General features: G+C 34.7%; 5 protein-coding genes and 1 pseudogene across 10 annotated transcripts; 2 read left to right on the top strand and 4 right to left on the bottom strand.

Moving 5' to 3' along the window:
- Positions 1–3,004: 3,004 nt before the first annotated feature.
- LOC112717286 (uncharacterized) lies at positions 3,005–4,187 on the bottom strand. Its single transcript, XM_025769363.1, has 3 exons — positions 3,900–4,187; positions 3,584–3,809; positions 3,005–3,177 (listed from the first exon to the last, which is right to left on the bottom strand). The coding sequence occupies exons 1-3, from the start codon at positions 4,185–4,187 to the stop codon at positions 3,005–3,007; spliced, it is 687 nt and encodes a 228-aa protein (XP_025625148.1).
- A 33,164-nt stretch (positions 4,188–37,351) lies between these two features.
- Positions 37,352–44,930, top strand: LOC112717285 (uncharacterized; annotated as a pseudogene).
- On the top strand, positions 40,730–41,425 carry LOC140173104 (uncharacterized). Its single transcript, XM_072204084.1, has one exon. It carries the CDS (start codon positions 40,730–40,732, stop codon positions 41,423–41,425), a length of 696 nt encoding a protein of 231 aa, XP_072060185.1.
- A 2,577-nt stretch (positions 44,931–47,507) lies between the features above and the next one.
- LOC112715080 (uncharacterized) lies at positions 47,508–50,138 on the bottom strand. Of its 3 annotated transcripts, none has more exons than XM_025766832.3 (3): positions 49,934–50,138; positions 48,293–48,573; positions 47,508–47,787 (listed from the first exon to the last, which is right to left on the bottom strand). In XM_025766832.3, the coding sequence occupies exons 2-3, from the start codon at positions 48,552–48,554 to the stop codon at positions 47,780–47,782; spliced, it is 270 nt and encodes an 89-aa protein (XP_025622617.1). In that variant the 5' UTR covers positions 48,555–48,573; positions 49,934–50,138; the 3' UTR covers positions 47,508–47,779. The 3 variants fall into 3 exon arrangements, with proteins under 3 accessions (XP_025622617.1, XP_025622616.1, XP_072060679.1); XM_025766831.3 differs by having other exon boundaries at positions 49,886–50,104; XM_072204578.1 differs by having other exon boundaries at positions 48,293–48,648; positions 49,934–50,087.
- Positions 50,139–52,317: 2,179 nt separating this feature from the next.
- Positions 52,318–52,911, bottom strand: LOC112717283 (uncharacterized). The gene has a single exon (XM_025769362.1). The coding sequence runs from the start codon at positions 52,909–52,911 to the stop codon at positions 52,318–52,320; it is 594 nt and encodes a 197-aa protein (XP_025625147.1).
- Positions 52,912–59,321: 6,410 nt separating this feature from the next.
- LOC112715079 (probable LRR receptor-like serine/threonine-protein kinase At1g67720) lies at positions 59,322–66,655 on the bottom strand. Of its 4 annotated transcripts, none has more exons than XM_025766828.3 (16): positions 66,298–66,655; positions 65,682–65,904; positions 64,818–65,144; positions 63,796–64,307; positions 63,528–63,654; positions 63,242–63,313; positions 63,071–63,139; positions 62,843–62,914; positions 62,616–62,684; positions 62,275–62,441; positions 61,948–62,198; positions 61,259–61,385; positions 61,113–61,178; positions 60,837–61,023; positions 60,607–60,739; positions 59,322–60,060 (listed from the first exon to the last, which is right to left on the bottom strand). In XM_025766828.3, exons 1-16 carry the CDS (start codon positions 66,368–66,370, stop codon positions 59,728–59,730), a joined length of 2,808 nt encoding a protein of 935 aa, XP_025622613.1. In that variant the 5' UTR covers positions 66,371–66,655; the 3' UTR covers positions 59,322–59,727. The 4 variants fall into 4 exon arrangements, with proteins under 4 accessions (XP_025622613.1, XP_025622614.1, XP_025622615.1 ...); XM_025766829.3 differs by having other exon boundaries at positions 61,113–61,175; XM_025766830.3 differs by lacking the exon at positions 63,071–63,139.
- Between the last annotated feature and the right edge of the window lie 5,434 nt (positions 66,656–72,089).

Genomic DNA, 72,089 nt, shown 5'->3' with positions numbered 1-72,089 from the left:
CATCTCGTTAACTATTTGCATGGAGTTTTGCAGTTGCTGATGTTCTAGCTTTTGTGGTGTCTCAAGTCTGTAGTCTCTGCTTCAACCTTCTTAGGTCTCAGGTCTCAGGTCTCAAGTCTCTTCTTCTCTACTTCAAGGCTTCAACCTTCTCAGGTCTTAAGTTTCAAGTCTCAGTTTCTAACTCTCCCTGATTCTATCTCCCTGACTCTATTCCTCTAATTTTTGAAATTTATTCTGAACATGCATATGATGTATTATTGATGATTTTACTGAATTTTGAGATATTAATATTTTGAGTTTTTACTTGAATTCATTCCATTCATATTGAATTAATTTTGCTGAGCTTGAGTTATAAATTCAATTATTTAATCTATGATTGTTCTCAATTCTCTGTTGTTATTATTGATGATTAGTTATACTACTAAAGTTAGATGAAAGACCCTAACATTGATTCTTATATCTTTATATGGATATGGTGTGCATTGTGATAAAATGCTACCTTAGCATTTGAATTTTTTTGTTCCAACAAACAGTAGATATAATTTTTGTGAATATTCTTTGTTTTACCCATAAGGTTTTGGCAACTACTCCTATGAAGATGCCAAAAACATCTTTTTATGATGATCTTTGTTTAAAAAGTGTAACTTATTTGTTTAGCAACACTTTAAATAAAGATAACACTTTTACTTTAAATAAAATCAAACCCTACAATCTATCATCTAATGGTCAAAATGAAATATCTTCATATGATGACAATCATAAAATCTTCATTGGAGTAGCCACCTAAGGTTTTTACTCTTAATTATACATGTTGCAGCAAGTCTAGCCGATCTTGTCAAGGTGCTTTTAGGAAGATTGTTCAGGCCAAAGGATTGAAAGGGCTATGGAAGTGTGTTTTGCCTAATGTCCAAAGAGCGTTCTTGGTGAACATGGGAGAATTAGCAGGCTATGATCATGCCGAAGAATTAGTTTTTAGAAGCAAGATAGCTTATAATAATGTTTACGCCCCCACATTAGCTTCCATGATAATTTCTATTCTAGGTATCCTATGAGAAGTTTAGAAAAATTGCAGGCTCTTTTCTTTCTAATGTAATGTTCTTAGTCATAAAAATAGTATTGTATTCATAAAAAGCTCACAATTCAATGCACACACACCTAGATTCATTCCTTATATTTAAACTATTATAAGCCTTTCTATGTAGTTGCCTTGTATGGCTAATTTTCATACTCTTAATAATGGAAGAGTTACGATTTGTTATGAAGATGGTATATATTTTTCTTGTTCTACTGAATGATCATTGATCACTTATGTTTTGTATTATAGTACATCTTGTTAACGTACTTGAAAAATGAAAAAAAGAAGAAAAATAAAATAAATCATCAGGGAGTGGACTTGCATTTAACGTTAGTGAACTTGGATTCAAAGTTAACATTGTGTTTGTTTGAGAAGTAAATTTATACATGACGCTAGGAAACTATGCAGCAGCTGCCAATGGCTATCTGGATATAACATGAACAATTTGTGCATCAAAATTCTGCATTAAGTCTGCACTAATTTCTGCATCAAAACTTTGCATTAAGTTTACACTAATTTCTGCATCAAAATTCTGCACTATAAACTCAATGCAAAATTTTAAAACAAATTCAAATTAATTTCTGCACTAATTTCTGCACTAACATAAAGTCAAAAATCTGCACTAACAAAAAATATGAACTTACAAAAAATCAATGCAAAAATTCAAATTAGAACCACATAACTAAATGTATTACATGTCACATCCAAACACATAAGTTACACATTAAACATAATACTAACTTCAGTAATTTGTTTCTTGAAAGAGGTTAACTCTAACTCTAACTATGCAATATAGCTCTGGCAAATTCAACTTTTTTATTATGTCCTAGTGACCAAAAGGTTTTCTCCAGCTGAGGATTTGTGGAGAACTTGAGTGCAATCGAAATAATTTCGTCATCTGTGAAGCCAAGCTCGCTAAGCATGTCACCAATCTTTTTTTCTTCATGAGTGTTTATCATAGCCTGAGCAAATGCATCCAAACGCTTTTCCTATTGATCAAACACATATTTTAGAGTCTCAGTTAGCTCCTTCATCATGTTGGTATCCTTCATCGCCTTAGATGAGTGTGGTATCTTTCCTTGTTTTCTCTCAGAAGATGAAGCTACATAATTAGATTGTTGGGGAAGAGATTCACTGAAATCATGATTTTAGTTAAACATAAAAAATTCTTCATCTCCATCTTTTTGTACTTCTTCTTCAGCGTCATTGCCACTTACAGCATCCATTCCATTTGCTCTTTCTTTACAAAATATTTTCTCCAAACGCGAATACAGGGGAAAGGGCTTCCCTGGAGTATACAACCTTTATCCTTGTTTTTAGGAAAAAGAATACAAAAATATCATAGAAGGAAAAAATAGATGTTGAACAGAATATAAATAATTTAGTAAATTCAAACTAGAAAACCAACCTTCAAATATATAGCTAGAATTTCTTTGTTGTCCACAACCACACATTGTTTCACATCATCCCATCCGAAACTGCTACAAGCTGCCATGTCAGCTACAAATTGATACTTCTCTTTTAACCTTTTAACCTTATTCTTGCAATGACTTATTTGAAAGCTACCATCTAAAAATTTCTCATTCATTTTTGTAGCAAGCTTCTCAAAAGATCTAGGTCTAAACTGACCCGCATCAGCTCTTCTTCCTTCGATGACAAGCTCCTCCATAAACCCGACAAATGCCTCTGTCTCTTCGCTAGTCCAGACATGTCTGTCCATTTTTTCCTATAATCTACATTTAACTCAATCAAAATTCAAATAAATATTGCATATACATAATGTCATCATTGTAATAACTTATAAAATATAATACATTTAATAAAGTGCTACATGTAGTTCACATAATTAAAATTTTACAATTAGCTCATACAACAAATGTCCAACCAAACAAATTGAAAGAATCTAATAAAACACACATACAAAAAAAACTAATTGATTCGAGAATTCATCCACTCATTGTACATTTCGTTTGCTAAATTGTCTCGCCAAACAGTCCAGTCAGTGCTGCCCTCTACACTTTCAATCATGTCATCATCGCCATCTTCGTTACCACCATGATCCTCTCCAATAAGCACATGCTCCTCATCAAGTAGTGTGTCCTCTTCAGGGTCGAATTTCATATTAAGCCGAATAAAGTTTTGCAATAGACAACAAGCAATAATTATTCTATTTTGTGTCTTAATTTTGTAGAAACAATAACTCCTCAAAATTGCCCATCTCTTCTTCAGTAAACTAAAACAACGCTCAATAATGTTCCTAGTCGAAGAGTGTTTCTTGTTAAAATATTCTCGAAAATTCCTAGGAGCATTTCTACCATGAGCCCATTCTTGTACGTGGTATCAAGTATGCCTATATGGTGCTAGAAATCCCTTGCAATTAGTATAACCCGCATCCACTAAATAATAATTTCCTACAAATCGAAAGAGATGTATTATAAGGACTATGGAATTTGAATGAACTAAAAATATTGAAATATTTTTGTTACCTAAAAATTAAGAATTACATACCAATTGGTATCTTGAGGTTATTACGACGTGAAATGGCATCTCTAAGGATTCTTAAATCCGAAGTGGATCCTTCCCATCCACTAAGTACGTACACAAAATTCATATCTCGATTGCATATGCCTAGGACATTAGTTGATATCTTACCTTTTCTTGTTCGGTATCTTAATTTATCTTTTTCAGGAACAGTCACATCTATATATGTTCCATCTAATGCTCCTAAATAACCCTAAACCAAAGAAATTGAAGTGTCAAGATTAATTCTATACAAAATGATAGATTATACAAAATCACTACCTCAATTATTTATTACATTTACCTTGAACCATTTCCATCTGGGATCTATGCAGCCATCTGGAATAGGAACAGCTTTTGCAAACAATAGTCTTTGTATACGTATGACCGAGGATAACACCTTGTTGAAATATCTACTTATTGTTTCTCCTGACCTATAAAATCTAACTTGAAGCGTGCAATTCTTTTTATGATGAGCTAGTATTATTAAAAACGTAATCACTTGCTCAGGTATACTTACACGGCATTCATCTCTTAATCCACCTTGAACTTTTCGTAACTCACACAATCTTCCTAATACATCTACGCTCATCCTTAATTCTCAAATGCAATTTCTATCGCCCCCTCCTATTATGTGGTTTAATACATTCTGTCTTACGGGATTAGTATTAATTTCTCTATTCCTAATCAACAAATGTCCTCTTCTCCTATTTCTCAAATACAAAAATGCAAACAATAAAACTAATATCGTAACAACTTCAAGTTCAGCCTGAATCCTAAAATAAAAAAAAAATTGTCTAAATTGTTCAGAGCGGTCCGATGGTTCGTTTCTTCCCTAATCAACACATAAAAATAACTTATATAATTAACACATACTAAAAATTATCAGCAACAATGAGCACAGCTGCCATAAGAGCAACAACAACATAACTCACTAATTATTTTCATTTTTAGTTCAAACAAATAACAAGAGACAAATTCAATACAATTTTTCCATTTCTTCTTATATGATTTTTAGATTGAAAAATCATAAAAAATTAAAAACAAAAAAAATAAAGACAAAGCATAACAAAATTCTTTTGAATAGAAAAAAACAAAAATAAGAAACAATAAGGGGATAGACAGAGTAATACATGATTATGTGACTGATAAAGAGAAGAATAGATTTCTGAAAATTGTAACATGAACGAGCAGTAATTGGCTGCACAAAAAAAACCAATAAAAAATAAGAAAAGATTAGAAGATACAAAATCAGAAGAGAGAAGAACCTAAAAAAAATAAAAAAATAATCAAAAATAAAAAAGAAGATTAAGAATCAGGAAAAAGAAGAAAAAGAAAGAGAGAATAAAGACAAAGCAGAAACAAAATTCTTTTGAATAGAAAAAAAAACAAAAATAAAAAATAATAAAGAGATAGGTAGAGTAATACCTGATTATATGACTGATAAAGAGAAGAATAGGCTTCTGAAAATTGTAACAAGAACGAGCAGTAATTGGCTGCACAAAAAACCAATAAAAAATAAAAAAAAGATAAGAAGATACAAAATCAGAAGAGAGAAGAACCCTAAAAAAATCAAGAAAATAATCAGAAAAAAAAAGAAGATTAAGAATCAGGAAAAAGAAGAATAAGAAAGAGAGACAGAAACAGAGAGCAAGAAGAAGATATTACTGTGAAAGAAGTGAAAGAAGAGGAAGAACATATCGTAGTTGAAGAGGACAACAGAAAGAGCAAGAAGAAGATGAAGAATGAAAAGAGAGAGCAAGAAAAAGAGAGAGTACCTGGAAACGAAGGTCAAGAAAAGTTAAGGTTAGGGTTTTTCACAAGATAATATAAGGGGTAATAGTGGAATAATGAAAAATAACAAGGGACAAAAAGGAGAAAAATTTTTATTAAAAATTCCATGTTTACTATCTTATTTCCGTGTCCATCAGTGTCCTTCGTTTAGAAGTGGACACAAAAATAAAAAAAAAAGTGTCCCAGAGACACTGTGTCCAGTATCCATGTCTCTCAATCCAAACACGTTTTACATATGTACTGTTCATATCTCTATGTCCTGTCCATAGAAACAATTGTAACCTTATTGACATTCGTTCAACACGCGTGTCTTTTGTGTCCAATCGTGTCTTAATAAAAAATAAAAAAAAATTTCTTTAGACACATTTGGATATACCTAAATACAATTATGTGTTAGCGTGTCCAACCTTATTCTTAACATATATTTTTAAAATAAATTTAAAAATAATATATATTATTAATTATTAAAACAAAAAATATTATAAATATTTTAATATTAATAAAATACTAAAAATTATGGTAAAATTGACCATCTTAATGTGGTTGGCTTACTTGGCTTTTGTGCTTAAGGATTTCATCATGCTTTTAGTCTATGATTTTTTCTAAAAGGATTATTTTAGAACTTGATCATCATATACACCACACAACAATGACATTTTTCTTTTGGACAGGAGAAGTTACACCAAATTTGATATGTGTTTAAGAGAATATTTTTGTCATTTTAGAGACAAGATGCAGAATATTAATATTGTTATGTTTAAAAATTTGAATATTAAAAAAATTATACTATGTCGGTCTTGAGCATCAAGAAGACTAAGAATTCGTCTTAAAAACAGTAGTGCTGAAATAGTGACACTCATAAAGCATATTGGATTAAATATAAGAATGTCAATGGGGCGGGGCGGGGGCGGGGGATGTCTCCCTGCTCCCCGTCCCCGCCCCCAGAATTGATCTCCATCCCCGTCCCGATTCCCGCCATGGGGGGATAATCGTCCCCATTACCATTCTCCGCGTTCTCCATGTTTTCTATGGGATCCCATTCCCTATCTCCCTATGTTGAATATTTATATGAAAATTACAGTAAAAAATTAAAAAAAAAAACAAAAAACAAACTACAAAACATTATTACAAACATATCTTATCCAAGATTATAAGTTCAGAAATACAACATAGCAAATCATAGTCCATAAGGGGTAAGCACTGAGCAGGAAGAGTGGCCGGTAGCGACTGACGAGGGGGTATGCTGCTATGGCTGTGACTGTGGATATAACTATGGGGATTAAGAGTTTTGAACTTTTCTGAAAAGTTGGGGCTTGAAAACGGTGCTAAGTGGAATAGTATGAGAGAATTGAAGACATTCAATAAGGTAGGGTTAAGGTTTTCAATAGGCAAAATTACGAAAAAGTCCCTATATTAGAAATAAATTAAGGATATTTAAATAAACTCAAAAATTCGGGAAATTATCGGGGACGGGGTGGGAATCCCCGCTCGGGTCCCCACGCCTGTCTCGGAGGGATTTTAGTCCCTATTCCCATCCCAAAAAAAAAATTTCTCGCTTTCGGGTCCCATTCGTGGCAGTCTCCGCAGGGATTCTCGCGCTTCGGAGAATTTTGACATCCCTAATTAAATGAGGACATTAAGAAATGTAAAAATTTGTTTGAAATTCATTAGGAGACATAAAATTAGTATTAAATTTAAAATTATTTAGTTTTGACTTATTGTTAGGGTTTCTAAAAAAATTGATTTGGTTTTGATTTGTATAGTAATATTTATAGGTATTTTAAATTATATCTTATATAATCTAATAAGATTAAATTAGTTATTATATATTTTAAGATCTTTTAATTTAATTAGTTATCATATTGTTTAGTTATTATTTCTTTTAATTTTAGAATCATATCTAAAAAATTTTGTTCTACTTTTAGATTAATTTATTAGGAATTTATTTAAATATTTTTTTAAGATAATTTATACCATTTTGGTTAATAACTTTTCTGGTAATATATGTGTAATACCCGGTCTAACCGAAATTAATTAAATAATGAGTTAAGTAGGAGCGAATATGGTTGGAATATTTGGCAATTGGAATTTGATGATTTAAATATGATTTTTGGATTCAGTGAATTTTTCCGAGTCGGAAGACATAGTTTTCTGCGTAAAAGCGCGCAGTGGAATTTTGACCGGCAGTACCGGCTGAGACCTGTCTGGTACTGCAGCTGAGAAAATTGATTATGAGTAAATAAGATTAAGAAATGAGGGATTATAATTAGGGGAGGTAGAAATATTTGAAGTGCGATTTAGAGCGCTAATCTTAAAGGTTTTGGTCCAAAATTGGGCCAACGGACAAAAATAAGTGAACCGAGCCTAAGTGGGCCCAAGACCCAACATATATAAACATTAGTTATGAGCATTTCAGCTCATTTTGCCCTAAAGAAGGTGTGTGGGGCGCTGAATTGAGAAGAGAGAAGAGAAGAGAGAAAACCTAACTCTCTTTGATCTTCAAACCACCATAACTTGAGCTACGGAGCTCCGATTGACGAGCCGTTTGCGGTCACGCGTCGCTCTTCTCATCCTCTACAATTCTATCTAAGTTTTGTGGTGAGTATTCCATTCATCTCTGCCCAGTTTTCGAAATTCCCCACTGTTACACGTTTTTGGGAAGTTAGTGTTGAAATCTTGTGATTTTGGGTGTTTAGGGATACTCCAACATGGATTCTAAGTGGGTTCTATCCCTATTTCATATGGGCTGAGGTAAGAAGTGCTCAAACCCTTGTGATTTATCATCTTTATGAGCCCTAGGTTGATGTATGAATGTGATATTGGTTATGTTAGTGCATTTGATGGTTTTGGTGCACAATTGGGAGATTAGTGTTGCTTGAGGAGCTTTGGTGAGGCTTAGGGCTAAGGTTGGTGGAGACTTCCAAAGAAGAGGCTCAATTGATTTTGCTACAAGAGGTACGGTTTAAGTTTCATTTAAGTACCATGTGGTGTGATGAGAATTCCTAGGCTAGATGCCCCTAGGATTAAGTTTGGATTGTGTAAATGGTTGGTGCTAATATGCATAGTTGGTATGTAATGTGAATTAATGATTGGGTTGAGAATTGTGTGGCCTTGTATGCTTGGTGTATTGAAAATTTGATGTTTTGGGTAATGAGTATTGATTTGTGATTTATGCATTTAATTTGTGAAATTGGGCCGGAGGCCGTATATTTTGGGCCAGAGGCCGGAAAGAGGTAAGGAAGGTAAGTTGATGTGTGCATTGTATGATGACAGAAATGATTGGATGAATTTCAGATAATGAATATATGAATGATTGAATTGGTTATTGAATAATGAGGTTTGAGGAGTTGAAGTGTGGAAATTGGTAATTTTGGGTGAAATTTTATAGATGAGGTATGTTTGATTTTGGTTGAGATATATTATGTGGTCATATATGTGAGTATGATTATTGATGCCTTGATGGTATGATAATGCATGAGAGATATGTATGTTGTGATATATGCTTGAGAAATGATTAAGGTTGATTTGGGGGTGAAACCACGTGATAGTGAGTATGATATTGCTTATGTATAATGATGGTTGATTGGAACTAGTATTGTTGGAAATTGGGATGAGGAAGGATGTATGACATGTTGATACGTTTGTAATTTAGCCATTTGCTTGAAATGGGTAAAGATGGTTATATGGCGGTTTTGTGAATCGTGGTAAAGTGTTAATGTATGAGTTGATGAGGCTTGATGTTGATTTTGGTATATTTTGATTGGTTTCAAAAAGGGTTGAAATTGGCATGTTTTGGTTGATTTTGAAAAGAGTTGAAAATGACTTGTTTTGAAAATGGCACTTTGTGGTTTTGTATGAAAAATATGGTTTTTGGGCATACTTTGACGGGACATAACTTGGACTACGGATCTCTGTTTTGTGCCAAATCTGTTTAGAAATGAAATTGGATCCGGGATGTCCATGTCGTTCGAAGAACGGGTAAAAAACGATTTAAAATGAGAGAGTTATGTCCGTCGGAAGATTGGGGGTTGAATCTGTAAATTCTGCAGCTTTTAACTTAGAAAATTTTTAGCAGAATGACCCTCCACGCGTAGGCGCACTTGGCGCGTACGCGTCGTTCTTCGAGAAGGCACCATCCACGCGTGCGCGTGGTGTGCGCGTGCGCGTCGATACGCTGCACCCATTGCCCAGCCATTTTCCCGAGAGTTGTGCCAGAGTTGTGCCAGTCTTGTGCCTGGGGCGCAAGTGTACCCACGCGTACGCGTGGCTGACGCGTACGCGTCGTTCTCTATTTTTCAATCCGCGCGTCTGCGTGAATGGCGCGTATGCGCCGATGAGTTTTGTGGCCATCCACGCGTGCGCGTGGAGTACGCGTACGCATGGCCCTGTTTTCATCCCAAAGTTGATTTTTGAGTTTTAAAAGCTAAATCTCATACTTCTAAGCCACCGATCTCACCCCTCATGTATTAAATCATTATGATATGCCTAGCAATGAGAAAGGAGCTAGGGGATGTGGTAACTTGCGAGTGAAGCAAGGGGAAAAGTTATGATCAATGATGATCAACGATGATTATATGAGATATGGAGGATGACGGTGGGAGTACCGTGTATGCCATGAGCCGAAGGGCTATATTTATTGATAAATGGCTGGTTCTTGATTGGACCATGAGCCGGATGGCTGAGTTATTGCCGGGTCACGGCAAAGCCATTATTGATTATGGCTGAGTATAATTGCATATATGATTAATGAATGAATGTGTTAAATGGATAATAATGGAAGATGTTGAAATGTGATGTGTAACCCCGGGTAGTAGGCAGTGGCGTTGTCCACTTGCTCCGGGTGTGAGACGGAAAAGGATGTTTATGATAAATGAGTTTAATTATGGAATTTTGAATGAATGTAACTCTGATACCTGGGTAGTAGTAAGGGTTGGGGTTCGTCCCACTTGCTCCAGGTTAATGTTTGAGGTTTGATAACAATGAGGATTGATAATGTGAATTGAGATTGATTGAATATATGCTTAAGATACCTGGGTAGTAGCAAGGGTTGTGGTTCGTCCCACTTGCTCCGGGTTAATGCTTAAGATACCTGGGCAGTAGCAAGGGTTGTGGTTCGTCCCACTTGCTCCAGGTCAGAGATTGTGACACCTGGGTAGTAGCGGAAGTAGTGGTGAATCCACTCGCTCCAGGTTGAGCTTTTAACACCCGCCTGGGTAGTAGCCGCAGTAGTGGTTGTTCCACTGGTTCTGGGCTGAGCGGGTAGTAGCAAGGGGGTTGTAGCTCAAACCTACTTGCTCCGCAAGGGGTGTTTCTGTCCAATGGTTAGCTACCAGGACATGTCGGGTTGGCTATATAACCGACAGATGATATCATCAGCCATAGGGCAGGCATACATCATTTGCATATGTTTGAATTGTTTGGGTTTGCCTATTTGTTTTGGATTTCTATATCATACATGCTATGTTACCTGATTACGTGCTACTTGTTCTACTTGTACCTTATTTGTGTATTACTTGTCTGTATTGCTTGTGTTTGTACAACTGAGAGATCCCTCATGTTGGTGTCGGTGGATGTTGGTGGCTGTTCTTGATGAGATGAATTGATAATGCGATTGCATGATGATGATGATTTTTGAATGAGATAATTTGAGTCCCCTGGGTAAACGCAGTGATGTGATTTCACTAGCTCCAGGCGAGGGTATGATGTATTGATATAGAGTTGCTGAGACAGAACAACTGGTGATGGTTTTGCTTATGATTCTGAGTCTGATTCGTGTAAGAATCAGCGAGTTGGGAAACATGTGTAACATGAACTAGATTTAGTATCCCCTTACGACAGATGCCTATTTATGGATTAGTGAGAATCTAGGCTGGATACTTGGTGAAAAGGAGTTTAGGATGCTTAGTGAGTTTTTATTGCAGTGCATTGTATTTATTTGGCACTTTTACCGTACTGGGAACCCATGGGCCCGGGGTTCTCATTCCGTATATATCTCTTGTTTTTCAGATACAGGTCCAGGTGCTCAGAAGTGAGCTGTGGTTCGTCTGAGAGCCGGCGAAGATCTTTATTTTCTCTACTTTGTGTTTTGCTTAGAATCTCTCCACCTTTGTTTTGAAGATATTATATTATGTGTTGAACTCTTTTGAAACTTGCCTATAGAGGCTCTTATGTTTCCCTTGGGAGAGATTAGGATGTACTGTTGTCAACTACTTTCATACTGTACCCTAGCCGGCCTAAACTTCGCGGGTCGCGACTAGTGGCTATTTACTTATGTTATATATATCTATCTGTTATCTATCTCTTAATCTCCTTTATGCCTTGTCCATATATCGCTTTCGGCTTCACGTTTTATCTTTTCGTTGTCGAATCGTGAGTGATACGTCTTCGCGATTTTATTTCTACTCTTTTCAGGCTTCTCGATTAATACTCCTTTCGAAATTACCTATATTTATATAAAAAAAAAAAATCCACCCGTGAGTCGTACCACCGTAATATCATTGACTTATGACTCGAGTATAAGGATTTGCATATTAGGGTGTTACAATATATATATATATATATATATATATATATATATATATATATATATATATATATATATATATATATATATATATATAGGATCAAATAAAGTGAATGATTTACTTTATTTGTTACAATAAAAAATTTAAAAAACTCAGTTTAAGACCATCTCCAATAGAGAACTCATCCCAATTCCTATTTATAGCCCACCTGTCATAAAAAGTAACTCCACATCAGTTTTTGCGTCATAAACAGTAAATAGGAACTCAAAGCGTCTTTCTCTTCTCCAATAGAAGGAACTAACTTTAGTTCCTATTGTGATCCCACTTAATTAATTAATTAAAATACTTAAAATTAATGTAATTATTTTTTTTAATAATATTATTTAAATTTATAAATTTAAAAATAATTCACTATTAAAAGATATTAATTATTAAAAAAATTCATATATAACAATAAATACACAATATATAATTTCGAATTACACTAATTTATAAAATTATTTAATAAAAAAATAAATAATTAATATAAATTATTAATTAAATAAAAATTTAATTATTTAATCTAATTAATTATTATAATTATTTACATTAATTATAATTTAATTATTTATTTAATTATTATTTAAATTATTAATATAAATTATTAATTAAATAAAGATATAATTATTTAATATAATTAATTATTATAATTATTATTGAATTAATTATTATTTAATTATTTAATATAATTATTTAATTAAAAGTTTTATATAATTATTTATTTTTATAATAACTTACCAAGTAGCAAGTTATTATCAATGAAAATGAGTTTCCATTCAGAGAGACTCTTCTTTCTCAAAAGGTGTGTAGGAACTCATTTCTTCATCTCTCCAACAGTAAATTTCTGTGTTTGTCAGAAATAGAGCCTTCACTTGTTGCCCATTGGAATTACTCTAAGATAATTCTTATTTCTTAATATTATTAAAGTTTCCTACCCCATAATCTACTATAATGAAAATTACCGATGCACCAATTTATAAACCATAGGTTCAATTATAATGTTGACTTTTTAGTAAAGAGCAAGAAGGAATTTAATTTTAGTAACTAATGTTAGATATAGCTAATCCAACACAAAATTAATGAGAGACAAGCTTGATTCTAATGTTTGTGTTGAGACGAATGTTGGCTAAAAAATACAATTTCCTAACAAGATAAGTGAAATTTTGAGTGATATTATTCAGACAATTATTACAATTATCCAATTATTATTACAGTATCTGTACCGCTATTTTCGTGTTTTTTTATTCTCTGCAATTTTCCATTAAATATTGCTACTTGCAAGTCATTGTAGCTGTTTAATAAAGAATTATCTAAATAATAAATCTGAATAAAATATTATAGTAACTAAAGTTTAATTTTAAGAAGTAAATTATTTTTCTTTAAAAAAGGAAATGATTGAGCTTGACTGTTTGAGCATAAGGTTAGGTGGCATGCCAATAGCCATACAACTAAAGGCTCCGTGTGGAAAGAAAATATGGCTGGTCAATATGATTAGGTTGGGATTAAATTTTTTAAGAGAGTCACCAAAAAATCTTATAGATTGATATATTAAAATTAAAACAACCATACGTAAAAAACAAACTACTAAATTAATTATATATTGTACTATAAAATACCCATAAAATAATATAAAATAAAACATATATCTATAAAATATATATAGACTAATTTAATAGTTAATTTTTTTATATATATATATTTTTAATTTCATAGACAGTTTAAGAAAAAAAAATCAAATCCTTGTTAGACTTTGATCCTATCCGGTGGGTCCTCATGAATCAATGTTTGAAAGGGAAACTTATGCTTATGATATCAACCTATCGATCAATCAAATGTATTAGATGATAATGTAGTGTCTAGTTTCCAACTGCCACTTTGAGCTTTATGATTCAAAGTTTCCAACTGTATCATAAATTAAATTAATATTTCAAACTTTTGACAAATTCAATTAGTCTCTCTTCAATTTGTTAGAGTAAATCTGAAGTCTAACCTAATTTTCCATCCATATTTTATAAATCTCTCTAAATTTAATTACGAATAGTACCTGTACATGTTGTCCAAAATACTTTTAAAATATTATTATTTTTTATTATATATTTATTTATTTTTAATCTATTTATCATAAATATATTTTTTATTCATTCTCATTTTTATCCTTCTCTCTTCCTTACTTTTTCACTTTTAATTTTCCTTTTGTTTTTTTATGAATAAAGTACATTTTTTAGGCCAAAAATTTGAATATGAGTGAATATCTAATTCGATCTCTGATAATTACTACGAAGAAACTACGAGGACTTCAAACAAAAAAAATATCTTTTCTAATTTCTGATCTTTATTTTTATGGGACTGATTAACCTTTGTTCTAAAAAAATATTGATTTTTTTTCTGTACAGAAACTAATCAGTCCTATAAAAATAAAAAACAGGAGTCGAAAAAAATATTTTTTTATTAAGAACCTTGTTGTCTTTTAAAATAATTATCACAGACCGTTTAAGATTTTTCTCTTTGAATATAAATTTATATTAGTGTTATTTTTGAAAATAGAGATATATGATGTTAAACTTTAAGATGGAGGACTCACATTTCTCGAAATAGACAAGATATTTTTTATGTTTTTATTTTAAATTACTCCAAAAACAACTCATTTATTCGATTTTATAAAAATTCAAAAGAGTGTCTCTTCTAGTGAGAATTATTTTATATGTATCTAATTATTAATATTCTATTTAATATTAATACATTAGTATTAATATATTTAGTTATATAAGTATATATAACAAAGTATAATAATAGAATATAAATTTAACAAAGATCGTAACACACAAATAAATATATATACAACAAAAAATAAATTGTTCTGGCCCAGTTCATCAGACCTACGACCAGGGTCGAGCGGACTTTTGACCCGACGGATTGACAGGAGCCAACCACGGGACGACCCAAGCGACATCCTTCCCTTTTTGCGTGAACCTGGACAACTGGAGCTATGCAGCTGGAGAGGAAGCTTTCAGGAAGGAGGACCTGCCTATATGGGGACCACGTAAGTACAGACTATATAAGGGGAGGGTCCTACCCCTCCCCCAAGTACGTTACCTATCCTGACATAAACCTTCCATCTCGTACGGACACTGACTTGGGCGTCGGAGTCCTTTTGCAGGTGGACCACCCCCTTTTTTCATACACTGCTCGACAACCCGAAAGAGCTGCGTGCCAAGGCCCATTTTCACCTATCTCCCAGTCGCTCCACTTTTCTCACCTTCAGATCCAACCCGTTCGACAAGCGAGCTACCAAATATTGGCGCCGTCTGTGGGGACTGGCGTGAATAGATTTCTTACTAGGCCTGGTGGATGAGCAGGAAGAAGAGGGAGTGCGTGAGGAGGAGGGAAATCGCCTCATGAGCAAAATAGCCTCAGTGGCTTCCTCTCACGAGCGCATGAGGACCCCCTTCCGTAGGAACGACCCTCCTTACGTCTCTCCCAAAAGATGTCCCTCCGAAGGAACGGTGGTGACAGGGCAAGGATCATGCAGAAACTGCGTCACCCGGTGTAAAATCTTGAAAGGGAGATAGTGGCCAAGGATCGCTACCGACCTAGCCCGAGCATCTCCCGCACCCGGTCTCCAGCCAGGAGATCGGAAGCCCATGGAAGAAGCCCATGGAGGGACTGTGCTAGGCGTAGGGGAGGCGCTCGATCTCCCTCGACCCGTGACGGGTCCGAGAACTAGGAAGATAATAGGGAGAAGCCGAGAAGATGGTGCGATCCCATAATCATGGGAGCAACTCCCCTTCACCCCTCCATTCTCAAGGTCCGGCTGTTGAAACACTTCAACAAGCCAATGGACATGAGATACGATGGAACCCAAGACCCCAGGAACACCCGATGGCCTTTGAAGCTAGGATGAACCTCAAGGGTGTTGGAAATGCGGTGAGGTGTCGCGCTTTTCCCGTAACCTTGGAAAGACCAGCAATCCGGTAGTTTAATGCGCCATCACAGGGTTCTATTACGACCTTCTGATACATCACCCGCAGTTTCTTAGCACAGTTTACTACCCGCATCGCCAAGGCTAAACACCCGATTAACCTCCTGGGGATAACCCAAAGAACCTATGTGCTGACCAGAAAATTCCTCGACAAGTTCAATGACGAATGCCTGGAAATTGACGGATTAACCTACTCAGTGGCCAGCTTATGTCTCACGAATGGGTTATTAAACAAAGACTTCAAGAAGCATCTTACCACGAAACCTGTGAGGACCATGCAAGAGATCCAGAATGTGGCGAGAGAATACATCAATGATGAGAAAGTGAGCTAGGTGGTGACTGCTAACAAACGGCAGCCAGCTAACCCTTCCTCACGCCAACTCAGGAACACGGAAAGGTCAAGAGAGCCCTCCAAGGACGGAGGACCGACCAAGCCCTTCAAACCTTCTCCTTAGGTTGGGAAGTTCACAAATTACACCCCTCTAATGGCCCCAATCATCGAGGTCTTCCAACAAATTGCCGACAAGAGAATTCTGTCGAAACTGTGCCAGTTGAAGGACAGAACTGGCAGGAACAAGAGCTTATACTGCGACTACCACAAAGATTTCAGCCATAAAACTCAAGACTGTTTTGACTTAAAGGACACGTTGGAACAAGCCATTCGTAAAGGCAAACTGATCGGGTTCTCGCAATTTATAAAGGAACCTAGAAGGAGAGAACACGAACGCTCCGAAGAAGACAGGAACCGAGTAGTAAAGTCGAGGCAAGGACCTAGGGAGGATAATGAGCGCGGCCTCATTGTCATTATCGTCGTAGTCGGTAGAGACGCACCCCCTAGGTCGAATACCGCGACAAAGAAAGACACCAAGGTCCTGGCCGTGTCGTCAGGTACCAATGGGATGTCGTCTAGGGAGCCACCTAGAATATTGTTTGGGCCAGAAGATCAGTGGTTCCACAACTCCCCGGAGAACCTCCATGGTAATCACGGCCAGAGTCAGAACACACCTGGTCAAATGGATCCTTGTCGACACGGGAGCCAATTCAAATAATATGTTCAGAAACGTGTTTGACACCCTGGGACTCTGAGATATCGACCTAAAAACTCACCAGCACGGGGTCGTCGGCCTAGGATACAACTTCATAATTCCCGACGGAGTGGTCACCCTCCCGATTAGCATCGGAGGAGGAGAAGGGAGAAGATCGATAATAGCTGAATTTCTTGTCCTAAGGGACTCCACAACCTACAATGTCAGCTTAGGAAGGAAGATGATAAATGAGCTCTCTACTATGATATGCACAAAGTTTTTGGTTATGAAGTTTGTTGCAGATGATGGCTCAGTGGGATCCCTTAGAGGGGACATAGAAATGGCGGTTACATGTGACAACGCCATCCTCTCCTTAAGGAAGAAATCAAAGGAAGCGTGCAAGGTATTTTTGGCCGACTTAGACGCTAGGGTTGACGACAAGCCGAGGCCTGAGTCAGAGGGAGACCTGGAGAAGTTTAGGGTTAGGGACACGGAGGACAAGTTTACCTTCGTAATAAATAAACCCCCCATAACCTACAAGAACCCCTTATGGAGGCCGTCCGGGCAGACAGAGACTTGTTCGCTAGGACACTAGCAGACATGCTGGGGATAGACCCCGATTTCATGTCCCATCGACTTGGCATGAAGCCGGAAGCCAAACCCTTTGTGCAGAGGCAGAGGAAGATGTCCATAGAGAGAGCTAACGAGGTGGCCAAGCAAACAGCCAGCCTGTTAGATGCAGGGTTCATTAGAGAGCTTGAGTACTCGACATGGTTGTCGAATGTAGTCCTCGTCAGAAAGGCAAATGGGAAGTGGATGATGTGCGTTGATTACTCAGACCTCAACAAAGCGTGTTCAAAGGACTCCTACCCCCTTTCCAACATTGACGCCTTGGTAGACGCGGTAGAGGGATATCGCTACTTAAGCTTCATGGACGTGTATTTGGGGTACAATCAGATACCAATGCACAGACCAGATGAGGAAAAACGGCGTTCTTAATGCCAGGAGGCACTTATTGCTACAGAGTAATGCCATTCGGCTAGAAGAATGCAGGAGCAACCTACCAAAGACTAATGAACAAGGTTTTTTGCGACCTTATCGGTAAGTCGGTAGAAGTCTATGTCGACGACATCCTGGTGAAAACCAGCCAACCAGAGGACTTGGTCGGTGACTTAGAGACCATCTTTATGACTCTTCGCAAACATAATATGAGACTTAACCCCCTCAAGTGTGCCTTTTCCATGGAGGCCGGTAAATTTCTTGGTTTCATGATAACCCAGAAAGGGATTGAAGCCAACCCTGACAAGTGCGAAGCCATCCTGCGGATGACCAGTCCAGGATATGTTAGGGATGTACAAAGATTGGCCGGAAGGCTTACAGCCTTATCTCGTTTCCTTGGTGCATCAGCAGCCAAGGCTCTCCCTTTCTTCGATCTCATGAGGAAATGGATAGCCTTCGAATGGACCCCAACTTGCGAAGAAGCCTTCAACCATTTCAAAGAGATGCTCTCAGTCCCGCCAGTCCTGGGCAAACCCAAAGACGGCGAGACACTATTTCTATACTGGCAATAACGAAGCCTTGGCGGCCGTCCTTGTCCGAGAAGAGGATAAAGTCCAGCAGCCAGTCTATTTCATTAGCAAAGCACATAGCTAAGGTACAGCAAGCTGGAAAAACTAGACTACACACTCCTAGTTTCATCTCGAAGGCTAAGACAGTATTTTCAAGGGCATTGGGAGGACGGATCAAGCCATTCGCCAAATCCTACAAAAGCCCGACCTGGCGGGGCGAATGATGACTTGGGCAATTGAGCTGTCCCAATAAGATCTGCAATATGAACCTAGACATGCGATTAAAGCCCAGGCAATGGTTGACTTCCTAGTTGAAGTAACAGGAGATCCTCACGAGAAACCAGACACACGGTGGAAACTCCATGTCAACGGAGCCTCCAACCAAACGTCCGGAGGAGCAGGTATAATTCTGGAAAGCTCAAAGTGGGTGGTGTACAAATAATCTATCAAGTTCGACTTTCTGGTCTCCAATAACCAAGCAGAGTACGAGACCTTGATAGGAGGGTTGCTCTTGACAAAGGAACTCAGAGCAACGAGGGTTGAGGTAAAAAAGACTCCCAAGTCGTCACCTCCCAAATCAACGGGACTTACCAAACCAGAGACTCCTTGCTACAGAAGTACTTGGAGAGAGTCAAGAAATTAAGTGAAAACTTTGAGGAGGTTGAGGTACACCACGTCCCAAGAGAAAGGAACGCCCGCACCGACCTTTTGTCAAAATTGGCAAGCACGAAGCTAGGATTGGGAAACAGGTCCCTGATCCAAGGACGGATAAGGGAGCCCATGGTAACCTTGTGTGTAGCCCAGGCAGACGACAACCCGCCGTGGATCGACCCGATCGTCAATTTTTTAGAAGCCGGATGACCCCCTAACGATGACAGGACTGCAAAGGTGATAAAAAGGGAAGCGGTCAAGTACGTGATAATACAAGGCCAACTATTCAAGCGGGGACTGACTCAACCTTTGCTGAAGTGCTTGCTCCCCGACCAGAGGGACTACGTTCTGGAGGAAGTCCATGAAATGTGTTGCGGCCACCACATCGGTGGGAGTTCCTTGGCCCGGAAGCTCGTTAGGGCCGGCTACTATTGTCCCTCAATGATGTCTGATGCCCAGAATTCGTAAAGAGGTGCAAAAAGTGTCAAGAAAATTCCAACTTTTACAGAGCCCCAGTAGCAGAGCTAAATCTATTAATGGCCCCCTGACCTTTCTGGCAGTGGGGAGTCGATTTACTAGGCCTTTCCATATGGTTCCTAGGCAGGTCAAATATCTGATTGTGGCCATCGATTACTATACCAAGTGGTTCGAGGAAAAGCCGCTAGCCAGCATATCATCGGCAAATTGCCGAAAATTCTTGTGGAGGCAGGTTATCACCAGGTTCGGCATACCAGAAGTCGTGATATCGGAAAATGGGACGTAGTTCGCTAACAAGAAGTTCGACGAATTCCTTTTTGGCTTGGGGATAAAGTAGAAGTGTTTGTCAGTGGAACACCCACAGACCAACGGCCAAGTTGAAGCAACCAACAAAGTAATCCTCCAAGGCCTCAGGAAGCGACTCGACCGAAAGAAAGGGGCATGGGCAGACGAACTTGCATCAGTCTTGTGGTCATACAGAACGACACAACAATCCTCCACTTGGGAGACGCCTTTCCGGCTCACTTATGGAGTCAACGTTGTGATCCCCGTGGAGGTCGAGGAGCCTAGCCCACGACTACTCCTCGGGGGAACCAATGAAGCATTGGAGAAGGATCTGATTGACGAGACTAGGGTGTTGGCTCATTTGTCAGAAACAATGTTAAAGCAAAGAATAGTCCTAAGGTACAACTCCAAAGTATTGAAGAGGAATTTTGAACCCGGGGACTTGGTTTTATGGCACAATGATATAGGCCAGCCGATAACGAGAGAAGGCAAGCTAGCGGATAACTAGGAAGGCCCGTACAGAGTAAAGGAAGTTGCTAGAAAGGGAGCTTACAGGCTGGAACGACTAGATGGGAAGGAGGTCCCCAGGATATGGAATGTGGCGAACCTGAAAAGGTTCTAACCGTAAACAGTAAGATGCTTTTCTGTTTATCCTTAACCTACTTGTTTGCCCATTCATTTTTTGTTCCTCTTAATTTGTGTATTAATTATCTCACTCTACATGGACTTTTACCATTTTAACATTTCAATTATATGAATTCTGGTTTACTTTGTATGATTTGCATACCAGTTATTTTACCTTTCTCTTGCACAATTAATAACACCACGGCACCTCAGGACCGATCACCCCGGGAGCCACCCAGACCAAAACAACTATGCAATGGCTATGAAAGTTGTCATACAATTAAAGTGGTCAAGGATAGCCACAGGTCGGCTCAACAGTTAATCGTTTAAAACGAAATGGTAAAAGGTTTACAAAACTACCAAGTTCAAAATATAAAACAAAATGCCACAACGGCCTAAAAGGTACAAGTATTTCACAAAGTCACTTCCTTAGGAGGTCGACAATCTTGCCATCCTAAATGGTCTTAAAGGCCCCAACAGCTGAGACATCAATGTCAGGAGCCAGCAACTTCAACTGCGCCTTGTAGGGATGACCAAAACCGAACCAGACCAAACAAAACCGATAGACCGAACCAAAAAAAATAAAAAATAGAATAAATCGAAAACCGAAAAAACCGAAAAATTAAATGTTTGCTGTTTTTAGTTCGGTTTGGTTCGGTTTTCGATTCTAACATAAAAAAAACTTGAACCAAACCGAACCGAACCGCTACTCTAATTTAAAGCCCCAAAATATCTTAAATTAAACCTATCCCTAATAATACAATTCCCTAACACTCTCACTCACACTCTCCTTCACTTATGCGCCGCACAGCTCTTGGACGAAAGTCTCTCTCCACGCTATTCCTCACATAGTCAGTCAGCCTCTTCACCATTGCAGTCACAACCCATCCATTTTCTTCCTTTCGCAGTTTGTACTCATCCTTTTCCTCTCTCGCAGTCGTAGCCTCTTCCTTTCCTTCTCTCACAGTCGAAGCCGCCGCCGTTTATCGCACATGTCTCCCGCCAGTCGCACTTCGTCGCCCATCGCGTGTTCGTCGTTGAGGCCGTGTCGTCTATCCAGTCTCTTCTTCATTTTTCTCTGTAATGGAATCTAAGCCTCAGTTTTTTTTTCTGATTCTATTTTTGTAATTTCTGGTTTAGTCTTGTTATTGACTCTAATTTGTAATGAACACTTGGTTGGCTTGTTCTTGATTCTATGGTTGAGTTGTTGATTTTGTTTTTGTTTTTTAATTTCGAAATTTTTGTTCTGTTTTGATTTAGGGTAATTTTGATTTAGAGTTGATTCTGAAGTTTTTGTTTATTTAATGATAATACAGGAAAGGGGAAGGTAAAAGAGGAAGAATGTGTAGAATTGGTGAAAAGGGAAGGTGAAAATTTTTAGAATTAGCTTGATTGTATTTCTGATTGTCCCTTCTTGCATTTTTTTTTTTTTGCTTCTTGATTTTTCTGAGTCAGGTTAATTATCTAATTTGAATTTGTGGTTTGGTATTCTAATTTATGTTGTTTAATTTTGACCTATTTCTAATTATTTATTAATTTTTTTATATATATTATTATCTGGTCATGTTCTCTATTCTGTGCTGAATTCAGTCTTTAGAGAGAATAATGATTGAGCTGCAAAACATAATCAGCATATAGTCAATCATGTTGCTGTAGTATTAATATTTTGATAATATTTTTTTGGAAGACAGTTTTAAATTACCTGATATATGTGCAGCGGATAGAAGTAATGGTTGATTGATAATAGTTATTGCCTTCCATCACCCATTGCTATGATTTAGTCAATTTCTTTATCAGCTTAAGTTTTGCATACTATGATTCATATGGCTATGGTATTATGGCTTACTTTTGTTAGGCAAGGATGGCTATAATTTTACATTTTTCTAATGATTGAAAAAACCGAACAAACTGAACCAAACCAAACCGATTTTAATTAGTTTGGTTTGGTTCAGATGATTTATATAAAAAAATCAAACCAAATCGAACCGCAGTTCAATTACACAATTGGATTGGATGATTTTTCTCTTAAAAATCGAACCAAACCGCACTGCGAACACCCCTAGCACCTTGATCACCTCCTCGGTAGCCCCAATGGCGTTCCGAGCATGCTTCACAGTCTCTTTGTTTTTCTTCTTCAGCTCGGTGGCCTCGGCCTTAGTGGCATTTGTCGAGGAAACAGGATCAGCAAGTTTCTTGTCTAGTTCTTCTGCCCGTCCTCGAGCAGTGTTAAGTTGGCTCTCCAGGGTAAGCTCCCTCTCGGTGAGACGAGCAACCGTCACGTCGGACTCCTTCACCTTTGCTTTGGATTCGGACAGCTGAATCTTCACCGATGTCACCTCCGCCTTCAACTTGTCCACAGACTAGAAGGCCACTTGGAGCTTACCTTCCAGGGTCCGCGCACCAGCCAAAACGGGCTCCACTTTTCTCGCTATAGCGGCAACCCAGAGCAGAGTACGATACACCCACCTTGCCTGGGAAGCGAGGTCCCCACCATGAATGAACTCCTCGGTGCCAGGCAGGAGTTGCGAATCGATGAAGGTCCCAGCATCGAAGTTCCTTTCAATAACAGTGAGCGCCCCCTCTGGGCTCGAGGTTGATTTCCTCTTCCTAGGATTTTCGAGGATGGTTACCTCGGGACCCGCCTCCTCTTCCAGAACCTTTGGTCGGGGGTCAGACTAGTGCTTGTGCCGATCACCTCTGCCTGAGAAGTTTGTTACTGCACTTCGGGAGCTGGGGAGTGCAGAGATTCGTTGGTACAAGTGGTGGAGCTACCATCACTATTTCTAGGGAGGAACATCGAAAATAGATTATCAAGTCCGACTTGCTTGTCAACCATGGACACTGAAACAAGGAAACATATAAGAGTTTGTTAAGCAACACACTAAGTAAGCAAACAAGTCAAACATAAGAAACGGGGAAACTACGGCTAGCCGACCACTCACCTATGTAGCTCCTACCCATCTCACGATAACCCATTAAGAGGTGAGGGTTGACATTTTTTACTAAAAATAGCCAGCAACACGTCAGCTATGTTTTTATTTCGCTGGGTCAAACCCTTGTAAGTCACATTCGTGAAGACATTAGCCCCGGCACCAAAACTCCAATAGGTCGGGATACAGCACTCACCCTCTAAGGTCAGCCAGAACGGATGCTGACCTTCGGCGGGCCGTACTTTGAAGTACTTCTCCTTAAAGCCATGATAAAAATCTTCGAACAATCTGAAGATCCTTCTACCTTGGGCTGCCCGAAAAGACATGTACCCTTTCTTGGCTCTCCCTTCTTTGAAGGGATTCGTCAAGACGAAGAACCATAGAAAAACTTCCACTGAGACCAGCTGCTCCAAATATTCACACACCATCTCAAAGCACCGAATGGAGGCCCAACTGTTCGGATGTAGTTGTGATGGAGCCACATCACACCGGTTTAAAAGCGCCATCTGAAATGGGGAGAAGGGGAACGAATCCATAGGTTGGTAAACAGGGATTTATACAACCAGATCCAGTTGGCAACTTGGGGGTGTTCAAGTTTAGATGGCATATCCATTCCTAGTCCCAAGAACAAACGCTTGATAACGTTCCTTCTCAGGACCCCCTCCACAAAGCAGATCAGATTGACAGAAATCCGTGAGCTCCTCCAGGGTCATCCTGGAAGGGGTATCTTTTACGTCTAAGGTAACCCAGGCGTATCGGTCCACGGAAGCTTTCGTGGTGGGATATTGTGCCATACTTACAAGGGGGAGCCACCGGTTAAGTCAGACCGGATGGTCGGAAATCCGGGTGCTACAAAATTGACACTACAACCTACTGTGCGCTAATCTACGGTTAAAGGTCAACCAAAAGGAAACAGCGAACCTAATGGGACCCTTAAAAAAACCTATCTAGTAGTAGTCACACGCAGTATAGGAAGCATAAGAATAAAGCAACAACAACAAACAACCATACACATTCCAAGCAGTAAAAAAGCAATGGCAGTACAAGATCAATCCACCAGAAGAAAGGGAAGGACGATGCTTACCAGGAAATAATGAATGAAGAACAGCAAATTCCAACAAAGTGCAATTAAATGAAAGCGAATCGAAGAGCCTAAGCTTGGAGAATCAGAGAGGAGTTGCAGGGGCGAATGAAAGAGTGATGAAAAGAGGAGAGAGTCTTGAAACGTAAAGAAAGGAAGGCACAGAAACCGAAATGTAAATGACATTGAGTAAAGCAAAAGGCAAGGGCAAAAAGAACTTTTCACTCAGGGTTCAAATCAGCCATAATGAGCATTAAATGCCCAGTGCGAGAAACGAAGTGACGATTGACATCTCCCAAGAGTGGACGGATGCTAGTCGCACATAGGGGGCATGTCCCTATCACGAGTGGCCGATCTAGCAAAGAGCCAACCACAGGAGGAATCAAGGAAAACGCGCCGGCTACAGCCCGCATAACCATAACCAGCGTGTTGGGGGCACTGTTCCGGCCCAGCCCATCAGACCTAGGACCAAGGTCGAGCGGACTCTCGACCCGACGGGTTGACAGGAGCCAACCGCGGGGTGACCCGAGCGACACCCTCCCCTTTTTGCGTGAACCTGGACAGCTGGAGATATGCAACTGGAGATGAAGCTTCCAGGAAGGAGGGCCTGCCCATGTGGGGCCCATGTCAGTACAGAATATATAAGAGGAGAGTCCTACCGCTCCCCCGGTACGTCACCTACCCTAACATAAACCTTCCATCTCGTATGGACATGGACTTGGGCGTCAGCATTGTTAGCAAAACCAGACTGGCTGGTTCAACTGAAAAACTGGTGAACTGGATCCTATACCGGTTCGGTCCAGTGTTTCGACTGTATAAGGAATCAAATCAGTACAAATCGACCAAACTCAAAATGAACCGGTACGAACCGGTAAAACCGGTCCGACCGAACCGCTTAGGAGTGAAAATATTTTCAAAATGCTTGAAGTAGGATTCGAATTCCTGCCCTCAAGAAAACCAAAACACTCCAAAACCACCAAGCCAATATGTTTCCTATTAAAATTTATGCAAATTATAATACATATAGATATATTTTATCAAATAGTTTACTTTTATTAAATTTATTTTAATTTTAATTATAAACTTACTCATTTTTAAATTAATTATATTTTTATTTAACAATAATTATAAACTCACTTATTTTTTTATAATTATATAATATCTATTAATATTATTTTTTAATAAATACTTGTAGTATATAATAGATATAAACTAATTAATAAATTATTAAAATTTTAAAATAATAGTTATTTTAATATAAAAACAAAATAAAAATATTTATGATAGAGTAAAAATAATAAAATATTTATTGTTCATGTTCTATATTATTTTAAAATAATTTGATATTTTTAAAATGTTAGTAAAAATATATATTTTAAATTTTAATTTTAAATTTTTGACTATTTTTTATTTTTTATTTACATAAAATCGAATCAAACAGTTTAATCAGTAACCTACCAGTTGAACCAGTAATCTAATAATCTAATGACCTGATCGATTCAATTACCAGTTTAATTCTGACCATTATATATGTTACTGTTAATCAAGCCATCTGTAACATCTATACGTATTATCTTTTTCTTTACTTTTATAATTTGTGATGCCAAATTGTCTGTAATTAATATAATTATCTTTTAAAACATTAGAAATACATTAGTATTGACACCCTAACAGTCTCTAACGTATAAATATATATTTCTTTAAAATTTTGCACAAATTAATATTACAAAAACTTTAAAAGTTGCGCCTTCTCCATCCTCGTTTCTAATTTACTTTCTTTCTTTAACATCTCTCTACACAAAACTTTGATTGCTGTTTTCTCTTTAGTTGGAGTTTTTTCGAGATTCTAATCAAACCGCCATTATGATCATATGCTGATGATTTTTTTTAAATTTAATCGGTTTAATTTTTTTGATTCCTTAATATTTTTAGAATTGAATCCTCTAAATTTTAAATTTTATTTTAAAAAATAAAGTATAATTTTTTACTATTTATTTAATAAATAAGATAAAAAAAATATGAAAAAAATTATTCAAGAATAATAAATCATATTTTATTTTCTAAAATAAAAATTTAAAATTTAAAATATTTAAATTCAACATTTTTTATTGTTTCATGTACTCTTATTTATATGTCTTTTGAGTTTATTTCTAATGATGAAGCTCTTTAATTAAATATTTTTTGAGGAGTTGGTGTGACCGTGTGAGGTGTGATTGCCATCTTGTTTTTTGTGTAGCTGGTAAAAGAGTTTATTTCTAACGATGAAGCTCTTTTTTAGTTTTTTTTTGTTAAATTTATTTAAAATTGAAATTAAAATTTTAATATAAGTACAACTAATTTTTAGAAATTGAAATTAATTTATTTTGTGAATTATTGTATATTTAAGATAAATTTAAAATATAGGATAGAATTATAGGATTAGCTAGAGAAGTGAAATAATTCTATACGTAGAAGGCACATAAATTTTTTTCGTTTTACTTGTTAAAAAATTATGTGTTTGTTCTGTTTTTATGTGAAGAATAAGGTGATTAAAATAGGTAAAAATATAATAACAAAGATATGATTGATGGTTCTCACTTATTTAATTTTTATATTTGCATCTCTTTTCACTTCACTTAGCTTATACTATTGATCCTTCCCACCTTTCTCTATTGGATAATGATATTGTATTCGAATATCCACATGAAAATATGGAGTATGAGGTATCATATAACTACTTGACGTAGCGTTTTCAATATGTAAACACGTAGATATGATTTTGATCTATAATTAGCATGATATTCATGCATCATTATCATATATTCATAATATTGTATATTATATACCTACATCATTGTATACATGTTCACACAATCGTCATAGATAGTTATTATTACTTTAAAAGCTGAAGCTCGTTGATAGGTGGAACACACAGAATAACCGACCTCGGCAAATTCTCCGATTCTTGTGTTAATTCCACATGGTATGTTTAGAGATGATAACAATTAAATCTATTTTATACTATACGCCTGCCCTTAATTAAAATTTATTATTTTATTTTTTTTTTATATTTGACGCATTCAAGCAATCAAGGGTGGTAAACTAGGAGGAAAATGCATGTTACAATATCATTATATTACATTCGTCACGTTTTCTGTTTTAAGAAAGCACGTCTGTTGAGGAATAAGGAACAAGGAATAAGGAATAAATAATGGATGGAGTGACGTGCCTCTTATTGGCAAAGGTGTTTATGAATCGAATTCTATTTATACATGTGCGGTATTTATTCAAATTCGATTTAAATTACGTATATAAATTTAATTTATAAAATTATTAGATCGGATTAAATTTATATATTTATAAAATTGAATTACTATTTTTATATAGGTATTTATATATCTGTAAATTCATAAAAATAAATAAATATTATTTTTATATTTTATTTTAACTAATAATTATTATATATATTGTATTATTTTAATTTTATTATTTTAAAAAATTATGTTTAATATTACTTTAAGAACAAATATATTTAAAAAAAATTATTAATATTTTTTAATAAAAATAAATTTTTAAAAATATTTTTATATTTTGTGATGATTCAATCTATAAAATTGAATAAAAACTTAAAAATTGTCAATATTCAATCGAATTTGATTCGATAATTTTAATACGGATCGAATATCAAAATTTTAGTCATATCTAATTCTATCCAATCCACACTTTTAAGACCCAATCCACACTTTTAAGACTGAATCAAATGTGATCACAAGACGAATCAAATCATACTCAATTATGCAGTTATATACCATATGCCATTAGTGCTCATGTGCATTCTCATGTGGCATTATTCCGTGTTAGCAAGGCGAAGTGAAGTTATTGTAAACTTTCATACGAAGTTTAGGAACCTCTAAAAAATATTTAAAAAAAAGGTGGATGAGTGTAAATTAAAAATAAGTTTAATTATTTATTAAAAATTTAATAAATCTTTTTTAGGATAGTTTACGTGTTTAAAATAAGTGAAGAGAGATATTATTCATTTATCCTGTTTGAAATTTAAATACATGCATATTTTTTTAATTTATATACCTACGAATTAGATTGACAACCCTACTTTGACTATAGACTGAGTAGGATCAAATTAAATACCCACAGGTACGGTACATATTATCACCCTATCGTAGCGTTCAATTTACTAAACAATTGTATAGAATTAAACATACAATTCTAACTAATGAAATTTATCTACAGACTTAAAAAAAAATCAAATTAAAATAGTACATGAAATTGTATATCATTGACAAAAATAGCTGCCAAAGATATAAATGAAATTTTATCCCCCTAAAAATTTTAAACGATTTGTGCATTTGATTTAATTTTGTGTAGAATATTTGAATTATTTAGAATATGTAAAACAGTTGGAACAAAATCAATCTATAAATTATTTTTCTTTAAATAAATTTGTACATTAAAAAAAAGGAAAATTTTCATTTTATAGAAAAACACCAAAGCTTAATGATTAAAATGTTTGATTTTTTAATTATGTTTGCTAAATACTACATCAAAATCCAATTTTTAATTTTTTTTTAGAATATATATCTTTATTTCTTTTATTTCTCATGGTATCTCTATTATGACAAGCTAATAATTAATTCGTCGCAGATCGGAATTTCATTTAAGAGTTTGTTATTGGTCAATAAATTACTGCATGTACAAAATAGAATTTAATCCTCCAATATTAATATTAATGAACTAATTACTAGACTTGGTTTAAAAACATAAATTTTCTAAATACTAGATACTTGGTTTTTTATTTTTTAAAGAAAAAAAATCACACAAACACAACACAACTTTTTTTTTTTTTTGGTTTCCCACGAACACAACACAACTTTATTAGTTCCAAGAAAATCACCACGTATTTCCATGGAGAATTTCAATACAGGCCCATAAGATGAATATAGATTTGTAAGTTTTGAAGCAAAATATTTGGATAAGGATTGGAGCCATAAACATGTGTAGCTTCCTAATGATGGAAGCCCGTACATTTTATAAAACACACAAGCCCAAAAACAAATAAGTAAGCATGTATTTTCTAGTTGATCTTTTGTATCAGAATTTTCTGTCCAAAAATGAGGGGAAAAAAAGAGACCCAAATTGACAAATTAATGTAACAGGGTGGATGTTACAATATTTTCTTGATGTTTGGAGTTTTAAAATTTCATATAATTTTAACAAAAAAAACACTATTAAAATTTAAAATTTAATTTACTTTACGTTGATTTAAATTAATATTTAATGCATACTGATAAAATTAATAAACAATTAATACTTTTTTTTTTAAAAACTACAAACATATTAATTATAACTTATAAAATATATTTTTAATAAATGATAATTATAATTATTATAAGAAATTTAATATGCTCTATTAGTATATAAGTTATTTAATTAGTTAATAAAATCTAATTAATTAATATTTTTATATTTTATTTATTTTAATTATTTATTTAAAATGATAATTTATTTTATAAAGTTTATTTAATATACTATCTTCTTTTTTTCATTGAAAATAATGAATTTGTTTACCGACACATTTATTCCTATTTCTGTACAATTTGAATCGTATTCGTATATTTTTATTTTTTTTATTAATTTAATTTTATTCACATATTTGAATTTTAAATTTTTAAAATTTTTTATTTAAAATTTAGATAGATATAATTTAAATTAATAATTTAATTTAATAAAAATAAATATATTCGTATTATTTTTATTATCTTAAGCAAAAAATATCTCTAACTATATTTTCTAGGTAAGATTTATTAATCTTTTCAGATATTATGTACTTATATATACACTCTAATATTATTAATTTGAAAGATTACATATATCTATCTCTTTTGTTAAGATATTTAAAAATCATGTTTAACCGCTTTAAAAAAATAATACGAGAACATTTATTTAAAATAAGATGAATATATTTATTTAAAATTTAAAAATTTTAAATAAAATTATTCGTATTAATTTTAAAATAATATGAATATGTTTGTTTAAATAAAAAAAATTTAGAATAATAAGAGTATTATATCTTTTTAATTCTTTTAAATTTTTATTTTTATCATAATTTTATAATAATTTAGTATCAATCTAAAAATAAAATAAATTTAAATTAAAACAAAAAATTTAACCCAAATAGAATTTAATGCTAATTCTTTTCTCTTTCTTTAATAATTAAATGATGATTCTTCTCTCTCTTCTTAATTAAAGAGTACTAAAACTCTAAATACGTTAACTTTTGTTTAACTCTTCAAGAAGAATTTTAATACTCCAAACCTTCTAAGAATATTGAATCAGGCGCCATGTAACAGATTCATAATTACCTACCCATGACCCAAAAAACAAAAAAAAATCATAATTACCTCTTCATTACGACAGTAGATAGAAATACTTCATACTTTTTCTAATGAAAAAACATAAAGAACCAACTTTTAGTTATGTTAACTAATTTTAGTATTTATATTTATAAATGAGAATTTAGGGCTATGTATTTAAGATAAACAAAAAATTCTAAAAAATTAGGTGAAAAGAAAAATTGATTATCTAGCATTATTCTTTATATAAATGTAGACATTGGGTAGTTAGAAAATTTGAGAGAGCTCCATATCGGATTTTAAAAAAGTAGAGCATACATGTAAAAAATTATTCGTGAGTTACCTTTGAAAAATCAGAGATCGCCTCTTGAGACTTCCCAATGGTCTCCTACTGAGCCTTTTAGTAGTTGAGAATGAAAAAAAGGTAAGAGTGACTTGCAAAGATACTATGATGTTCAAATCAATAAATATTTAAGAGGTGAAATTTTTTAGGATTCAAAAGATCATACTTGGAGGAGCGGATAACTCCTCTTTATATAGGGTTCACTGTTACTCATATCTTTGGGGTGATTATGAAACTAGGGTCTTTTAAAATTCGAATTTAAAAAGTTGTTAAAACATCGTTGAGTCGGATGATAGGTGAAGGTTTTAAGCCCTAGACTTGTATGGAGCTGGGGGTACCTTCTTGGGTTGTAGTAGGGCTGTTTGAGTCTGAGGTCAGGTCCGTAACAATGCCCTCAAATATGACGTGTCTAGGGTGACGATGTCACATGCATTTTTGTGGACTTGGGTGATTGTCAAGCTTTCGAAGCCTGATGGGGTGGCTCTTCGCTCTCATGTGAACTGTCGGAAGCTTCTAGTTTCTTGCTCGTAGTCGTGCACAATTCTCAAGGCTCACATCAATTGATGTGGGTGGAATTTAAATGTTATTATTTAGAATTTAAATACTATTATTTGAAATTTTTTACAATTTTACTCTTAGTCCTTTCATATTTGCACTTTTAGAGATTGCACATATTTGTTTGATAATTGTTTCAACTTTTCTTCATTTTTCTTCTTCTCCTTCATTTTTCCTCTTTTCGCTTCATTTTTCTCCTGCATTTTTTTTTTCATTTTCCATTTCTTCTTTGTGGAACTCTTCGTTACTTTTCCAAGGATTATGACTTCATTGATCCCTTGCATTTAATTTCTCTTCCTCTTTAGGTATTTTTTTTGTCAAGTATTTTTTTATTTTTAGCTATTGTCAGAGTATCTGCTGCATCTATTTCTAACTTTTGCTGAGCATATCTCTCAAGATTCTAAGTGGAGATGTTGGTAGAAGTTTCTGGAAGGGAAGAAAGGATACTACCACTGCATCTTGATAGAAATAGTCTGTTAGTTCACACTTATTTTTGCTAGTGTAATTTTTTCTATTATTGTAGTTTTTTTCTAAAGGAGAGCCAATCCTCAACTTCTGGAACTCGTTTGGGAGTTCCCAGAATTTACTACTAGTGTACCTCCAATGTGGTGGGAACCCCTTCGCGACTTAGTGAGGGTGATTGGCAAGAGCTTCAGAAGGCCTGGGTGATTTGCGGAGGTGGCGCAATGGAAGTGCAGTACGACCTTTCACTTCCCAATGCGCAAGAGTACATATGCTATGTCAACTTGTCGGCAACCCATATCCTAAATTGAATGTGGGTTTTATAAACCCATGTTTAGTGTCTTGGGACTCCGATTTCTTTTTTTGTCGTTCGTGATGTCCCTTTTCAACTGGTGTGTCGTGGCCCTTTCCCAACTTTCACCCTAGCAGTTAGGTTGTTATTAGGTGATTTTGAGCTGGTGTGCGAGTATTTAAAGATCTCGGCTATTGTGGAGATCTTTTTATTCTTTTTCCTTTTGATTGTGCCAAATCGAGAAAGAAAACATAAGAAAAAATACATGTCTTTTCGGATCAAATCCAAAAAAATTTTTGGTCTTCCGGAGGACTCATTCCATAGGTTTAAAGAAAAGTATTTCAAGATAAGGCTAACCAGAGATTACCATTCATTTTGGTTAACGTTAGAGGGTGAAAGGAGATTATTAACACATTGGAACTATGCGGCTGGTGCCAACTATCTAATCAAAATTTTCTATGAGAATTTGGGAAAATAGTGCTCTTAACCCTTGGCTGGTCATAGGTGACTAGGAGGCTAGGCATCAATATGTTGGTGGGTTTTATTTCTTCCTGTGCCACTTTGTCTGTTATCTATCTCGTTTATTTTGCCGAATTTACAAATTTCCAATTTGCAAACGCAAACACGACTTTAGCCAACTCACTCAGGCACCCTATTTTTGATCCAATCATTTCTTTATCTCTTTTAAGATAACTTTATTTGTGGCTTTGACCTGGCCATTTGTCTGCGGGTGTTCAACCGACAAAAAATGTTGCCAGATTCCTAACCCCTTGAAAAGGTTACGAAACTTCTTATTTGCGAACTAGTACCATTTTCCGAGATAACAACCTCAGAAATTCCAAATCAATTGATTACTTGCCTCAAGAAAAACTTCATGCACTAGACTGCTATGATGTTGGCTAATACCTCTGCTTTCACCCATTTTGTGAGATAACTGATGGCCAGTATGAGGAATTTGAGTTGCTCCAGTGCCATAAGAAAAGGTCCCAAGAGGTCAATTTCTCACATTGTGAATGGCCAAGATGTCATGACTAAGATTAGCTTTTCTACTAGTGCTATATGGAAATCGCCATACTCTTGGAACCTCAGACACATTTTGACGAGCTGTATGGAGGCTTTTATCATTATGGTCCAATCATACTCTGCTCTTATTAATTTCCGTGCCAATGCTTTAAAGCCCCACGTGATGCCCACAACACCATTCGTGTACTTTTTTCATAACATACTCTGTCTAATTAGGTCGGTTACACTTAAGCAGTGATTGTGAAATGCCTCTTCTATATAGCATCTGTTGTACTACTGTGTATTTCACGGCTTCTATTTTTAGCTTTTTTTTTTTAATTTACCACACACAAAAGTGTGATTTGAAAGGCACCATTACCTCTTAAAAATTGCTTATTGCCTAAGTAACCAATTCAACAAGTCATGTTCAAATTATGAATACATGATTAATCTATCGGTCCACACAAAATTTCACCTTGTGGTCCACGTTATGAGGCTCCGTTTGTTTAGTGTATAGCATGAGACATGGACACAAAGACATGAATTATATAGACATAGATACAAAATACATATATACATGTTTTATGTTTGGCAAAGAACATACATAAAACACATCAAACTTTAAAAAGCCAATAATACCCTCATCATCTACCTTTACCAGCATTACCACTATCTATATTTTTTCAACAGCTACACTGTTTCTTTTCTTCCATCTCTATTCATAAAAAAAATTCAGATAACAAAAATTTTAATAATTTCAACAACAAATTTAATACATATCTTCCTCGTTAAACAGCAAGTAAATAATTGGTATGGTTTTCATTTTGAATCCTTTGTGTCAATTTTAAGTTGTTGAAGCGACTATGAACGAATGGAATATCAAATTAAAAAATTAATTGGAAGGTGAGATATTTCAACAGCATAGAAGCAACGGAAAAAAATTGTTCATAGTATTCATACTATAATTTTTTTTCTAAAAATAGCACAGATTAATAATAAAAAACAAAAAAACTTTATTTTAGAAAAAGAATCCAAAAAGGGGCAAATAAAGAGATGAAAATGGAGGCACGATGGGTCGATGATAGAGGCTCGCGTACGACATGGCAGAGACACAAGTCGCAGATCTGGAGATTTGGAAGAAGGAAGAAGACAGAGATCCAATCTGAAGAGTATGAGAAGGAAGTGAGACAGTAACAATAGCAGTGGCAGAGACACTTCAGTAAGAGAAAGTTGGTTGGCCATGAAGAGAGAAGAAATAGAAATTCAAATGGGGAGAAGAAGGAAGGAGAGAAGAGATTCTGCTTGGTTGGCTATGAAGAGAGAAGAGATAGAAGTTGAAATAAAGATGAGGGAGGGTAAAATTGTCAAAATAATCAATGTCTCAATATTAATTTTGTGTCTCAACTTATTAGAGGTACACTGGATACATATAACTTGTATCAATTTATGTACCCGTGTGTCATTTAAAATTGTGTGTCTCAACAACCAAACAAAAGACATATGTCAATGTGTCTCTATCTTGTGTAGACACACTAATATTCTGAAAATCGGACCAGACTGACTAGTCAAATCGGTTAACCGCGAATCGGCAACATTAACAGTCCGATCAGACATGTAAAACCGGTAATAAAAAACCAATAAAAAATTATTAAACCGGACAAGAACCGGTTGATCAGACCGAACCAGGACCCGGCCGGTTTACACAAAAAGGGAACTCCTTCGTTTCTTTCTCCCTCTCCCTTTCTTTCTTTCATTTAGAAAGAAATCACACAAACCCTAGCACTGTAAGCCTACACCACCGCGGCAAGGAGTGGAATACTGCCGCCGTCCGTCGCACTCAAAGTTCGCCATCCGTCATCTAGCTTCCCTCGTGCTCCAAGTCTTCAACCCCTGTTCACTGTCACCGATCGCGGCTGCTTCCTCGAGCTCGGCGTCCGTCGTCTTTGTCTGCTCAGCCGTCCTTCCGTCGTCGTTTGTTTGCCGTTCACGTTCACGTCTTCGTTCGCGTTCTTCGCCGTTCACGTTCGCTCGGCGTTCACCGTTCACGAACTCGCTGTTCACCGTTCGAGTTCGCGTTCGTCTGGAAGCCACGTTGCTCCGCTTCAAACTCTGCGACCAACCCGCGCGCTCCACCCAGCCGTCGAACTGCTCTTTTTTGTCGCCGTGAGTTCCCTAAACCCACCACCAGACAATACACTCACACAACACCAATACTCTTCGTCAAACTCTTCATCTTCTGATTTCTATTACAATAAGTAATTATTTGATTTGGAAGTGGTTTGGATTTTTTCATAGACTGAATTAAAGTTACAATAGTTTTGTTCTCTTCTCTGTCACATTGAAATTAAGCTTTGAATTCTCTTATTTCGTTTTAATTTTACCGCACTCAACATGTTTGATGAAATGCTTTAACCATATTTCTGGTTGGTTTTATAATTTCTAGCTTTTAGAAACTTAGTAAGTTGATTGCATGTGAAATTAGAAAATTGGATCATAGTAATTAAGAAATTTTAGCTGCACAAATAACATCTTTGCAGAAAACATATTAGCATGATGATTCCACTTGCATTAGTGTTCTTCTGGTAGATTTTAATTGTTATTCTGAAATTGTTAATTTGCTAATTGTTCTTGTGTTCTTCTGTTACTTTTAATTTTTTTTGTTTTTGTTGTGATTTTCTGTTCTTTAACTTGTTAAGTTGATAATTTGCTAAATTGTTGGGCTGTTGTTGTTTTAATTTGCCAAAATTGTTAGGTTGCTGCGACTTAATTTGTTGGATTTTCTATTTAGGTCATGTTCTTGTTTATTTGCTAAATTGTTGTTGTGTATTTATTGTTTATTTGCTGGATATTGGTAATCATTGTCTTTGGATTATTTACTATGCAGGTTTAGTGTCATCACTTTTTTGGAATGTTTAGTGTGATTATTGGTTAATGTTTTGTAATGTTTTGTAATGTTTGGTGCTGAATGCTGATTGTTGAGTTCAGATATGGTTGTTTATTTTGACTTGGGTAAAGAGACTTATGGTCATTTTTTCCTGCCTTATACCAATTCAGATGATTATTTTCAGAGGATGAGCACTTATTTATGTATCTTGAGAAACTGTCTTTGTGTGTTATGAGCATTTGGTGAAGCTTGTATTGTACCTATTCAAAGTTTAGTTTCACCAAATGGTCTTCAAAGCAACTCATCTAAAATGCTGCTGCACAAACCCAAGTCTATTGTCTCTTAAAGCCTGTATGCACCTTCATTTGGTGAAAGCCTTTCTAGCACTAGTCCACTACCAACTTTGTTATTAATAATGTTATCAAATTTATTTATCCAAGTAATATGTTTATTTTTTAGTTGGATTTATGATAATTCATTTGATATTCTTCCTATTCTTGTCAGTTATTTCTTTTAACATTTTGTGTACTGATGAGGAATTGTACTTCATTAGAAAATTTTCATACTACCCTATACCCTCAACTTAATACTTGCATATTTATAATTTATTATTCTATTCTAAAACGGTTTTTCTGGTTGAACCATTGGTTGGACCGGTTGGACCAGTAAACCAGTGAACCAGTGACTAGAACGGTTTGATGACCGTCTGGTTCTCAGAACCTTGAGACACACCCACTGACCTCTGACCAAACACTACCTTAAAGTCTTCTCCCTTTTCCCACAATCTTCGGAGTCCAAACCAACCATACAGAGTGAAAAAGATCATTCTCACACAACAAATTCACAGCAACAACAAACTAGTACCCATTGTTTTGATTATTAGCCTTGTAAAACTTAAAAAAGGGCTTATTTTCCACACACAAAACACACGGATTCAGCAGTCAAACTCACACACGCTCTACCGTCACATCTCATCACCACCCCCCTTCCAACGCCGCCGTCACATCCTACCACCGCCACTCTTCACTGCCACCGCCCCCTCATTCCGCAGCGCCACCTCAGCCCTACCCTGCTGCTCAGTACGGCACCTTCCAAGGCGTCTCCAACTACCCTCCGCCTCCGCGGGATCCTCACCCAGCCATCGGGTTTCCCCACCCTGTTCCGCCGCCGACCACTCGGCTCCTCATCCTCCTTATTACCCTCATGGCTACCAAGCAGTTCCTGGTATCCCTCTCTACCACCATCACCTCTTTTTTATTTTTTAGTTTTTTCTGGGATTTGATTTGAGCTTTGGACTAGAAGGTTTTGTGATCTTAAGGGTTAGATTGGTTCCTAGAATGATTAGGTGGTTGATTAGAGTGATGGGTTGGATCAAAGGTTGGAACTTTTCGAGGTGTTTTTTTTTTTAAATTTAATTTCTTGCTTCTAGCTTTCGCTATGTTCTGCCCTGGTTAGTGTGCTATTATATGTTTCAGCTGCAGAAAGTTTTAGTTTAATTTGCGTGGAAAATGGTTCAGAAACTTTGGTTGACTTGGTATTTTTCATTGATTATAATTTTTTATTTTATTTTTTCATTTGAAGTAGATTTTTGAAGGTTTAAAATGGTTGAGTTTGGTGACGGGAGTGATCTGGATATAAGTTTGAAGGCTAGTAGTGATATAGGGATAGGGTTAGGGTTTCAATCGTTGGATATTCGATTCTTTTGCCTGTGATCAAAGGGCACGCTTAGGTGATGGGATGATTGTCTAAGACTTTCTGACCGCATAGATCTTTCTTTAAACATTTTCCATCCAAACCCAAGTTATTGAATTTACATTAAGATGAATTAATAGGAATTAGGAAATCATGCAGGGCCGGTTTCACTAAAGCAATGTTGCTTATGTTAGAAGATGGTTATTAGACTCTGATTTCATTTTATAATAGGTGCGAGTTTGATGATAATGTCTTTGTAGTGTAGCATACTCCTTTAATCATGCTTGCCACAGCTGGATTTTGATATGATTTCCTCTTTGACCTTAATTAAGGTTATGCAGTTGCTGAAGGAAGACCTGTACGAGAATCCCGCCTTGGTTGCAGCTGGTGCCTGTAAGTAATTTTCCTGTATGGTAGCAGGTTACATCACAACAATGACTTGTAAATAAGTAGATACAAGGAGGTTGTCTTGCATTTTCATTGTATGGTATTTGGAACCAAATTTAGATTTCTCTGTTGTGTTGTGTGTGGGTTAAAACGAATATTCTTACTTTGTGGGTTATTGCCACTAATCATTGATGAATATTCGTTTTATATTTTTTAGTGGACTTAATTTTTGAATCTTTTATTGTAAGTAAGAATACTTTGTTATGTAATTTAGTACAGAAATTACTTAGCAAGGGAATCATATTTTAATATCAAATTTACCTGCTGGAATTGGAATATCAGAACTTGCTCATTGTGTGTGAGAAGAAGAGGAGAAGGAAATGGCATAGGATCTGCCATTTCGTGAGACCCTTCTCAAACATCAACACTTAAATGTCACCTCCCAAGTGATCTGCTTTGAATTTTGGCAGTTTGCATTTATTGGTGACTACACCTTTTCGTTATTATTGAAATTCCCCTGTAACCTTCTCCATCCTTTGTCTGTTGCCAGATATGGTTGTAATCATTATTTTTCATTTATAGGATTATACTGGAACAGTTTTAGTAGTTTACATTTATGTTATCCAACAATAATATTCTCATATCTGTCATTTTCTGTTGTGAAGGTTTATATTAGGCTTCTTGCTTGCTGCCATTAGACCCATTCCCATTCCGTCAAAGTTCAGAAGTTCTACTTCTCAGTTCCCGCCAAAACTCAAACTACTTTTCAAAACAATGATCCCAAAATCCGTTCCGCGCACACCATTTCACCGTAAAACCCCTAACCGTCCTCTTCCACCCCCCTTTCCACCACCGCCACCACCGGACCCTAAGGACTCCGCCATCCTCATCCGCTTCCGCCACAAGGACTGGCTCACACCAAAGGAAGCCACCGCCCTGGCCAACTCCCTCACAAACCCTTCCTCTGCCGTCACCCTTCTCTCCCTCTACTCTTCCCGCAAGGACTACCTTCCCACCGAGACCTTCTCCATTTCTATTATCACCAATTTCTCACGCGCTAACCTCCCTCACGCGCTCCAAGGATTCATCGAAACCCTCGACCTCTCTGAATTCTCCGACGACTTCTTCTTTGCCCTAATTAAGCATTACGCTCACTGCTTCAACCGTATTGACAAGGCTGTCAACACGCTCTTCGCCATGCCCACAAAATTCAAGTGCTTGCCCAGCACCAGAACTTTTAATTTTGTCCTAAATGTTTTGGTCTCATCACGGTTCTATGAAGTTGCACACGAGGTTTATGCGGCGGCTCCGAGGCTGGGGGTTGAGGTGGATGCATGTTGCCTGAACATTCTGATCAAGGGGTTGTGTGGTTGTGGCAAATTGGAGGATGCCTTCAAGGTATTTGATGAATTTCCCCAACTAGGGTGTGAGCCAAATGTGAGGACTTTTGCTACTTTGATGCATGGGTTGTGCGAAAAAGGGGATGTGGATGGTGCTTTTGGGTTGTTGGAGAGAATGGAAAATTTTGGGGTTGGTGCTGACGTCGTGGTTTTCAATGTTCTGATTTCGGGGTTGAGGAAGCAAGGGAGGGTCGACGAGGCAAAGAAGGTGTTGGAGAGATTGATGATGGAAAAAGGATGTGATCCCAATGGAGGGTCTTATCAAGAAGTGGCGTATGGGTTGCTTGATAATGAGAGATTTGAGGAAGCCAAAGAGATCATGGAGAGAATGGTGTTGATGGGGTTTGGTCCTAGTTTCATGTCTTATAAAGTTCTTGTGAAGGGTATGTGTGAGAAGGGTGTGGTTGTGGAGGTCGATTGGGCTGTAAGGCAGATGATGAAGCAGCGTTTTGTGCCAAAGATGGGAATGTGGAAGCAGATTGTGAGGTGTGTGGTTTCTCAAGATAGTAGAAGTTCCACTTGTGCTTATCTTGATAGTGTTTTGGAAGGATAAACTTGATGAAAAGTATAATACAATACAATCTTTCTGCAAATATACTCATTAAGTTGTTTGTGAAATGAGAACATCATGGGACCTTGCTTTTTCTTGGATGTGCAATGCAGACAGAGAATAGACAAACCAATGTGCGTGGAAGAGGTGGTGAATTTTAAATTAAAATATTTTTGCAGCAAGGGTGCTATCAATGTTTCTGCAATGTCTCAGTTTTGGAGTGAGAAGAAATGAGAGTCAATGGATGTGCAGAAAATCCCTCCAAGATTTACTTCTACTGTTGATGAATCAACAAATACAGAATCCCAAGCATACAAACAATGGCGCACTGATTATTACAACCTCACTTCTTGGCTTTTTGCATTTCTTGATTCTTTTTTTCAGCATCCTGTAATTGGTTGCAGTTTTGCACATGAGATTTGGTCTCGCATTCACACGCATTTTGCTTCTCGGACGAAGGCTAGGGTTCGACAACTACAACTTCAACCCAAGATTATCACGAAAGAAGGTTCAACCACTGATTATCTCTTGAAAATTAAAAAATTAGTGGATTATTTAGCTGCTGTAGGTGCTCCTCTGTCTGAATCCGAACATACAAATGTAATATTTGATGGTTTAAATGAAGATTATCACCGATTCATTACATATGTTACTGCAAAAGATCCTGCTTATAGCATTCCAGACCTTGAAGCCCTTCTTATAGCTCAAGAAGACATTGTGGACAGGTTCAAGAAACCTGATCAATCCATGGTTCAAGTTCACCTAACCCAGGCTCCAACTCAAGAGCCTCGTTCTTCAGATTCATCCATTCTTGGTAAATATGGAAGAGGTACAAACGCTAGCTATGGTAGAGGTTTTCAAGAAAATTATGGTAGAGGCTTTCAAGGCCATCTTGGTAGAGGTGGTAGGAATATGCGTGGTGGAAGAAGCCCTTGAAACTCTATGAACTGCCCTCAATGCCAGATTTGTGGCCGCATGGGACATGTAGCTCCATCTTGCTACTTTCGGTCCCCCACAGTAGTCACAAGTTTCCTAGAATCGATTCTTACCTCCACCCTCATCCTTCCACAATCATAGAGCAATGCTTGCAACTCCCACTTTGGTAAGTGATCCATCATGGTATGTAGACTCGGGTGCTACTCACCATTGCACACATGATTCATCAAATATTCTCCAACCCTTGGATTACCAAGGTCAAGAACAAGTTTTCACAGGTAATGGATCTGGAATGCCTATTAAGAATGTAGGTGATTCAATTATTCACAATATTCCTACTCAAGAAAGATATAGATTGTATGAATTTAATCAGTGTCTCATGTTTTGCTAGAGACAACCATGTCTATTTCTCCTTTTATCCTGATTTTTGCTTGGTGAAATCGCAGGCTACCAAGGAGGTTCTTCTCCGAGGCAAGGCTGACAAAGGCTTGTATAGATTTGACAAAGTACAATTCCTCAATCTGTTTTTGCCCCTCTTTCTGCTAATGCTTTTCTTTCTTCTTGTGCTTCTTTTGATGTATACCATAAACGCTTTGGTCATTCTTCTCTTCCTATTGTAAAGAACATTATTGGCAGATTTCAGTTGAAAGTGAATTAAAAATATGAATCTAATTCTATTTGTAATTACTGTTGCTTGGCTAAATCACATCGTTTACCATATACTATGTCTCAATCTACTTATGATAATCCTTTAGCTCTTGTTGTTTCTGATGTTTGGGGGCCTGCACTGGTTATCTCAAAAAATGGTTTTCAATTCTATATTTCTTTTATTGATGTGTACTCTAGGCATACAGGCATTTATCTTCGTACTCATGGGGAGACAAACAGGTTTTCAAACAGTATAAGTCATTCATGGGGAGACAAACAGGTTTCTCTATTAAATCATTTCAAAGTGACAATGAAGGTGAATATCTTTCTACTGCATTTAAAGGTTTTCTTAAGCAAGAAGGCATTGCTCATAAACTATCTTGTCCTCATACTCCCCAGCAAAATGGCTTGGCCGAACGCAAGCATAGGCACATTATTGAAACAGGTTTGGTCCTTCTTACTACAGCCTCTTTACCTCTCTTGTTTTGGGATGAAGCCTTTTCTACTGTTGTTTATCTTATTAATCGCATGAATACTAGTCATCTTTCATCACATGAGCTTCTATTTAATCAAATTCCAGATTACTCTTCTCTAAAAATTTTTGGATGTTTGTGCTATCCAAACTTGAGGCCATACACTTCGCACAAACTAGAATATCGATCTCAGCCTTGCATCTTTCTAGGATATGTTATTAATCATCGTGGCTATAAATGTTTGTCTAAGGAAGGTAAAGTTTATGTGTCTCGTGATGTTGTTTTTGATGAAACTCGATTCCCTGGCTTTTCCTTCTTTCCCTCTAATTCTGATAAATCTGGCTCCATTGGTAATTACATTCATGAACTTCTTCCTCTTATTCCTTCTGTCCCACCTTCTTCCATTACCCTTTCTTATATCCATACCATCTATAAATTCGTATATTAATTCTGAACACCTTAATTCACGTCACCAAGCTTCTGATTTTGGTCCTTCTACTATATCTAATTCCTCATCATCTTCTAATACCGCACAACCAAATAACTCCACTCCTCTCACACATCCTATTCCTACTATAAATACTATACCTGTTTCACATACTGACACTTCTTTACCCTTATCATTTCCATCTCCACCTGTCTTTAATCACCACCTTATGCTCACTCGATCAAAAACCGAAAACTTAAAACCCAAGGTACTCAACACTACAACCTCTCCTCTCCATGCTCAATCAGATTCTCTTATTCCCAAATCTATCAAATTGAATATAAGGCCTTGGTTTTTCATAAAACTTGGATCCTTGTTGAAACCCCACCTGATGTAAATATCATTGGGTGTAGATGGATCTTTGCTGTTAAAAAGAACTCACAGGGTGAGATTGTTAGACATAAGGCACGTTTAGTTGCCAAAGGATTTAATCAAGCTGCAGTTATTGACTTTGATCAGGTATATTCACCTGTAATTAAGCCGGTTACAATTCGGGTTATCATCACCATTGCTTTATCAAAAGGTTGGTTTATCAAACAATTTGATTTTCACAATACAGTTTTTGAATGGTACTTTATCTGAAACTATATATATGCATCAACCACCTGGTTTTCAACATTCAAATCCTAATCTTGTTTGTAAATTGCATAAAGCTTTGTATGGCTTAAAACAAGCTCTGCTTGCATGGTACCATACTTCTACTCTAGCTAAATTTGGTTTTCAATGTACTTGTTCGGATTCCTCTTTATTCACCAAGTTTTCAGGTTCAAACGTTACATATATTTTAATATATGTTGATGACATGCTGGTTACTGGCAACAATCAAAGTGAAATTCAGTATATAATTACTCAACTTAATTCCACTTTTCTCCTTAAGGACCTAGGACATGTGAATTATTTTTTAGGCATTGAAGCCTCACATCACTCTTCAGGTCATATCTCTCTAAATCAGACCAAGTATATACATGAATTATTACTTAAATCCGGAATGCAATACTCTAAACTTATGGTTACTCCTCTGATTCTAATAACTTAGCAGCTGTGGACAGTGCTCCCTTTGATGATCCAACCCTGTTTGGATCATTATTAGGAGGCCTACAGTATGTGATTCTAATTAGGCTGGATATTTCTTTCTCTGTTAATAAACTGAGCCAGTATATGGCCTCCCCTACTCAAGCACATTGGAAAGCTTTGTTACTTGGCAGGTACGTCCACTACAGCTCTTCATTTTTATAAATCCACTGATCTTCGTTTAACTGCGTTTGCATATTCAGATTGGGCATCAGACTTGGATGATCGAAAATTAACATCCAGCTATTGTGTTTATCTAGGATCCAATCTTGTCTCTTGGAAGTGTAGTAAACAAACCACTGTGAGCAGAAGTTCTACTGAGGCCGAGTTTCAAGCACTTGCGGTTGTACTTACAGAATTGACATGGATTCAAAAGCGCTTGCTGGAAATTTGACAACACCCCTCTGCTCGTCCCACAGTCTATTGTGACAATATACTGTTGTCATGCTCGCTTATAATCTGATTCTTCATCATCGAACTAAACATTTTCAATTGGACCTCTACTTTGTTCGAGATAGAGTAACCACGGGTTTAGTAGCTGTTACCCACATTTCAGGCACTGAGCAGATAGCTGATATCTTCACAAAACCGCTCCCCCAGCTGCTTCCTTTACAAAATTCTTTGGCAAACTCAGGTTGGCATCTAAGCCACCGTGAGTTTGAGGGGGCTGTAGAGACTATGGGTATGGTCGGCAAGTCAGTTGTATTATCTAGTACCTTCCAAGTCTATTAGTATATGTAACTATAAAATAGTTCTCTCTCTCTCTCCTTTGTGAAGACACATTTTGATTTCATATTGATAATTGAAATATCACAAGCTTTGTTCTCTTCTTCTCTCGTTCCTCTCTCTCTTTCTCTCTCTCTCTCTCTAAACACTTTAAAAAATTCCTACCTCTAGTGAAATTTGTAGAAATCCTATATACATATATATATATTCCAATAAAAATAGGCACAATTCGTTAGTGAAGAGAGATTTAATTCATGGCTAGACTTTATGTGTATTTTGATATAGGTCTGAACAGTGACGGATTCAGAAAATTTTAGGTGTGGGGGTAAAAATATATATATTAAATAAGTTTTGTTAAAATATTATTAATTATATGAAGATATAAAAATTAAAAAGAATTAGTGAATACTTTTATTCTTAAAATACTATTTATTATATATAATTTATAAAAAAATATTTTTTATTTTTAAAACTTAAAATTAAAATATTTTAATTAAACTATAGATAATTTATTATCTTAACTAATTTTTTTATACATATTTAATAATAAAAGACTGAATTAACTGGCATATTAGTGTTTAATGATATATTAGTATTTATAATTTGAAATTAGAATTATATATAAATACTAGAAAAATTAAATCTTTATATGAAAAGTATGTTAATATAAAATAATAGAAACATAATTTACAATTTTTTTATTTCTTTTTAAAATAATTAAATTTGTTATATATTTTTTAATTTAATTTTGATATAATGTTAGATAAAAGTTTTATGCATCTGTTTAATTATATATTGTAATTAAAATATTTTTTATCATTATTTTTAAAAATAAAAGATATATTCTAAATTAGTAAATTAATCAGTTTATTTTAAAATTTTATATGCAACATAGGTACATATAATAGAACAAAAGATAAAAAATAAGTAATAAGGATGAACAAATCAAGAATAAAATAAAATATATTACCTAAACTATAATTGTTTGAATTAAAAATTGTAATTAAAAATATCAAAAAGAGAAATAATGAAACGGAAAGATACATAGAGTCATGAAGAGCTATATAAAAAAATTGGAGAATTTAAAAATTTACTTTTTGATGAAGAGAAGATGACCACTAGACAAGGAATAAAAAAAGAAGGTTGAAAATATAAAATTAAGAAGAGAGTTTAAGAAAATAAAGGAATAACGGTACAATAATTAAATTTGATTAAGTTAAATAATAGTCAAAATGATAGAAAAATAAAAAAATAAATTTAAAATTTTAGCTAATTGAATTTATTTTATTTGTAATGGGATCATTTAAAATTTAAAGTGAGGCATATTATATATAACTATATTTTTTAAAACAAAAAATAAAAATACCGTGGGGACAAGTGCCCCCTCATTGTTGTGCTTGGTCCGTCATTGGGTATGAATCTTTGGTTAAGGGACAAATTTCATTCTTCTAAGTACATGCATGAAATTAAATTTCGAGACTATTAAAATATGGTTAGAAATCGATAAACCATAAACTATTAATAAGAATAATATGAGGAACAAATAAATGATAAGTTATGATGACTAAAACGTCTTACTTGATAAACTCAATATAAATATTGAGGTTGTGGAGATATGAATTCTATGTCAATTTCTCAAACAATATATTAATAGAATTTTTGAATAGTTTGGCAAAGGGTTTAGAATGAGAATAAAGAAATGAAAAAGATAAGAGTTTTTCTTATAATGAAGTAAAATATATATATATATATATATATATATATATAAAATGATAATATGTAAAGATAATAGAAGAGAAAATAGATCACCTAACATTTTTATATAGAAAAGGGAATAGAATGAAAAAGAAATGACTCAAATGACTCTGAAATATATGTAGATTGTGTTAGAAAAATCTAACTCGCATTTAGGTAAAATCTTCAATCTAAATCGTCACTTTACAAGCCTTATAAAATTTTCTCCATTTAGAAATAGCTATTAGAGACAAATTTATAGAAAATTTAGTCAACTTTAAAACAAATTTTTTAGACTGGTTAATTACAACGCAATTTTTTACTATAAAATTGTAACACATTTGCTACCTAATTGAATTTGAATTTAATTTTGTATTGTACTCAATGAATAAAGATAATATTTTCTTATTTTCAAATTTTAAATTAAATGTTAGTTTTCAAGTGCATTATATTCTCATTTTTTATTATGAAATTAAAATTCCAAATTATTATAAATTTAATTAATTAATTATTGAATAATAAGCATGATTTAAAAAAAAAACTGAGATGTTAAACAGAAAAAGGGCCTCGATCAAAAATGATTTTGAGTGAAACAAAATTCTGATAGAAGAGAAAAAAATATAGCAAAGACTGAACTGAGAATGACCAAGAAGAGATAGAGGGAGAGGTAACAGGAAGCTTTGTGGATGGTAAGTCTTTAAGTTTAATGGCTTGCTTCCAGGAAGAAGAAATCAGATTGCAGAAGTGTTGCAGGGGAAGAAGAGACGGCAGAATCCCATAAGAAAATTATAGAAATAAGGATTGCTCAAAGTGGTAACATTCCACTGGGATATTGCAAGATTAACTATTCTGCATGTTATATGGCAAAACTAGTGTAGGAATGTTATCAAATCTACAATACCTAAAGTAACACACAAAATGTGTCAAATTAAAAAATAACATGTTTTAAAACATTAGAAATGTTGCATATGTTAATTATGTTTAAGCATCCTGGAAGTGCAATTGTGAAAGATTATGTAAATTCTAAAAGGGCGATAAAAGTATTACATAACACCAGAGTTAATATTAAGAAACTTTATTCAGATAACAATTTGAACTTTTGAAGCATTACAAAACCAGCTGCCTGCAATGTCTTCGTCAGAAAACAGAACAGAAAATTCAATGAAGGAAATAAGAGGAATTCCCAGTTATCCACCAAAAGAACCCGTGACAATTTCATTTCCCTGCATTTAAAAGAGAAGAAAAAATATATGAACGAATGCAGAAACCTAAGTCAGAACCCTCAAAATAAACCCATCTCCCCAAACTTTTAGGAGAAGAAACCAACTAGGGGAAAAGGATAAGCTGGTAGCTAAAATGGCATTACAGGAGAGGTAGCTTCACGTTTTCAGCAATATAACAAATAGCATAGCATGTCTATACAAAGAATTAATGTTTTACAGAAAGTTTGATGGTCCATGCATGTTAGTAAACTGCCATTTTGCTAAGAGCAGCATCTTAGGGCTCATCCAATCACTTATTAAACAGAAATCATAAATGAAGTACTGTTAGATACGCAACTCTTTATGTGCATCTACCGAATAACTTAAACTTTTAGGATAAATAGTCTCATAACATTAATTCTAATTCTACCTAAGAATGGTTTATCCCAAATTCTAAGCAGCACAAACGTAGAACGTTGATTAAATCATGGCAGTGTGGAAGTGATGAGAATTCATGATGGGATACCTGAGAATTGTTGGAGGGCATCGTCATAGGGGTCGCGGCGGCCTTCGACCTGGCTGATCTGGGCATCCCAAGCAAGCTGAGAGTTGTGGCGCTCGAAGGTCCAAAAGCCATAAGGCCTCATTGGGAGACTCCACATCTCCTTGGTCTTGGCGCACCTGTCCTTCACAGCATAGACATGCTCCCTGAACTTCTTATCCCTTTCCTCTGGATCCTCCATCATCTTTAGTACCAGGTGCCTCGCGAATTCCATTATGAATCCCATCTCTATTATCTTCGATACTCTTTATTTACAACACCACCACCAACAACAACAAAACAATCAACAACAAATCTCCTCACTTATAATAAACCCCAACCTACTATGCAAATATAGAATAATCAATTCAATTTAAAGTCAAACCAAATATAATCGACAAAGTAACTAGAAATTTCAGATAAGAAAGGTGTTTGAAAAATGGGTGCATTACATCTCTAACCAGCGTCAAAACAAAGACTTGAAAGCAAAACAAGTTTCTGACAATCTTCTATCAACATATTCTAGAACTGATTAAATGAAATAAGAGACATTGCCACAATCATTTGCAAAACATACTTAGAGAAACGTTTGGTCGAAGTCAATAATATTATTATAGCTTCAGATGGGGGAAGACGAAGCCTACTCAAAGGAGCAATAAAAAGGACCAGCCAAGAACCTCACTAATCAGAACAAGAAACTAGATCCATCGATGGTGATTGACCTGGCTCTCAAAGTGTTTGTTTGAATGTTAGTGTTAGTTTTTTGTTTCTTAGTTGAGCAAGATAGATTTTATTTTCTTTTTATTTTTTGTTTAGTTCTAGCATTCTTGATAAAATTTGGTATTGGGTCACGGTGCACACTGCACTCTATGAGCAGGGATGTCAACCGAGCGGGAAGGGGGCGCAGGAGAGACCCCCCCTGCTCCCCATCTCCATCCCCGAACCCCAAAAACCTCCCCATCCCCGCCCTGATCCCCTCTGGGGGGAAGATGGAGCCCCATTCCCCATCTTTCCATATTTTTATGAAAATTCCTAACTTAAATAACTACAAGTAAACAAGGTGCAACAGAAACCCGCAAATCCAACTTTACCATAGAATCACTCAAGTAAATCACAAGCTTTCTTTCAAATTCCCTAAAATTCATTGCCCAAACGACAAAACTCAAATGCAAACAAAAGAAAGTAAAATCCAAACAAATGATAAAAAATAAAAAATCCAGATTGCAATTCAAGTGGTTGCATTTAGAAGGTTCCAAAAACAAAAACTCCTGGATTCGTTAACAACCAATCAACAATTACGACAAGGTCGTTCCAAATGAATTGGAATTGGCAAACAAATGACGGCGACAACACCAATAACCCTAATTGCAGCTCGGCAGAGCTCCAATTGGGGAACAACACGCATTGGAATAAGCAATTAAGCAACGAGAAACGCCACGAAATGGATAAAAGACCAACAAAAGAGCACAAATTGAATCCAAACTTGAGTGCCAGAACCCAGTGAAAGTGAATATTAACTATAATAAGAACTGAAGAAGCTTCTTGAAAAGCAATGAACAGTGAAAGAAAAGCACTTACAGGGAAGAAAATCGAACAGGAACGGAGAAAATTGAGTCGGAAACGTACCTTGAGAACAGGAACGGGAACTTTACGCTGCTGTGTTTGTTTATTATTTATTTATTTCTACATAGATTTCGAAAAAAGAAAAATCATTTTTGTTAGGTTGTATTCGCGAGATTTGTTTACAATCGTTTTTGAAGGGAATAGAAAAATTTGCAATGATACAATTAAATAAAGGAAAACTAATAATCAATCAAGAATGAAATAATATAATTAATTATAATTAGTTTTATTAATTTATAATTTAATTTATTTTTTAAATTATTGTTGACCTCATTCAAAACACGAGAAAATATATGCTAGTGATAAGAGAGAATTACGGATAGATTCTTTGATCATTAATTAGTTGATTCCATATAATTAATTATGTTTTATTAATGCATAACACATGAAACATAGAAATCATATCCAAAATCATCCAATTTACAAGAAAAAGAAACATCCGTTTGCCTATCAGTAGCAACATCCGGTTAAAGTCACCGGTGCCTCTGGTTTACCAATTGACTGATTCTTGACTTATATAGAGTTGGTTCCCTAGCATTGTTGTTAAATAAAATACTAAAAAACTAATTCTTTTAGTGAATATTAATCAAGTTTTTTACAAAAAACGATAAACAAGTCCTCGATTAATTGATAAAATACAAAAACGTTACTTATCTTTTAAAATCTAAATTCTTTGAGTGACCTATTTATTTTTATATATTTTTAGACGAAAAAATTTAAATATTTTATATTTTAAAAAATAAAGACATTTTTATATTTTTAATTAATTATAAACTTATATTTTTCAAATTAAAAAATAAAAAAATTATTTGTCTTCTTATTTTTTAAGATTAATTTATAAATTTTTAATTTTAGATTTTGAATCATCTAAAATAAGGATTTTAAATTTTTATTAAGAATAATGATTCAAATTAATTCTTAAAATTGTTAAAATTAAATATTTTATCTTTTTAAATTTTTAAATATACAAAATATATTAAAATGTTTATTTTTGTATAGTCCATAAGAGAGATAAGAAAAAAAGAGAAAGAAAAAAAAGAAAGAGAGAAAGAAGAAAAAAAAATGAAGAGAGAGAGGAGAGAGAGATGAAGAGAGAAAGAGGAAGGGAGAGAGATAAAGAGAGAGAGGGAGATGGAAGAAAGAGAGAGGTGGGGAAGAAAGATGGAATGAAGGGAGAGAGAAAGAGAGGGAGGAACAGAAAGAAGGTAAGAGCAACTCCAATGGTTTGGTTCCTATTAAACTTTTACGGACACAAAGAAAATTAACCATTGGAGAGAAAGAAAGGAGAGTCTTTGCACAATTTTGAAAGGAAAGAGTTCCTCTGAATAGAGACTTATAAGATCATCTCCAGTGAAGAACTTATCCCAGTTCCTATTTATGGCCCATCTGTCATAAAAAGTAACTTTATATTAACTTTTACGTCATAAATAGTAAATAGGAACTCAAAGCATATCTCTCTTCTCCATTAGAAAGAACTAACTTTAGTCCCTATTGTGATCTTACTTAATTAATTAAAATATTTTTTTCAATAATATTATTTAAATTTATAAATTTAAAAATAATTCACTATTAAAAGATATTAATATTAAAAAAATTCATATGTAACAATAATACACAATATATAATTTGGGATTACACTAATTTGTAAAATTACTTAATACAAAGAAAAGCATAATTAAACTCTATAGTTGACGACAAGCATTGTGAAATTGCCATATGCATTCAATCAAGTCCTCTTTCAATTGTCTATGCTGCTGTCAATTTTGAAGTTGGACATTTCTTTGGAGAAATTGATGGTACGGTGCAAAATCTTCCTCTTCCAACTGAGGTTGTGATAAGCCATTTTCAACATCGTCCTACTATAAGTCTTGAGCAAAATTTTCTACATAAGTGTCTCTTTCATCATCAACAATTATATTATGCAATATAATACAAGCTCTCATTATGTTGGCAAACTTCTTCTTTTCCCAAAAGCGAGCTGGACCACGTATAATTACAAAGCGTGCTTGCAACACTCCAAATGCTCGTTCCACATCTTTTCTTTGCCCTTCTTGGTGTTGTGCAAATAACTTGCATTTCTCCCCTTGTGGCTTTGAGATTGATTTGACAAATGTGACCCATTCAGGATAAATACCATCTGCTAAATAGTATCCCATAGTATACTTATTACCATTAATAGTATAATTTACCTCTGGAGCACGGTCATTTAGAATATCATCGAACACTGGAGAACGATCTAACACGTTGATATCGTTATTTGAACCAGAAACTCCAAAGAACGCATGCCATATCCAAAGGTTTGAAGATGCTACAACCTCAAGTACTATGGTTGCAACCCCACGATAACCACTCATGTACATACTTTTCCACGCCTTTGGACAATTTTTTCATTGCCAATGCATGTAGTCAGTGCTACCCAACATGCCACGAAAGCCACGACCCTCCGCCATTTGTAGCAGGCGTTGTACATCATTTATATTTGGTTTTCGCAAGTATTCATCCTCGAACACCGAAATGACACCTTCAACAAATTTTTTCAAGCATTCAATTGTACTGCTCTCGCCTATATGCACATAATCATAAGCAGCATCAGCTGCTATGCCATATGCTAACATCCGTATCGCAGCGGTGCATTTTTGGTGTGGTGACAAGCCTCTTCTTCCAGTTGCATCAACCCTCTGTTGGAAATACGGATAAACGTTTGAGAGAGCGGCTACTATCCGAAGGAACACATGTCTTCTCATTCGAAATCTCCGTCGAAAAATGTCAGCATTATACACCGGTTCATCTGCAAAGTAATCTTGAAAAAGGTGATCTTGTCCTGCTTCTCGATCTCTGTTGATCCATGTACGAGGAGTTGGGATAGAGCTTCTATCGATATCTTCTTCTTCTGAATCTTTGAATAAACACTCATCAATCCAATGATCTATGAGTGTATTATCTTGCCGTCTTCTTTTGCCATACAAAACCTCATTAAACATATCATCAAAATTTCTAGCCATATCTTAAAATGTAATTTTTAGTACTCTTTCGAGGTGAGAAACAAGAGTTGAAATGGAGTTGCAGAGTCATTGATAGTTGATAATTATAAGTATGTCTACAACAAGTACCTACTTCTCAACGGCTACTTAACGACTAGTTTTGCAATGGCTACTTAACGGATAGTTCTGTCTTGTCTAAATTTAAAATGGCTAGTTTTGCAATGGTCACTTTCATGAACAATAACGGCACAATAATATTGACTAATTTGAAAAGTTTCATCAGAAATGAATAAAACAGACTACATCACATACCAGTAATACACAATAAAAATAAGAACATATTACGTAACTCTACGAATACAAGGAACCATTAAGTAAACCACTTAGCGATTATTTTCTCACATGCAATATCATGAAGAGCTCGTCGTTTTTCACTCATTGTAGACGTGTCAGCATTAAGTATTAGCATATCCATTTCTCTTTCCCTTTCCTTAGCCATCCTTTTCATTTTCCTTTCTTTTGCATTTATCTCTATTTCTTTAATATACCTCTGAGTTTGTAATTCTTGTTCTTTCATTGCTGCTTGAGTTTGTAATTCTTGTTCTTTCATTGCTGCTTGAATTTGTAACTCCTTCTCCTTCATTGCCATAATCTTTGATCTATGTTCCCTCTCCTCTTCTCTTTCGTTTTTCCTATCCATTAGTTCATTTTCTCTAACATTCTTAATATTTTCCATGAGAGATAGTTTTTTAATAACCAATGATTTTTTCGCTAAAATCTTCAGACATTTATGCTTTTCCCTTACTTTTTTGCTTGCTTTTCTTTGATCCTTGTGGGTGAATGGGAGAGTCCACACCGGGTTCGTCAGCCAACGGTATTTCTGAGTTTAATGAGGATGAGTATACTCCAATTGCACTAACCTTGGTTCTCTTTGAGCCTCCACTCTGTATAGGTAGTTGGCTTCTCCATTTTTACTCCAAACGAAGCATATTTCAATGCCTTTCAAAAGTAAATTTCTGACCATAATGTGTGGAATAAAATTGTTGATCGAAAAATATTTTTTGACTAAGGTAAGGTAGGTCAAAGTAGCAAAGAATTCGAAGATTTAAGTGGTTTTCGAAAAGATGCATGTGCAGGCATTGGCTGGAGGTACTCGATGCAAATTTGATTTCGAAATATTTTATCAAATCGAACAGGTCAAGTCGGTCAAGTATTCGAAAAAAGTAATTGAATAAGTTATTTCGAAAAGAAGATTGAGCTGTTATGTAAGTGGAGAAGTTGAAGACATTTCCCATGTGAAAAATTTATGAGTAAGCATTTATCAGCCAAAGAGCAGGAACTATTATCGAGGAGTATGCATTTAAAGTTGTGTTTTTGTAATTAATTGTCAGTTACAAAAGTGGATTATAAATATTAGAAGGTTTTAGGGAATAAGGGTTAGAACTTTAACTCAGAAAATACTCAAGCACACTCACATCCCCAGAGATTTCCTGAGTCTGCAATTGAGTTACTTTTCTATAGGGTTCCTTCCATCTTTTTACTCTTTCAATTTATCTTCTTGTAAACTTTATTTTTCAAGCAAGTTTATCTTTCAAGTATCCTTTAATTTCAATGTCCAGTTTACATTTCTACACTTCTAATTTTTATGTCAAAGCCCTTTGACTCAGTTGAAGGCACTTTACTGCTTTCTTTTAATTTCAACGCATCCCTTTCAGATTTCAGCATATTTTCTTTTCGAAAACTTTATTTCTTTTGTTTCTTTCATTGATTTAAAAATTTTAATTTATCTTTTATCCCAATATTCGTCTAATCAAAGACACTTTGATACACTTTTAGAAAACTGGTACCTTCAAAGAGGAGTAGGTTTCGCTCCCAGATCACTAGATATCGAACCACCATCGATTTGCTACAAATTGACAAAACAAAAGTTTATAGGAAAACTCCTTTATATCATCAGTATTCGAACTACTCCTTATGTTTCGACTAGTTTGATCGTAGCAACCAGCAAATTGTGCAATTGCTTTGTTGATCTTATACCATCGTTTCTTACATGCAACTATAGGGTCGGTTGAAATATTCAACCATGCACCGATCAACATCTCATCCTCTTTCCATTGCCAGTGTTGAATACTATCTTGCCTACAACTTTCAATGTCATCTTCATTGAGGTCGATAGCATCTAATCCGCGAGAGTTGGCAAAATTTGAATATTGTGAATTTGGACTACATTGTATCGGAGTCTGAGGGGATGGGCTAGAAGAGCTACCAACATTAGATGAGCTATGTCTCGATGCACTGAATTGAGTTGAAAACGGCAAGAATGTTGGAGCAACATTTCCAATAGAAGGATTAAATATGGATGAAAATACAAAACGTGGTATTTGTGAATTTTGATTTTGTGGTTTAGGAAATTGATTATTATAAGGAGTTTGAAAATTAAATTTAGGAAGATTTTGTGGATTTGGATTTTAAAATATATTTGGTAGTGTGAAGTTTTGATTTAGAATTTGAGAGTTTGAGATTTGAGATTGTTGGGTATTTGGAGTTTGAAAAAAGTTTTGTAAGTAATAGAAAAAAGAGTTGAGTTGATTTAGTTTCATTTTTCTGAACAAAAAATAGTAGCATTAGAACTTTGATTTCATAAAATTTGAAAGAAGATGAAAAAGAGTAGAAGAAAGTGTGAGAATAGAAGTGTATGTAAGTAGTATATATAGAGTAACAAAATATTAATTTATTAATAATAACGGTAATATAGTAACGGCTAGTTTTGTAATGTGGTTAGTATTTCAAATTTTATACATAAAAATAAACTACTCACCAAAAAAATTATTTTATAATATGTAAAAAATTAAAATTTTTTTATGTAAATAAATTTAATTAATTATAATTTAATATAATAATATAATTAATATTTAATATTAATTTAATTATTTATATTAATTATAATTTAAATAATTAATATAAATTATTAATTAAATAGAATTATAATTAATTATTATAATTATTAATAAATTAAATATAATTTAATTATTTAATATAAATTTTTAAATAATTATATTAAATAATTAAATCATATTTAATTTATAAATAATTATAATATTTAATTATATAAGTAAAATATATGTATAGTTAACATATTATGCAACGTTTATCTTTTATACGTATATAAAAAGGTTAAGTATTGTTTTCGTTCTTAAAATTTGGGGTGAAAATCAAAATTGTTCCTGACATTTTTTTGTTATTAAAATCATCCTTAGCGTTACAAAACGTTATAAAATCGTCATTTTCTACTTCAATTTTATTTTTTTTACCAAATTATCTTTTATTATTAATAAAAATAATATTTTTAAAAAAAGAGCAAAACCCCACCCCCACCCACTCTCCAACATCTCTTCGGTCTCTCCCCCCACCCCTCCCCCAATCCCCTTCCTTCTACTCTTCACCGCCACCCTCTTTTTCTCACCTTCGCCGCGGCAATTACTACTGCTGGAGGGCACCCACCCCTCTTCCCCTTCCTCTTTTCACTCTTTCCCAATCCCCTTCTAGCTTCTCACTCTTCCCTAATCTCCTTCCTCTTCTCACTCTTCCCCAATCCCTTTCCACCTCCTCCTTCTCCCTTTCCTCACCACCATCACCACTGCCACCATAGCCATTTATTATTCACGACACTTTTTTTTCACCAACAACAATAGTCCTAAAATAAATTAATAGTAACATTCACAAAATAAATCAACAAAAAATTTAGAGGCAGAAGAAGCATAACAATTTAAATAATCACAGCAATTTCAATAAACAATAATTCAATAATCATCCACTACAATTTCAGTTTTCAGATCCAAAAACAGCAAAAGAATAGAAATTAAAAAAAATTAAAAAATCACAGAAGAAGAAGCATAAACTCAACCAAAAGCAAAAGTTCAAGCAGAAACAGAAATTCAAGCAGAAGCAAAAGAAGAAGCAGCAGAAGAAGAAGAGGCAGAAAAAGAAGTAGAGGCAGTCAGAGAAGAAGAAGTAGTGCCGGCGGAGTCCCCCCTCCCGATGACGACGCGACGACGGCGGCGAACCCTAGAAACGAATAAGTAGGGCGGCGGAAACGGAGAGAAGAAAAATTGAGGTTGGAATTGGGGTTGGGGTTTTGAAGAGAAGGGCATGAAGAAGGGGGTGGGGGGTTACAAGAGTGGGGTGGGGGGGTGGGAGGAAGGTTTTGTTTTAATTTTTTAATATTATTTTTAATTATTTTTATTATTTATTAAGGGTAATTTGGTAAAAAAATAAAATTGAAGTAGAAAAAGGATAATTTTATAACGTTTTGTAACGTTGAGGATGATTTTAATAACAAAAAAAAAGTTGGGGACGATTTTGATTTTCACCCAACCTTAGGGACAAAATTATTACTTAACCCTATATAAAATATTGTTAATTTTATTAATAAAATATTATTCAATTTTTTTTAATTTAATTGCCTCATGTTAGAATATTATTGATTAAAATCAAAAGAAACCAAGTCCCTCTGAGCAGGACTTTGCTTGCTTTGAAAATTGTGATGGAACTCATCTTCATTTTGCTCCAACCTTAGTCTCCATTTTTTGTGAGACAAATAGTAAATGGGACTTTCATTTGTTTACCATTGGACATACTCTAATGTCTAATGATACCTTGTGGCAAGTTATTTTTAAAATAAATAATAATATAAAATTATACTTAATTTATTAATAATTATAATAAATTAATATAATTATTTATTAATTAATTATGATTTTATTATTTAATTAATTATTATAAAAATAAATATTTATATAAAATCATAATTAATTAAATTTATTTACATAAAAAATAAATTTAATTTTTACATATTACAAAATAATTTTTGGTTGGATTATTTATTTTTATTTATAAAATTTAAAATACTAACCAAATTCAAGTTATCTATTTTAATATTTTTTAATATTGAATTATTTTTGAATTTATAAATTTTAATAACATTATTGTAAAAAAATAGTAACAACATTAATTTTAATTACTTTTAATTAATTAATTAAGTGGGATCATAATAAGGACTAAAGTTTGTTTCTCCTAATGGAGAAGAAAGATGCTTTGAGTTCTGTTCTGTTCCAGCCCGGTCCAGCTGGTCCAATACCCTGGTTCGGCCGGCCGATCAGACGGGTATGCAAAACCCGAATCAAGAGGAAACTCGAGACACCACCTCCCCCTCCTCGAGGTACACGACAGTCGGGGAAGGAAGTTTCTTGAAAGGTGAGTTTGCTCCTGTGAGACCCGCCCTAGTTGCAGACTATATAAAGGGAGGGCCCTACCCCTCCCTCGAGGTACGTCACCTAACCCTCCCTCATCTTTTCTGCCACCTTGTACGGATTCTGACTTGAGCGTCAGAATCCCTTTTGCAGGTGGCTTCTCCTCTCATCACTCCATCAACCCGAGAGGTCGTGAAGCTCTATTCCTCTCCTTTCAACGTTAGCCTAAGAGGTCCAATCACACACGTGCGACCCGGATCCAGGTCTCCTATCACCCCCGCATACACTACATCTTCGACCCGTTCAGGCACCGACCTACCAAACAAGTTCCTATTTACTGTTTATGACGTAAAAACTGATGTCGGGTTACTTTTTATGACAGGTGGGTCATAAATAAAAACTGAGATGAATTTTCTATTATAGATAGTCTAAGAAGAGAGAGAAGAGAGAGAGACTGTAAAAATTATTTTTTTTATATGTTAAAACTAGTTTTAATTTATAAATTAATTTAAATAAGTTTTTTTAATTAAAACTAGTTTTATTTTTATGAACTAATTTAAATTAATACATTGTATTGTACTATCGTAAATTGGTTTAAAATTAATTTTTTATGTAACAAAATAGTTTGATTCAGTTTTTAAACTATTTAAAATAGTTTGGTATAGTTTCAGTTTAGATTATGAGAAAACTGAACCTTAGTTATACCTGGGAAATGGGTGGACGACCGAATTCGAATCAACCTAGGCTGAGCCATAATTGAATTCGACACTAGCTGATCAATAAATAAGTTGACTTATTTCGCACATTTTTTATTATTTATCTTTTAATAAACCTAAATTATTAAGTTAAAAAAATCTTTTTTAGTTAATGTTCGAGTCAAAAGATTTTATGATACATTTATATATTTTTTCATACTTAATTAACTAAAGTCTGCAAAATTTAGTTAAGAAATTAATATTATACAACAATAAGACTATATATTGAAAAAGAAGACAATAGACTAATGACCGATTCACTTGAACCCGCTTAAAATGGTCCGTTTATAAACGAGTTGTATTTTTATTGATTAGACTCATCCATTTTTATGAGCAAATCGAGTCGACTCATTTTGATAGCTCTGCTTTTAACTAGGAAAAGAATATGCAGACCCAAAACAGAAAATTTGAGAAAAATAATATTATACCGAAAAATATACCCTTATTCATTTTCCAGTTTACAAGTAGGCTAATTAAATCAGAATAACCCATTTAATACATGAAAAATTGCCAAATACAGATAAAGAAGGTAGAATATTACAATTTCATTGGTTATAAGATTTAAAGGTATCATCATATATCACTAGCCACTAGCCAGTGAGTTTCACTATGATATAAACATAGTAAGCAGTGCAATACAACACTTGACTAAATTATACCATAACATCATCTTTTTTGGTCAAAACCAAATTATCCTCCAATCAAGTTGGGTAAGATTACTTGGGGTGCAAAACTTTCTCCTTTTGAGTTTTTGCATAGTCCAAGATTTCTGGTTAAGGTCATAGCATAAACTTTCTCCTTAGAAAAGATGTTTATCTTGCTGATGGGAGACAACCTTGTGACAAGTCAGGGGTTTCAATTTCAAGAAAACTTGTAAGTAATGTTTTCCTTGAAGATTGTGGTTTTGAGCTACCTGAAGATAAAGATGATAATTTTAGGTGATTTTCTGATGAACCTTTCTCAATCCTGGAGGCATCTTGTATGGCTAAAATCACTTCTTGCATTCTTGGTCTGGAGAAACCATGTTGCTCCACACATTGCATGGCAATTTCAGCAACCCTCCAAACCGACTCGGTCTTGACATTCCCAACCAGGGATGGATCCATGATGCTTACCACGTCGCCTTTTTGGATTAAGGATCTTGCCTGCAAAACAATGATTTTCAAAGTGGTGAAAAAATTTTCTAGTTGGACTAGTTGCTATCTTTTTCTTTTGAGTGAACTTCCAATTTCGTCATTGGCCAAAAACATGGAAGATAAAGTCATCCCTGATGTCTTTTTTTTTTTAAAAAAGACAGCCCGGTGCACAAACATCCCGTATTAACACAGGATCCAAGAAAGGGCCACACCCAAAGGGTGTAATGTATGCAGCATGATCTGATAAATATATCCGTGGCTGTTTTCATGGCTTGAAGTTGCTCCAAGGCTCCACATCTCGTCCCTCATGGTTTTAAAATTATAAAATTGTCCCCGGGCAATCGAAAAGGGTGATAATTTAGTCCGTCCTTACAAAATCCGTACATGTAAGTGATGAACTTGTCCAAGAAGGTAATAGTGAAGGACGAAGTCGTCACCTTCAAATCTTGGACTACTTTGTCTTCTGTATATTTTCTTATTCAGTTTTACTTCAGCTTTTGTTTGGAAACCATGGTGAGACTAAAGTACTAAAGAAAAATAATAAATCACACATACCCAATGAACTATATTCATTTCAGGACCATAATCTTCTGGTGACACCGGCTTTCTTCCAGATATCAATTCCAGCATAACAACTCCAAAACTATATACGTCACTCTTTTCGGTTAATTGTTGACTTGCATAGTACCTGTTCATTAAAAAAAAAATCCGAACACATAGAAACTTAGTTTAACATATTACCCTAACAAAGATATCACTGATCATGCATGAGACTCATAGCTTACTCAGGATCCAGGTAGCCTACAGTTCCTCTTGCAACACTTGATATATGAGTCAAATCTTCTTCAGCTAACCTTGATAGTCCAAAATCTGACACTTTCGCTCTCATATTGATGTCGAGGAGAATATTGCTCGTCTTTACATCTCGGTGAATAATACTAGGATTGCATCCTGTGTGCAGGTATTCAAGGCCTACAGAAATAGAAAATTTCACTTTTGAATATTAATTTTGATAGTAAATTACTAAGTTTACCTATGGACCAAGAAATTGATTAATCAACCTTTCGCTGCATCTTCTGCAATCCGAAGCCGTGCTAACCAGTCTAATTGTTTCTGACTCGAACCTTCTGTCAAAACATCGAAATATACATCATCTCACAACTTCCAATAAATAAAAATAAATGAATATGAGGGAGTGGAATTAGACCATGAAGGTGATCCCTTAATGTGCCATTGTGCATGTACTCGTAAACAAGAATATTCTGATATTCTTCTTCACAATATCCAATCAAAGGAACCAAGTTTCTGTGATGAATTCTTGAGAGGAGAGCTACCTGCATTTATGATATGCAATCAATGAGCTTAAAATTTAAGCTTTCTGTCATATTTTTCTAGTTTCTCTAACCGTAGTAAAATATTTGTATTGCAAAGTAGACTTTCTGCATTTTTAGAACTTAGCTGGAATTAAGATTTCATAGTTTCTATTTCTAATTCTAATATATTTGCATTTTCACAATTCCTATCTTTGCTTCTTAGATTAAGAGAAATACATGTGGGTTGAGTCAAAGCAAAAAACATTCAACAATGAACGAGAAAAATCCAACAATTTAGAGATCAATCATTCAATTTCAATCTATTAATTGGACAAATTGTTCATTGATTAAAAGTAAAATAATATCTGAATGACAAGATAAAGACATTCATAAAGAAAATTAGAAAAATGATAAAACAAAACAAAAGATAAAAAAGGGGTTCTAAACTAGGAACATGCTATGCTAATAAAAATTAGAGGAGCATACATTATCTTTTGATTGAAAGCAGGTAACAACTTATAATAGTAGATTTTTCAGAACTCATTGTATATTGGAATTCAAATATGAAATATGGAAATGCTACCTCAGTCACAAATTGTTGGTTCCCATGGCTGGATGGATCAGTCATAGTCTTAACCGCAATCTCCTTTCCATCTTTCATTCTCCCATAGTAGACAGATCCAAAGCTTCCTTTCCCGATTTTCCTCGAAAAGTTATTAGTAGCTTCTTTCAACTCCGAAAGTGAAATATAGTAAGCAGTACCCTCATCCATTAAAGTCCCACCCTTACCGAATGAATATCCGGTCAATGGCTTTGTACTACCTCTGGAAATCCCTGCACCACACAATAACACTTAGATGGAAGAGCTTGAGTATTTACCAAGTACTAGATTTTGACTCATACGACAAACCTTTTTCATCACATTTCTGTTTAGACGCCTTTCTCCGTGCATTATGCATTAGCAGAAGACTTGTTAAGAATAATAGTAATAATATTACTAGTATTCCAATTGAAGCTCCTAGTATCAACTGAAAATGCTTCTTGTTCCCTCTATGTAGTTCAGGATTATTATCATAGCTGGAAGTGAAAATAAACATGGTCATTACTTCAATCTGCATACCGAATATGAAAAGATACTCATCCTATTATGTTCATACTGAAGTTACTTTAAATTAGTCTCGGTGGCTGTTCGGCATCGGTAGTAAGTGGGATTAATGCTAGTAAAATCATCAAGTTGCTGAGCATACTCACTTGAAAATGATTTTTCCAGATAATAGTCCTGTTGGTATTTCTCCGCTAAATGAGTTATTCTGTATAAACCTGTCAAATATTCACAGACGATCCATAAAGATCTGACAGAGGTAACAATCTAAGAAGTATATACATCAAAATAGTGACCGTAAAGGGCTAAGTATGAAAATCTGTTGAGTTGTTCTAGAAGTAGAAATGATAAATTTTAAAGATTAACTGCTACTTACAGTGCTTGCAAATTTGGCAAACTACCCAAGTAAGACGGTAATGGACCAGTCAATTTGTTGTTCTCTAAATGCCTGCATGTCATTAGTTGAAAATAAAATGAGAAAACAAGAAAAAAGGCACGGAGAAAAACTCAAAGAAGGGCCATTTACAAAATATTGATTCTTGGTTCCATCACAGAGCCCTCAAAAATATAAATAAATGAATGCTGTGTGTGAAACTGAACGTACACAATGTTTAGATTGATAAGATTGCTCATGTCAGGTAGTGTTCCTGTAAGCAAGTTACCATCTAACCACCTAAGGAAATGAGAACAATATTACAAAAGAAAAGTAAACTAAAGAAGAAAAATCAAAATTACTCCCCCCCCCCCCCCAAAAAAAAAGGATGATTCAACTTACAACTCTGTCAATGCTTCCATGTTGTTGAGCTCTTGTGGAATTTCACCTTTCACATTCCTTCTTGACAGGTTTCTATTACAAAATTTTTAGAATTAGTAAAAATATTGCACTTTTTGAACTTTCAGTAAAGCAGTATACATTTAGAATGTAATATATTTTTTGAACATTTCAAATATCTTATAAGTGATTCTAACATCAGGCTTAAACTTTCAGAATCCAGCATTGTTTGTGTTTAATTTCACCATTCTTGAAGTTTCAGGTTAAATAAAAGATATGGAGATATTACATCTTTGTGATTCTTGGAGGGGTAGTTGCACTACAATTAACCGACTCCCAGGGTGTTGGAACACAGGGATCCCCATTATTTGGGTCAGTATCAGAAGACAAGTAGCGAAACACATTTATTACATTTACTGCAAAATGAAAGTATGTTTATGTAAGTTAAATGATTATATCAGTATGTACTTAGTCATATACTGATTCATATAATATGGTATACTACCCATGCTCCAAAAGTTATTTTCGCAAAATATATACTGATATTAAAAGCTTACCATCTTCTTTGTCAGTTTTGGAAGCGATTTCAACATATTTGCTTATTTCCATTGCATTTAGAAGAGGTCCTTGAGTAGAATCCCTGGTCTTAGCAAAGGAGAAGGAAAGAACAAAATCCAGACTCACATTCATATAACTTGGTTCATATAGAGTGTAGCTACCATTTGCATTCTCAGCTATGTTAACCACTGCATTGCTATAGTCAGGTATATAAGGTTGCTCCAATTTGAATTTTCGGGTCTCGTTCTTACCGAGATCTTGGATCTCCGCAAAATATGCGTAAGCTCTAGCATTGGCAGGGAAGTCTTCAAGGTTCAATCTGTAGCTGAGTACCCGTTTTGTGCCTACAACCGCGGTTTGCATCACTTTAACAGGAGGGTATTCCCTTGTCTGTATATTTATGTTCTTTGTTGTGTTAATTCTAATTGTGCCTGGGGCCACCCCAACAAGAAAATTTTGTCTTTTAATGAGATCCGAATCCCAGATTCTATCATATGGATCATCTGGATACCTGATATATTAAGTACTTGTTAAAATAATCATAAATAAATCAAGGTAAAGGTACCAAAAGGAAAAAAAATCCTTTTATCCATTTTCCCCTATCAAGCTTGCCATGCCGCATGCTGCAAGAAGTTTAGCTAAGGTCTCTGAGGTCAAGTTTTAGAAAGTTTCTAATCCTTGTGGTTAAAGCTGAGTAAACTACATCTCTCGAAAGATTAGTTTTCTAACAAAATAGTAACCGAGAGATTGATAATTATCCCGTGGTACCTTTTCCGGTTACGTAGTTTGAGTAAACCGTCGTTTTGGCCCTTGAAACATTAGTTTACTGACAAAAATAGTTCTCATCTTAGGTGGATTTGTCGAGCAGAATAAACCTTTTACTACAGGATCACTATCAATCTTAGAGCAACCATTTTGTGAACAAACTAGTCTTTCAAGGATCAAAACAGTGGTTTACTTACCAAATGCTATACAACATATGCAAAATAGAGAATTTTGAAGCGGGGTTTAGCTTGCGAACCTGACAGCATGCTCACTAGTAGCACCAAAGTTAATCCTTGCAGCCACTTTCAAGAAGAAATCATCCTCGAAGTCCGTGGCATACATTGACACATTCAAGGGCCTAAGCTCCAGTGTGGATATGAATGGAGAGCCAGTGGTGGCACAACACATGCAAACATCAACAGAGTCCGAGGGTGCTCTGAAAATCATCTCCTTCACATAGACCCTTGATGCATCATAGACTGACACAGTGGCCCATTTTGTTGCATCCAAGAAGAGCAGAAATTGAGGGTATGTGTCTCCATCTCCCAAGTTCCCATACTGAAAACTTGCTCTGACAAGGTACCTGTTCGGTTCAAGCGATTAGCATACACCAAAATTGAGAAGCATACAAATTACCCCCTCGGTTCACAAATATAAGTCACTTTTGGGAAAAGTACACAGATTAAGCCTACTGGAGTAGATAATCACTGAAAAGGGGGTGTAATGGAAAAAGTATATTGAAACATCCTTATACTATTCAAACAAATTATATTGGTGAACAAAGTTTCATAAAATATAACCTATATTATCGGACAGAAGGAGTAACAGATTAAGTAAGAAAATAGGATTTAATTTTCATGCATCCTCATTGCAAAGATGTTTTACACATGTATCCAACTACGTATTGTCATATTAACAAAAATAACTACTAGTCGCACCACCGCATGAGTGGACATTCAGAAGAATGAATGCGACTAAATGACTGTAGATGATAATTTACACTATCAATACATCAAAATTAAACTCACGGAACTACCATGGGCCAAATGTCACATATTGACCGAAAACCTTAAATTGATGTCTCATTTAATCGAAACTTAACCGATGCGTGCAACAATACCTTCTCCTCTCCTCAGTTTTCAGTGTGTAACAGTACTTTCTGCTGTCTATTGGAAAGTCCCTCCTTGTCTTGTACTGAAGAGGAATCATATTGCTGCCACTATTTGGGTTTTGAACTTCCACAGCTTTGCCATGTTTCATGATCTCAGAATCCGGAATCCATGGCAACCCTGTTGTTGAATCATTGTAGTAGCTTGTTCCACCACAGTCAATGCTCACAAATTCTGCATCCCCAAAATCACAATGATCTCACATAATTAGAGCCCCCTCATGATTTTGCTTTTATTTTTATTTTTATTTTTATTTTCTTCATTCCATCACAAAAATAATACGATATTAAACAGAATAAGCATATGCTTTCAACTTAGGGTTTTGAAATATAAATGGGACTAAACTTCACACTTCAAAACTCACAAACAAGCTTTCAGGATTTCTCATCTCTACGTTGATAAACTTACATAAGTTCAGGTGTTTAGGCATGCATGGTGATTTCTAATTTGCTTGAACTAAGACAGAATTGAAACTGAAATTGAAAACTAAGTTCATTGGTTTTTGGATAGTATATCTATGACTACACAGTGAAAAAGAAAAGAAAAGAAAAGAAGATATATACATACCTTGAAGTTGGCAAAGAGAATACGGTGGTAGTAGAAGAAGTGTAAAAAGGAAGAAGAGAGAAAATGAAGCCATTGAAGTAGGAAGAGGAAGCTAAAAGATTTTGCATCAAGAATTTTGGGTCATTGATGAAATTAACTTCTGCTTTGATGTGTTCAGCATCTTCAAGTCTCAACCAGCTCTTCCTTTTTTTTCCCACTTAACTTTTAAGTTTTCACTCCCTTCTTTAATTTTATTTATTTATATTTATTTATTTTTTGATATGTTTGTTTTGATTGTTCACTCACGTTTGTGTAGCTTTTTATTGACGTTGGAATCTTCTTTTTCTTTTGGGACAATGGACAAGATTTCAGACCCTCCTTTTTCTCTTTTCTTTTAGATGTGTTCATACATTTTATTATTATTATTATTATTATTATTATTATTATTATTAGGGGTGGCAATAAGACGGGTGTTTCCTCTACGCGACTCGTCTCATCCTACAATAATTCGCATAGAATCGGTCCTATTTCTACTTACGAGGAGTAAAAAGTTAAATCTTTCTGCAGGTACCCATATCTATAATTATTAAAATCCAACAAATAAAATTAAATTTTAAAATTTATATAAACATTATCACATATATAACATAAAATAAGATAAAAATTTAAATATAATATAATATTATTAATTATTTTATATATATTATATATATTAAAATTATATATATTATATATATATTGGGATGGGTAGAGGCAGGTATTAACTAAATCTGACTCTGCCCTGTCTCACCCCGCCTAAGATTTCGTCCTCCAGAAAATTTGCATCGCACTGGAGCGAGTAATTACCTGCTCCGAATGGATAGGGACGGAGTGAATATCTGCAGATTCAGACACTATTATCACTCTTAGTAGTAATATTATTATTAAGTATGTTTGTATATTATTCCGATATTTGTTATGATATTCGACAATTTTGTTCTACAAATTTTTTTTATAAAGGGCGCCTAGCAATGTTCATAAAAATATTTAAATAATATTATTGTGTCGAAAAAATATAAAAAACTAATTTTTAATTAGCAACACTAATTAATTTTAGTATTTAGGTTTATAATTTAAGATTTAGATTTAAAAGTTTATTATTTAAAATTTAAATTTTAAGATAAATTAAATAATTAAAAAAATTAGATGATGTATATATCAATTGAAAAAAGTTGATTATCTAATATTATTCTATTGTATTATAAAAAAATAAGAGATATCTAAGATTGTGAGTAAATAAAAATACATATATCATTTTGAACTTTGTTAACTATTATTTTGTTATTAAAAACAATTCTATTGAAGTATTATACATTTCATAATATCTTCAAAAACACTAAATATTTTTAATAGTAAATTTCTTTCTAATATCTTCAATACATGTATTGACAATTTTAAATTGTTTATTATATGTTAAATAAAAAAAATATTTTGGGAATCTTAATTGATACCATTGGTGTTAAAACCCTTGCAACTTTCTTTCTCTTTTACCCACTCTTGTTTAAAAAAAAAAAAAAAAAGGAGTGACACACAAGTCACAATTAAGCTCAATGTATGAAAGTGATTGGCATTAAACACTTGAGCCCCACTCACTTGTGTTTTTACTTTTTACTATAAGAAGCTCCCAAAAACGAAGACTTACAGGGTATAATAAAACTTGATATTGCCTTATAGGACAACATAAACAGACATAACAGGCTGTACTAATTATATTTATCATTCTCTATCACGTTATGCTTCTTTTTTCTTTGGTATTAAGTATTTAACAATAGTACTCTTATTATTTTTAATTTATTGTCATAAATAAATTGATGGGTCATATGCACTGAATAACTATGCTATGACTTGATTATAAATTAGGAACACCCTTAAATGTGCTAAAAGGGCATGCATGACCAAACCCAATAATAATATTAATAATAATAACGTTTCTGTTTTTGACAATGTTTATATACACATGATTTTTATATTATATATTTATATGAATTTATAAAAAAAGTGATATTATTAAAATCAGAATGATATATTTATTTTTTAATAATAATAATAATAATAATAATAATAATAATAATAATAATAATTATTAGAGGCCTGCTATACATACAAGTCTTACAAGTCCAATAAAACATGCATTACACTTAATTAACGCATTACACACTTCCACATTCAAGAGTAAATAAAATGCACGTTATTCAATAACTTCCTGTTTCCAACGCACGCTACTCACCATGCATTATGAACGACTCTTCTTCTTCTTCCTCCATGAAAACAATTTTCTTGCCAAATTTGAAGATCATGAAACTTCAGAAATACACCTAAACGATTACAGAAATACACCCAAAGAATTACAGAAATACACCCAAACGGTTACATGAATTCACCCAAACGATTATAGAAATACACCCAAAGGATTACAAAAATACACCCAAAGGATTTAAGAAATACACCCAAAATTCGTTGAAGTACACCTTATGCATATTTCAGAACTCTTTCTCTTTTTCCTCCTCATCTTTTGCTGCTTCTTCTTCTTTAAAAACGATTTCAGAGTTTGATGTCAAAAAAAATGGAAACCGAGAATAACGAAAAAAGAAAACAGAGAGAAAAGCACGTAAATGAAGAAGAATAACAAAAAGAGGAAGAAGAACGTGCAGCAAGAAGAAGAAGAAGGAGAAAGAGAAGGCAAGAAACGAAAGAAAAGAAGAAGAAGAGGAAGAGGAAGAAGAACGTGCAAAAAGAAGAAGAACGAGAAAGAAAAAGCAAGAAACGAAAGAAAAGAAGAAGAAGAAGAGAAAGATGAAAAAAAAGAAGAACGTAGACCTTATATCGCATTTTTAGGATTTATTCGTTAATTAACTTGTAAAGCATACAAGGCCTAATAACTTGTATCCAGAACTTTTCTCTAATAATAATATGTAATGTACTTTAATGTACTTGTTCCCACATTTGTATGTGGTGTGAGTGATTTTTATTTTTAACAATTTAGTTAAATTTAGTTACTTAAAGATTTAGACATCTAAAATTTTTGTTTTTATTTTTTTTAATAATAATAATAGTAATAGTAATGTACTTTAATTATTGCTTTTTCAGAGCGCATAATCTTATCAAGGGTGCAACATTGCTTTGGACCATGTTGTCTTTATGCTTTTTAATTTTTGTTGAAGTTTGAAAAAGCATGCAATGCAGATATTGTAGAGAGGCTGTGGAAGAATGTGGTCCCTCCATCTAATCTCAATGCAATCAATTCAGTGGTCCAATTTTACACAGATTTTCTGCACTGTCTTATTCTTTCTTTATTTGCAACTTGAGTTTCTTATGATTTTTCAAGCTGCAGATTTTTTTTTTTATTTCTTTCCTAATTTGAATCTGTATTTAATAGTCAGCTGGATTTTTTTTTTATATTTTAAGTCAATTGGAATACAATTTTCTTTTTTATTTTTCAGGTTTGAAGTGTACCAAATTAAAGTAACCTATAGTGATAATCTATTAATCTAATAGTATAAGTTTAATAAAAATATTGATATAAATTATGTTAATATTTACATTATTATTTAATTATTTTGATGCACGATGCACAGCTCCTTTACCTACATGTCAACAAATTCAAGTAAGGAGAATATACCATCGTCATTGAGTTATGACTACTAAGTTATTTGCATGACCAATATGATTCAACTATAGTTGACTATGATTTATGGACACTTAAATATCATACCATTCAGAACATGGAGATAGTAAATTTAAAATTTTTATAAAATATGAGAACACGGTATATATATAAAATATAAAATATTTTTTAGATAAATTATAATAATATTTTGAATTCATTTTATTAATATTAAAATATAAATTAATTTTTTAATTATTTTTAATAATTTTTTAATTATATAAAGTATTTAAAATATTTTTTGTTTTAAAAATTAATAATATATACTATTTCTAAATTTATTTCAAAAATACATATTAAAAATAAAAATGGACACATTAATATATGATATTATTTAGATGTGTTTAACTGTTTAAGTATGTTCGAAAAAGAATTTTTTATTTTTTATTAAGATATAATTATAATAATAGTAATAATGTATTGGACGTCTTCGGTACGGGTTGTGAAATGGATTAGGGTCTGCGGGTCGAAACGGTGGCATGATTGTCTGATCGGAGCAATGGGGTTGGTACCTACAAAGACACTTCGACACTCAAGTCAAAATAGATCTAAAATGTATAAGGTGTGAGGAATGAGTGAGAGGGGGTATGGAGTTCCCCTTTATATAGGTGATGGTAGTTATCTTATTTTTATTTGACTAAGATAAGGGATGTATTTGAATTTGAATGTTGGTTAGAGAGCCTAGTAGGCCGGTTTCGGGCCTTATAGAAGGAGGAAGCGGGTCGAACCCGGGTAGTCGGGTTCGAAGGCTGTTTTAGGTGTGGAATCCGTGGGCCAGATCCGTAACAGTTGCCCCCACAGTGGAAGAGCGAGTAAGGTCGGTCTTCGTCGCTGGAGGTCATTTGTCTGCCGCTTAGTGGCCTCATCGGGGTTTTCGGGTTGGTAGGAAGATGCCTGGTCCGGGGTGGTCGGTTTGGGAACCAAGTTCGTGAGTAAGCAATCTTGGTACCGTGTCGGAGAGGCTTCTCGGTTTGGGCCCGGCGGGTTCCCTGGTTACGCCGGATCGGGCTTTTTTTGGGCGTCTTATCATGTGCCCGTTGTTCTTCTGGAAGGGTGTTTTGCGTGTTTCAATGCGTCATAGTGGCATTAAATGCGAGGGGACGTTTCGGTCTTTTCGCATTTACCTTTTACGAAAATGCTTCAGTAACTGCTTCATTTCTTTTTATTTCCCTCTCTTTGAGTTCACTTCTTTTCATTCTCCTTTGCTATCAACGAACCGTTTTTCCTTTTGCTCTTGGTATTTTTAGTTCTCTCTGCCATTTGCGCGCTGGTTCTGTGTCCTGCTTCGACTCGTTTTTAGTTGTATCAGGTTGGTGCTCTTTTTCTATGCCTTCATTATCTGTTTATTTTTTACTTTGCTTGCATATGCTAGGACTGCGTTTTGCTCTATTTTTTAGTACTGGATTTCGGATAGAGGTAGTGGGTTTATTTTGGAGAGAATGAACACCACTGTTTGTAGGCGTAGTTTGTGATAGATATCCTTATTTTTTCATTTTCTCCACCGTTTTCCGCCGCATGATTTTGGTAGGTTGATGGTGGTGCTCCCTTCTGTTTTAGGTATGTCTCGGCGGAGGACTGAGGGTGTGGGTGCTTCGGTGGTTCCGGCAGGGGACGTCACCTCTCTATATTACTGGGTAACTTCCGATGTTTGGGGGATACCGTCTCGGATGACGGAGGCGGATCTCTAGCGGCTCCACGACCAGGGGGCTGTTTGCGGGGGGTGATGACGCCGAGCGTCAGTATGAGCTCGCCCTCCCCGGGGTCGACGAGAGGGTTTGCTATCTAAACCTCGATTCATCGACCGTCCCGAATTGAATGTGGGTGTATGAGTCTATGTTTACACGACTTGGCGTGCGGCTTCTGTTTTTGCCTTTTGTTCATGAGTTGTTGAGTCAGTGTTCCGTGGTCCCGTCTCAGTTGCATCTGAATAGCTGGGCAGCCATTCTCTCCTTCGAGCTTGTGTGCGAGTATCTGGAGCTTCCGATTTCGGTTAATGTCTTCCTCTTCCTCTTCCTCTTCCTGTGCACCCTGCCGACCAAAGAGGAAAAGCACAAGAAGGGGTATATGTCGTTTAGGGCCCAGCTTAACCGGTGTATTTTCAATTTATACG

The sequence above is a fragment of the Arachis hypogaea genome, chromosome 10, assembly GCF_003086295.3.
Source record: "Arachis hypogaea cultivar Tifrunner chromosome 10, arahy.Tifrunner.gnm2.J5K5, whole genome shotgun sequence".
Taxonomy (NCBI): domain Eukaryota; kingdom Viridiplantae; phylum Streptophyta; class Magnoliopsida; order Fabales; family Fabaceae; genus Arachis; species Arachis hypogaea.
The sequence above is the reverse complement of the archived record's forward strand: the minus strand, read 5'-3'. Positions and strand labels throughout refer to the sequence as shown.

Coding starts and splice junctions, on each gene's coding strand:
- LOC112715080 (XM_025766832.3), bottom strand. CDS start 48,554: ATGGGATTCATAATGGAATTCGCGAGGCACCTGGTACTAAAGATGATG.
- LOC112715079 (XM_025766828.3), bottom strand. CDS start 66,370: ATGGCTTCATTTTCTCTCTTCTTCCTTTTTACACTTCTTCTACTACCA. Junction 65,145..65,681: donor AAAACTGAGGAGAGGAGAAG/GTATTGTTGCAC, acceptor TGAACCGAACAG/GTACCTTGTCAGAGCAAGTT. Junction 63,140..63,241: donor ATGGAAGCATTGACAGAGTT/GTAAGTTGAATC, acceptor TCATTTCCTTAG/GTGGTTAGATGGTAACTTGC.
- LOC140173104 (XM_072204084.1), top strand. CDS start 40,730: ATGGATGTGCAGAAAATCCCTCCAAGATTTACTTCTACTGTTGATGAA.
- LOC112717283 (XM_025769362.1), bottom strand. CDS start 52,911: ATGTTTAATGAGGTTTTGTATGGCAAAAGAAGACGGCAAGATAATACA.
- LOC112717286 (XM_025769363.1), bottom strand. CDS start 4,187: ATGAGCGTAGATGTATTAGGAAGATTGTGTGAGTTACGAAAAGTTCAA. Junction 3,810..3,899: donor CCAGATGGAAATGGTTCAAG/GTAAATGTAATA, acceptor TCTTTGGTTTAG/GGTTATTTAGGAGCATTAGA. Junction 3,178..3,583: donor TAACCTCAAGATACCAATTG/GTATGTAATTCT, acceptor TCGACCCTGAAG/AGGACACACTACTTGATGAG.